This window comes from Littorina saxatilis, linkage group LG6 (genome assembly GCF_037325665.1).
Source record: "Littorina saxatilis isolate snail1 linkage group LG6, US_GU_Lsax_2.0, whole genome shotgun sequence".
Lineage (NCBI taxonomy): Eukaryota > Metazoa > Mollusca > Gastropoda > Littorinimorpha > Littorinidae > Littorina > Littorina saxatilis.
The window spans coordinates 28,423,512-28,492,515 of NC_090250.1; the positions used below are offsets into that span (position 1 = coordinate 28,423,512).

Sequence of the window (69,004 nt, forward strand, 5' to 3'; positions counted from 1 at the left end):
GTTGTGCGATGCCTGTTCATTTTGTTTGCCTGCTCGTCAGTGTGTGTGGTGTCACGGTGTGTGTGTGCGTGCGTGCGTACATGTGTATGTGTTTGTGTGTTTGCGTACGTGCGTGCGTGCTTGCGAGCGTGTGTGTGTGTGTGATAGAGAGAGAGAGAGAGAGAGAGAGAGAGAGAGAGAGAGAGAGAGAGAGAAAGGAAGAGAAAGGGAGAGAAAGGGAGAGAGAGAGAGAAAGAGAGAGAGAGAGAGAGAGAGAAAGAGAGAAAGAGAGAGAGAGAGAGAACTCAGAACTCAGAATTTTTATTGTAAACCACACTGTTGTGTTTGTACAAGGGGGGAGTAGAGTTTCCATTTCAATGTATACTCTCTCAGAGACAAGTAAGAACAAGTGCATATACAGTGCTAAGGGTTGAAACATATCGATCGGAAATCATTTACACACATTCATTTTAGCCTAGCAGTTGCTGTCGATGCCTGAATGCATAAAATGTATACCGGGAGAGTGCCCACAACCTACTTTTGTTTTGTGTTAGTAGTATCTGCATTGACGAGTTTTCGAGTTGACCAATTTCAAAGACATTTTCCAAGTAAGTTTCTCTTATATCCGAGTATACTGGGCACTTAAAAAGAAAGTGGTGCTCGTTTTCGTGAGGGTATCTGCAAAGTGGGCAAACATGGGAACCGTTTGCAGAGTATCTCTGTTTGTTGCACATCAAGGGTGAAACCCCAAGTCTGAATTTTGTGAACACTTTTTGAATATATGGATTGTCTATTTGGTCAAGGTACCTTTCTCTTCCAAAATCAGGTTTAAACAATTTGTATGTGTCATACCTCTCACTGTCTTCCAGCTTACTATGCCAGTTCTGGATAAAGCAGTCTTTTAGGCGTTGTTGAAAAGCCTTGATAAAGTGTTTTTCGTTGCCGACATAGCCGTACGTCCACACATGTCCAAACCCATTTTCACATAGGAGGTTCCTGACCCTAGCGGACCAATTGTCTGTCCCTCTGTCTGCCATGTTCCTCATCATCACATGGGCCATTTTTACATATCTTGTGTTGGGGAGGCGATTTAGCCGCAACCAGTATTTAACGCATCTGGTAGCGGAGAGAGAGAGAGAGAGAGAGAGAGAGAGAGAGAGAGAGAGAGAGAGAGAGAGAGAATGCACGTCGCTCCCGTACAGCGATTGCTGAAAGTCTAGGTGCCAGTGCTCATGCCATTACCATGGGAATTACTTAGGCATGTAATAACAGTATTCAATTCTTTCTTTCAACTTTCACACTGGAATCTCCAACCTTCATTTGTCACTGCTACAAATTACATCCTCACACACTACGCAGATATACCAGCTTTATACTCGTAACAGTGCATGGCCTTTTGGGTGTGTGGGTGTTGTTTTTTCGTTTGTACACCCTCGCCTCGTATATCACAGGGTGTATAGATTTCACTCTGTCTGTCACCCACATTTAGATTAGATCTCTGGTTCATATGGGTCGATTGAGCTGAAATTTGGTGTGTAGCTTGGAATTGGGGTACATACAGTTCTTTTCATATTTAATTCTGCAGTCATTCACAACACAAACAAACTGTTCAAAATAGACAAAATCATGGAGATACCTAAACTAAAAAGAATTATATATTTTCTTCAAGCAGACAACCAAGTTACAATCGTCTCATGGGTATTTGTAAAGAGATAAGGGTTTGGAATCACACATACCTACAAATCTATTCAGCTTCAAAACTCTAAATTTTAGTTAATGTTAGGCATGTGTCAGTATAAGGCACATATTATCACTTCTCAGAAGCAGATAAAAGTTGAAAATGGCACATTTTTTTAAAAGTTGAATACATATATATCCAAAATAAAAAAAGTCAAACATTATTAATCATCTTAAATCACAGATGACCATAAGTCATATATCATTGTCACAATTGCCCAATGATTGAATACAGTACAGGTATAACAATTAAATTCCTTGATAACGCTTGTATGTCAAGCAATAAAATAAAACACCCGTAAAAACTTATCTTGGATCTAGGTGTTTATTTATTTATTTATTTATTTGGTGTTTAACGTCGTTTTCAACCACGAAGGTTATATCGCGACGAGGGAAAGGGGGGAGATGGGATAGGGGAAAGGGGGGAGATGGGATAGAGCCACTTGTTAAGTGTTTCTTGTTCACAAAAGCACTAATCAAAAAATTGCTCCAGGGGCTTGCAACGTAGTACAATATATGACCTTACTGGGAGAATGCAAGTTTCCAGTACAAAGGACGTAACATTTCTTACATACTGCTTGACTAAAATCTTTACAAACATTGACTATATTCTATACAAGAACCACTCAACAAGGGTAAAAGGAGAAACAGAATCCGTTAGTCGCCTCTTACGACATGCGGGGGGCAGAGAAATAAGGATGTGGAAAAGAAGACTGTTGGTAAGTGAAATAAAGGTGATGGATCCAGTCAGGTAGAAATAAGACAACAAGAAAAGAATTGGAAAACTGCAGGGAATAGTAGGGAGAGTTTTCTTTGAAGGAAATATAGGTGAAAGGACTGGTAAGGCAGAAATAAGACAAAAGAAGAGAAGTAAAGGGGTGGGGTAGCTCTGTGGAAACACTCCTGCCGCGTGAAGGCGACCCCATGGGAGCGGATCTAGGTGTGATGATATACATGAATTAATGATTGTGTCACACACACACACACACTGTGATACACACATACACATACATACACACACCCACCCACACACCTACATACACACACATACACACACACCTACACACACAGCCACACACACACACAGCCACACACACACACATATATGGAGCTAGCTGCTTAATTGCAGTTACTAAACCTTCAACAAGATTATAATGCTGACAATGGAGAGTAAAATCTCAAATATTTTCACATTATCACCAGTAATGTACCATAAGGTTCTGGTAACATGAACACTGAATATTTATACATCGCCTAGGAAGAAATAACTATGTCACATCTACTTAAAAACATGTTTCTGTTAGCTTTCAATTTAGCAAATACTATGTAAATGTATTCAATCATCTACAATTCTGACTTTGTCGTTGAAGAGTTGTGTCCCTTTAAGCAGAAGCAAGCAACTAGAGTTGCAATGAGGGGAAAGCTCCATGTATAAACGTCAGTGTCCATTCATTTCTTTGAAAAACATGCATGCACATAAGAGCTCATCATTTTTTATCTAGAACTTACATTTTCACTGTGATGCTATGCTTGATGGCTTTCCACTGAGCAATGAGTGCCTCATCTTCAAGCGTCTCTCAACTCTTGTGCAGCCAGTAAAAACCCTGACTTATTTTTGAAAATAAATGGTCTATTGCAGCCGCCAAGTTGGATTTGAACCAAGACAAATGCCTTTACAAAAAAAAACGCCAATAAGAGATAAACATGTCCTACCTCAGCTGATGGAAAAGAACGGAACAATTTCATCAAGCCTCACACAATCTGAACCACTGTCAGCAACTAACAGATCCCGCCAGAACTGCTGGTGTGCTGACACAGAAGATGTGACACCCATGCTAACACAGTGCCAAACCCCATCAGCAAAATCACAAACGCTGGTTATAGTCTGAACCACTATCAGCGATAAACTGATCCTGCCAAGGCGTTACTTTTTGTCCGCAGAAACAGAAGTCGTGACACCCACGCTGACACAATGCCGACCGCCATCGACAAAGACACAGTCGCCTGTGGTGAAGCGCGACATGTCAGACGCCAGGAATGCAATGGTGTTGGCAATATCCTCGGGCTGAGCAATTCCTCCCAGCGGATGCTTCTTGCCCTGGGCCTCCACAAACTGAAACAATCACAATAACAATATGATTTGATTGTGTGTTTTTTATTAAAATGTGCAAGCAGCCCAAATTTTGAAATATCTAAACATTGTAAGCATGACCAAACAAGCCTAGATTATTGATAGCATACAAAGCACACAGCTTCAAGTATAGGGGAGTGTTGTTATTGTTGCTGTTGTTATTGTTAATTCTGTGGGTTAGGATGGGGGCTTTTTCTAAGCAGGTACATAATCTTAGTCATGCAATTCAGTTATGTAAACACTTCCTTATTAAATATTTTACACATTTTGCTATCTAACTTTCGCTCTTTTTCTGTCTCTGTCTCCCTTTTCCTATCCCTGTCTGTCTTTCTGTCTCTCACCCCCCCCCCCCCCCCCCCCATTTGGAGGGGCCGGGAATGTTTTACACATCATCATTTGACTTTATTAAGATGCAGCTGTGTTACTCGACATGGGAAAATGGTTGGACAAAACAATCAATGCTCATTTGCTAGTTCAAGGTTGGGAAAGAGGCCCCCCGGGGGATCAGGGGGCAAGGGGATGGAAGGAGTATTGACCACCAAATCTACGCACCGCCTCTCACCTTGGCATACTGTTCATCATCCTTGTAGCCAGTGGGACCTCTGCGAGCTATCATGCTGACCACTGTGCCCGGGCTGAAAAAAATCACAAATAAAACAATAACACAAGAAGGTACCATGCATTCAATCTATAAAAAAAAAATACTGACATCACACTGCAGTCTTACTTTCACACACACACACACACACACACACACACACACACACACACATATCTACATATATAGTCTCTCTCTCTATCTCTTTCTCACACACACATACACATGCACACACACAAACACAGGAACACATAAACTGACACACATAAACTGACACACACTCATGTGCCCGCATGCAAAAATTAAAGCCATTTTCACTTACTTGACAGAGTTTACGCGCACACCGCTAGGAGCAAGCTCTGCAGACAAATCAATGTATCAATCCAGTTATCAGCCAGACATACATCAGCTTTACCAATTATACAATGCACTGCAACCAGTTAAAATCACAAAGTCTAGAATAATGCCCGTGTGCATTGTTAATACAAAAAATCTTCAGCCCCCGGACCCCCACAGGAATTTCATAGTCATAAGGTTGGCAGCCATGACTATCTTTTTCATAAGTGCTTGTCTGTCTGTCTGTCTGTCTGTCTGTCTGTCTGTCTGTCTGTCTACTTCAAAGACCAGTGGGTCTGAAGTACCGTAATGTAACGTTTTGTTTTGTCAGAAACTTTTTAATAACCTACCATTCTTGTTTTTTGATTCTGAATTTTAGAACGTTAGCAGTCCAAGTGTTTTTAGATTTCAAATAGACTCTGATCAGTTCAGTTGTTAAAATGTGTGTATGATATCTATGAACCGCTTATAGCAGGTTATTAACATGACAAATCAAGGGGGGTGGCAGAAGAAACAGACACAGAAGAAAAGGAGACGGAAGAATGATTGCCTCCCTTTGCCCATCCGATCACAATGAACGCCGTACTACAGTAGTCCCTTCCATTTCCGGCCCTTTCGAGGGCGTGAACCTGCCCGGAGCGGCCAGCTTTCCCATGACTAATGAGTTTTCCTTCTATAATTGACTCTTAATGGCCGTTAACCTGTCTGACGCGGTCAACGGTCATTGATTTTTGCCCTAAGGTGCCCCTCTTACTCGACAGGAGCGGCCACTTAACGGCCACTTGTCACTTTCGCGGGCGAGCGCCTGTGCAGAAAGTGAAGTTTGTTGCACAGACCAAGCAGTCCACGCTGGACAGCTTCTTCAACAAACGCCAGCGTTTGGAATGACTGTCGTTTGTGGCGACAACGAGGCATCCGTGAAGAATGACATTTACACTGAGTTTTCGCTTTTTCCATTTTTGTTTGTTTGAATAGATGTATTTGGTTGCTTCCTTCAGTATCAAACTTAAAAGTGCTTGAATCATTAATATCCAGCTTGTGTGAGTGTGTGTGTGTGTGTGTGTGTGTGTGTGTGTGTGTGTGACGGTGTGTGTGTGTGTGTGTTGTGTGCACAGACGGCACAGCACGAGCAGACGACATGAATACTTACGCATGCGCAAACTGTAAATACAGACATGCGCATACATGTACATTTACGGCAGTCACTTCCGGATCGATCACAGCTGATGTGAGTTTGAAACACTTGTTTATCTGACACTCAAATACATATATAATAATCCAAACAACACACATAGAAACATACGAAACAATAGCTTAGCCAGGACGATCGAGTTAAACACGCAAATAATTAAGATGTATAAACGAAAGCAAAACTAACAGAGACAATGAATCGGCGGCTCGTGGATGATCGCTTTCTTTTCTTCATGAAAACTTGATCGTGTTTTTTGGGTTTTTTTGGAGGAGGAGGGGGCCTGTCATGAACGGCCACCTGATATTTGCGGTCACCTTTGCAATGACTAATGGGTGACCGGATATGGCAGGTACTACTGTATTCAATTACTGTTATTAATTCTGTCATTATTTCTTGACATCATGCATCAACAGTGCCTGTTCATGGTGGAAAAAATTCACCACTCTAATTCATTATTGTAATTTCAGTTTGCATTCCACAAGTTGTGTTTATGCTTTAAGAATGAAGACAAACAAACTTACCTAAGGCCAAACACTGTGTGAACATGTCGAGCGCTGCTTTACTCATACAGTACACCCCAACCTCCGCCATCTGCAATTAAGAAAAGATACAATACAATAAGATAAGGTAAATCCCTATTTAACTCAATGCTAATACCAGATTGCCCAATACCCCTCACTAGATAAACATGCAGATCCCATAATGGGGCATCAATAATCTGCAAAATCGCTTTCCCCCTTTAATGCTGAGATATGGCATGGCTTGAGCAGAAGAGAAGGCCTTGTTTCATTAGATCGTTCAATTATTATCTCATGGGAAGTGCACAGTAGACACTATGACTTTGTGTGGGAGGAACTGGGTTAAGCTGGCTGTGGTATGAGATAACAAGTGTCCTTTTTTTCAAGTAGTCCTTGCCCAGAGAGGGTTTACCCTTCTTCTTCGTTCATGGACTAAAACTCCCACATTCACTCACGTTTTTTGCACGAGTGGGGCTTTATGTAAATGATCATTCAGGCAGCCATACGCCACTTTCGGGGGAAGCATGCTGGGTATTTTCATGTTCCTACAACCCACCGAACTCTGACATGGATTACAAGATTTGTTCGTGCGCGCGCACGTGGTCTTGTGCTTGCGTGTACACACGAAGGGGAATAAGACACAAGCAGGTCTGCTCATAATGAAGTTGACCTGGGTGATCGGAAAAATCTCCACCTTTAACCCACCTGGCTGCCGCGACCGGGATTTAAACCCATGACCTTCCGATTAGCAGGCCGATGTCTTATCCACTAGGCCTCTGAACCTGCCGGTTTACCTTGATCGAGTACAGTTGCACAATTAACCCTCTTCATTTCATAGCATTTTAACATGTGCTTTAATTCAACCAACAGTGATTACGAAACAATCCACAGTTACTAATTATACTCACTGGCCTTGGCCCACAAATGCTGGATACATTCACAATATTTCCTGAAACATAAACATCAGCAGTGAATACAACACTTAAAATATCTTCAGCACTCTTTCATGAATTCATGTATACTTTTACTGAGAAAAATTACAAACCTGACAAGTTAAAACATGTGAAAAGTACCATTATCACAACAGAAGACAAAACAGCCCTAAAAAAATCAGTACCAAACATATTAGTATTAAGTACAGAAATACAAAAATAAAGGACTATATATTAAACTGTTTCAACGACATACTTTTGAGAAAAAAATGACATTATTCTTTATCACACAAAACTGTACAGTGGTACCCCTCACTTAAGACCTCTAAAAATCAAGTCTTAGAAAGGAGGCAGTCTTAAATTGGAGTGTCTTTCAAAGGGGTTCCACAGTACATGTATTTACCTTTAGTTTTAATCAGTTCCGGAGCAATCAACTTAGACAGGAAGAAAACAGCTTTCATATTCACGTCCATCATGTCATCATACTGCTCCTCTGTCGTACCAGTTGGTTTTGCATAGTGGATCAGGCCAGCATTATTCACCTGAAATGAGTCACAACCCCCGCAAAAACTGTTGATGTGATACTTTTTTTTTCTCTAAAATTAAAGTCTGTGTGCCCTATGATTTGTAGCACATTGTTGTCCCAAAACTCTACTTGCTCTAATTGTCACAAAATATGCGACAATGGACAATGTTTGGAAATAACTTTCATTCGATGTGAAAGAGATGCACCACTTCAAACCAAGGCTAGTACTGAGCAGCAAAGGCAAACAACCATGGCGTTGCAGTCAATAATGAGCTCCAATGTCCTTGTTTTTCGTTAAAAAAACAAAAACACATATTGAGTTTATGCAGTGGTCGACCATGTCTTTTTTCTTTAAAAAAAATGTGCACATCAAAGCCCAATACTCACCAAGACACCATGTTTGCTTATCACAGATTCAATTCGCGCTACTATTCAGCGCTGAAAGTCCACTAAATGGGGCACTAGCCTTTGGCTAGTACTTCTCATAATTTACTAGCCAGAGAGCAAATTTTAGTCTTTTTACTCGCCAAACCAACCATTTGTTTCAGCAACTTTACTCGCATTTGCAATTGGCGAGTGGATTAACATTTCTACTCGCCATTTACATGTTTCTACTCGCCATGGTTAGTAAAATACTCGCCACTTTCAGGCCTGCTATTCCACAGCCAATAATAACACAGGCTGACAGAGTAATGTACAGAAATGTATGGTAATCCTCTACTGCAACAATTAAGCGCCCATGCACTTCTGATGCTAGGGAAACTGAATAATTTTAAAGAGGAACATAATAATAAGACAGATTCTGACCAATATGTCCACTCGACCAAATGTCTTGAGAGTTTTGTCCAGGACTTGTTGTTGCACGGCTTTGTCACGAAGGTCCCCGATGACAGTGGCAATCTAAAAAACAGAAAATGTCATTGATTTTGAAGCATCTGATTGATCTGCTTGCTCATCACAACGAACATAATTATATAGGTACTCTCCTCAACGATATTCAGTATCTTATACCCTATAAAGCCACAGTTGAAACTTACAAATCTCTGCAGTGCATTGTAACAAAAAAATATGAAGCAGCCAGGTAAGCTGGGAATAAAAGAAAAGACCATGCAAGAAACACAAACCTTGATTAAATTGAATCAGGTGCTCCAGACGAAGTACATGTATTTACACACACACACACACACACACACACACACACACACACACACACACACACACACACACACACACACACACACACACACACACACACACACACATCTTCCACATCTTTAATTTTCTCCCTCCTGCAAGACATGGATCAACCTAGGAACCAGTAAATCTGATGATAAAAGTTTAACAAAATCCCATGCGCACCTTATCAGCTGGACACTTGAAAAGAGTATGTTACTCCAGACAAAGTATTAACACTCCATCCCCTCCCCCCTCCAAATCTTCAGTTTTCTCCCTGGTGAGAGACATGTATCAATCTATGTACCAGTAGATCTGATGATCTATCTATCTATCTTCTATCTATACATATAATAAAAGAGAGTGTCTGTCTGTGTGTCTGTGTGTCTGTGTGTCTGTCTGTGGTCGCCATACCTCTGAGATGGCAAGAGGCAGGAACAAGATAGTGTGCACGTACACTCCCTAGGTGCCGCAGATGTGCACCTGGGTTTTAGTTTCTTGATTCACTGTTTCCTTTCTCAGATTATGGACCTCCCATTTATTGAATATCTATCTATCTATCTATACATATAATAAAAGAGAGTGTCTGTCTGTGTGTCTGTGTGTCTGTGTGTCTGTCTGTGGTCGCCATACCTCTGAGATGGCAAGAGGCAGGAACAAGATAGTGTGCACGTACACTCCCTAGGTGCCGCAGATGTGCACCTGGGTTTTAGTTTCTTGATTCACTGTTTCCTTTCTCAGATTATGGACCTCCCATTTATTGAATACAGCCTATATGGTGCAAGACCAGTTCAGTGCCTACTGTTCACCTGTAGCAAGCACATCATGCCAGTGATATTAGAGACTCGCTGTTGCTCCTATGAGGGGAAGAAATGAAGAATGAAAAATTAACTGGACAGTTCCGGAAATTTCTAGAAGGTAAGGGAGATAACTGTTCACCTGTAGCAAGCACATCATGCCAGTGATATTAGAGACTTGCTATTGCTCCTATGAGGGGAAGAAATGAAGAATGAAAAATTAACTGGACAGTTCCGGAAATTTCTAGAAGGTAAGGGAGATAACTCTTTTTTGTCTGTGGTCGCCATACCTCTGAGATGGCAAGAGGCAGGGACAAGATAGTGTGCACGTACACTCCCTAGGTGCCGCAGATGTGCACCTTGGTTTTAGTTTCTTGATTCATTGTTTCCTTTCTCAGATTATGGACCTCCCATTTATTGAATACAGCCTATATGGTGCAAGACCAGTTCAGTGCCTACTGTTCACCTGTAGCAAGCACATCATGCCAGTGATATTAGAGACTCGCTATTGCTCCTATGAAAGGAAGAAATGAAGAATGAAAAATTAACTGGACAGTTCCGGAAATTTCTAGAAGGTAAGGGAGATAACTCTTTTTTGTCTGTGGTCGCCATACCTCTGAGATGGCAAGAGGCAGGAACAAGATAGTGTGCACGTACACTCCCTAGGTGCCGCAGATGTGCACCTGGGTTTTAGTTTCTTGATTCATTGTTTCCTTTCTCAGATTATGGACCTCCCATTTATTGAATACAGCCTATATGGTGCAAGACCAGTTCAGTACCTACTGTTCACCTGTAGCAAGCACATCATGCCAGTGATATTAGAGACTCGCTATTGCTCCTATGAGGGGAAGAAATGAAGAAAGAAAAATTAACTGGACAGTTCCGGAAATGTCTAGAAGGTAAGGGAGATAACTCTTTTTTTGTATCCAAACAAAGGAGGTAAAGCTAATGATAATGGGATAGCGAGCGTCTTAAATTGCTACAGGACTCGAATGAAAAATTAACTGGACAGTTCCGGAAATTTCTAGAAGGTAAGGGAGATAACTCTTTTTTGTCTGTGGTCGCCATACCTCTGAGATGGCAAGAGGCAGGAACAAGATAGTGTGCAAGTACACTCCCTAGGTGCCGCTGATGTGCACCTGGGTTTTAGTTTCTTGATTCATTGTTTCCTTTCTCAGATTATGGACCTCCCATTTATTGAATACAGCCTATATGGTGCAAGACCAGTTCAGTGCCTACTGTTCACCTGTAGCAAGCACATCATGCCAGTGATATTAGAGACTTGCTATTGCTCCTATGAGGGGAAGAAATGAAGAATGAAAAATTAACTGGACAGATCCGGAAATTTCTAGAAGGTAAGGGAGATAACTCTTTTTTGTGCGTAGCAAGCACATCATGCCAGTGATATTAGAGACTTGCTATTGCTCCTATGAGGGGAAGAAATGAAGAATGAAAAATTAACTGGACAGTTCCGGAAATTTCTAGAAGGTAAGGGAGATAACTCTTTTTTGTCTGTGGTCGCCATACCTCTGAGATGGCAAGAGGCAGGAACAAGATAGTGTGCACGTACACTCCCTAGGTGCCGCAGATGTGCACCTGGGTTTTAGTTTCTTGATTCATTGTTTCCTTTCTCAGATTATGGACCTCCCATTTATTGAATACAGCCTATATGGTGCAAGACCAGTTCAGTGCCTACTGTTCATCTGTAGCAAGCACATCATGCCAGTGATATTAGAGACTTGCTATTGCTCCTATGAGGGAAAGAAATGAAGAATGAAAAATTAACTGGACAGTTCCGGAAATTTCTAGAAGGTAAGGGAGATAACTCTTTTTTGTCTGTGGTCGCCATACCTCTGAGATGGCAAGAGGCAGGAACAAGATAGTGTGCACGTACACTCCCTAGGTGCCGCAGATGTGCACCTGGGTTTTAGTTTCTTGATTCATTGTTTCCTTTCTCAGATTATGGACCTCCCATTTATTGAATACAGCCTATATGGTGCAAGACCAGTTCAGTGCCTACTGTTCACCTGTAGCAAGCACATCATGCCAGTGATATTAGAGACTCGCTATAATTGCTCCTATGAGGGGAAGAAATGAAGAATGAAAAATTAACTGGACAGTTCCGGAAATTTCTAGAAGGTAAGGGAGATAACTCTTTTTTGTCTGTGGTCGCCATACCTCTGAGATGGCAAGAGGCAGGAACAAGATAGTACATCATGCCAGTGATATTAGAGACTCGCTATTGCACCTATGAGGGGAAGAAATGAAGAAAGAAAAATTAACTGGACAGTTCCAGAAATTTCTAGAAGGTAAGGGGGATAACTCTTTTTTTTGTATCCAAACAAAGGAGGTAAAGCTAATGATAATGGGATAGCGAGCTTCTTTAATTGCTGCAGGGCTCCGCTTACTCCCGGGCGAAGCCGGGCTTAATTACATATAATAAAAGAGAGTGTCTGTCTGTGTGTGTGTGTGTGTGTCTGTGGTCGCCATACCTCTGAGATGGCAAGAGGCAGGAACAAGATAGTGTGCACGTACACTCCCTAGGTGCCGCAGATGTGCACCTGGGTTTTAGTTTCTTGATTCATTGTTTCCTTTCTCAGATTATGGACCTCCCATTTATTGAATACAGCCTATATGGTGCAAGACCAGTTCAGTGCCTACTGTTCACCTGTTGCAAGCACATCATGCCAGTGATATTAGAGACTCGCTATTGCTCCTATGAGGGGAAGAAATGAAGAATGAAAAATTAACTGGACAGTTCCGGAAATTTCTAGAAGGTAAGGGAGATAACTCTTTTTTGTCTGTGGTCGCCATACCTCTGAGATGGCAAAAGGCAGGAACAAGATAGTGTGCACGTACACTCCCTAGGTACCGCTGATGTGCACCTGGGTTTTAGTTTCTTGATTCATTGTTTCCTTTCTCAGATTATGGACCTCCCATTTATTGAATACAGCCTATATGGTGCAAGACCAGTTCAGTGCCTACTGTTCATCTGTAGCAAGCACATCATGCCAGTGATATTAGAGACTTGCTATTGCTCCCATGAGGGGAAGAAATGAAGAATGAAAAATTAACTGGACAGTTCCGGAAATTTCTAGAAGGTAAGGGAGATAACTCTTTTTTGTCTGTAGCAAGCACATCATGCCAGTGATATTAGAGACTTGCTATTGCTCCTATGAGGGGAAGAAATGAAGAATGAAATATTAACTGGACAGTTCCGGAAATTTCTAGAAGGTAAGGGAGATAACTCTTTTTTGTCTGTGGTCGCCATACCTCTGAGATGGCAAGAGGCAGGAACAAGATAGTGTGCACGTACACTCCCTAGGTGCCGCAGATGTGCACCTGGGTTTTAGTTTCTTGATTCATTGTTTCCTTTCTCAGATTATGGACCTCCCATTTATTGAATACAGCCTATATGGTGCAAGACCAGTTCAGTGCCTACTGTTCATCTGTAGCAAGCACATCATGCCAGTGATATTAGAGACTTGCTATTGCTCCCATGAGGGGAAGAAATGAAGAATGAAAAATTAACTGGACAGTTCCGGAAATTTCTAGAAGGTAAGGGAGATAACTCTTTCTTGTCTGTAGCAAGCACATCATGCCAGTGATATTAGAGACTTGCTATTGCTCCTATGAGGGGAAGAAATGAAGAATGAAATATTAACTGGACAGTTCCGGAAATTTCTAGAAGGTAAGGGAGATAACTCTTTTTTGTCTGTGGTCGCCATACCTCTGAGATGGCAAGAGGCAGGAACAAGATAGTGTGCACGTACACTCCCTAGGTGCCGCAGATGTGCACCTGGGTTTTAGTTTCTTGATTCATTGTTTCCTTTCTCAGATTATGGACCTCCCATTTATTGAATACAGCCTATATGGTGCAAGACCAGTTCAGTGCCTACTGTTCACCTGTAGCAAGCACATCATGCCAGCGATATTAGAGACTCGCTATAATTGCTCCTATGAGGGGAAGAAATGAAGAATGAAAAATTAACTGGACAGTTCCGGAAATTTCTAGAAGGTAAGGGAGATAACTCTTTTTTGTCTGTAGCAAGCACATCATGCCAGTGATATTAGAGACTTGCTATTGCTCCTATGAGGGGAAGAAATGAAGAATGAAAAATTAACTGGACAGTTCCGGAAATTTCTAGAAGGTAAGGGAGATAACTCTTTTTTTGTCTGTGGTCGCCATACCTCTGAGATGGCAAGAGGCAGGAACAAGATAGTACATCATGCCAGTGATATTAGAGACTCGCTATTGCTCCTATGAGGGGAAGAAATGAAGAAAGAAAAATTAACTGGACAGTTCCGGAAATTTCTAGAAGGTAAGTATCCAAACAAAGGAGGTAAAGCTAATGATAATGGGATAGCGAGCGTCTTAAATTGCTACAGGGCTCCGCTTACTCCCGGGCGAAGCCGGGCTTAACTGCTAGTACATATAATAAAAGAGAGTGTCTGTCTGTGTGTCTGTGTGTCTGTGTGTCTGTGGTCGCCATACCTCAGAGATGGCAAGAGGCAGGAACAAGATATTTTGCATGCACACTCCCTAGGTGCCGCAGATGTGCACCTGGGTTTTAGTTTCTCCAGACATTGTTTCCTTCCTCGGATAATGACCCTCCCCATCTATCAATACAGTCTACATAGTACAAGGGAGGTAAGTCATGCTTTGTCACCCACGGAAGGGAGGTAACTCTCATCAAACCAGTATACCATGTAATTCTCAAGGGTTACCCCCCGCCCGCTATCGTCCCGCCCCCACCCCCCCCCCCCCCCCCACACACACACTAACCCTGCCCCCTGCTGTGCAAGGCCAGTTCAGTGCCTGGTGATCACATGTAGCAAGCACATAATGCCAGTGATATTACAGACTCTCTATCGCTCCTATGAGGAGAAGAAATGAAGAAGAAAAGTTAACCGGACAGTTCAGGAAATTTCTAGAAGCAAAGGGAGGTAACTCTTACTTTGTATACATTGAAGGGAGGTATCTTCTCTTCTAATGCAGGCACGCCTGATCAGTCTTTACAGAATATATAGAGTCGATGTTAGACCTGGTTTTCAAGTATCTAGAATTTTCCTAAGAAAAGGAGATAACTCAAGTCAAAAAGTTATTTTTCAGCAAAAAGAGTGTGTTGATGGTGATGCTTTCACACTGTCAGTCCCAGCCTTTTAATCCAAATGTATGAGCTCACACTTTCATCTATCGCTTATTCTCATTGGAATAAGATTCTAGAAGTTTCTGAGAGAGAGGGAAGATCAGAAACACCCGGGCGAAGCCGGGCCTGGACAGTTCCGGAAATTTCTAGAAGGTAAGGGAGATAACTGTTCACCTGTAGCAAGCACATCATGCCAGTGATATTAGAGACTTGCTATTGCTCCTATGAGGGGAAGAAATGAAGAATGAAAAATTAACTGGACAGTTCCGGAAATTTCTAGAAGGTAAGGGAGATAACTCTTTTTTGTCTGTGGTCGCCATACCTCTGAGATGGCAAGAGGCAGGAACAAGATAGTGTGCACGTACACTCCCTAGGTGCCGCAGATGTGCACCTGGGTTTTAGTTTCTTGATTCATTGTTTCCTTTCTCAGATTATGGACCTCCCAATTATTGAATACAGCCTATATGGTGCAAGACCAGTTCAGTGCCTACTGTTCACCTGTAGCAAGCACATCATGCCAGTGATATTAGAGACTCGCTATTGCTCCTATGAGGGGAAGAAATGAAGAAAGAAAAATTAACTGGACAGTTCCGGAAATTTCTAGAAGGTAAGGGAGATAACTCTTTTTTTGTATCCAAACAAAGGAGGTAAAGCTAATGATAAGGGATAGCGAGCGTCTTAAATTGCTACAGGGCTCCGCTTACTCCCGGGCGAAGCCGGGCTTAACTGCTAGTACATATAATAAAAGAGAGTGTCTGTCTGTGTGTCTGTGTGTCTGTGGTCGCCATACCTCTGAGATGGCAAGAGGCAGGAACAAGATAGTGTGCACGTACACTCCCTAGGTGCCGCAGATGTGCACCTGGGTTTTAGTTTCTTGATTCACTGTTTCCTTTCTCAGATTATGGACCTCCCATTTATTGAATACAGCCTATATGGTGCAAGACCAGTTCAGTGCCTACTGTTCACCTGTAGCAAGCACATCATGTCAGTGATATTAGAGACTCGCTGTTGCTCCTATGAGGGGAAGAAATGAAGAATGAAAAATTAACTGGACAGTTCCGGAAATTTCTAGAAGGTAAGGGAGATAACTGTTCACCTGTAGCAAGCACATCATGCCAGTGATATTAGAGACTTGCTATTGCTCCTATGAGGGGAAGAAATGAAGAATGAAAAATTAACTGGACAGTTCCGGAAATTTCTAGAAGGTAAGGGAGATAACTCTTTTTTGTCTGTGGTCGCCATACCTCTGAGATGGCAAGAGGCAGGAACAAGATAGTGTGCACGTACACTCCCTAGGTGCCGCAGATGTGCACCTGGGTTTTAGTTTCTTGATTCATTGTTTCCTTTCTCAGATTATGGACCTCCCATTTATTGAATACAGCCTATATGGTGCAAGACCAGTTCAGTGCCTACTGTTCACCTGTAGCAAGCACATCATGCCAGTGATATTAGAGACTCGCTGTTGCTCCTATGAGGGGAAGAAATGAAGAAAGAAAAATTAACTGGACAGTTCCGGAAATTTCTAGAAGGTAAGGGAGATAACTCTTTTTTGTCTGTGGTCGCCATACCTCTGAGATGGCAAGAGGCAGGAACAAGATAGTGTGCACGTACACTCCCTAGGTGCCGCAGATGTGCACCTGGGTTTTAGTTTCTTGATTCATTGTTTCCTTTCTCAGATTATGGACCTCCCATTTATTGAATACAGCCTATATGGTGCAAGACCAGTTCAGTGCCTGCTGTTCACCTGTAGCAAGCACATCATGCCAGTGATATTAGAGACTCGCTATTGCTCCTATGAGGGGAAGAAATGAAGAAAGAAAAATTAACTGGACAGTTCCGAAAATTTCTAGAAGGTAAGGGAGATAACTCTTTTTTTGTATCCAAACAAAGGAGGTAAAGCTAATGATAATGGGATAGCGAGCGTCTTAAATTCAGTGCTACAGGACTCCGCTTACTCCCGGGCGAAGCCGGGCTTAACTGCTTCTTGATTCATTGTTTCCTTTCTCAGATTATGGACCTCCCATTTATTGAATACAGCCTATATGGTGCAAGACCAGTTCAGTGCCTACTGTTCACAGGGAGATAACTCTTTTTTGTCTGTGGTCGCCATACCTCTGAGATGGCAAGAGGCAGGAACAAGATAGTGTGCACGTAAACTCCCTAGGTGCCGCAGATGTGCACCTGGGTTTTAGTTTCTTGATTCATTGTTTCCTTTCTCAGATTATGGACCTCCCATTTATTGAATACAGCCTATATGGTGCAAGACCAGTTCAGTGCCTACTGTTCACCTGTAGCAAGCACATCATGCCAGTGATATTAGAGACTCGCTGTTGCTCCTATGAGGGGAAGAAATGAAGAAAGAAAAATTAACTGGACAGTTCCGGAAATTTCTAGAAGGTAAGGGAGATAACTCTTTTTTGTCTGTGGTCGCCATACCTCTGAGATGGCAAGAGGCAGGAACAAGATAGTGTGCACGTACACTCCCTAGGTGCCGCAGATGTGCACCTGGGTTTTAGTTTCTTGATTCATTGTTTCCTTTCTCAGATTATGGACCTCCCATTTATTGAATACAGCCTATATGGTGCAAGACCAGTTCAGTGCCTGCTGTTCACCTGTAGCAAGCACATCATGCCAGTGATATTAGAGACTCGCTATTGCTCCTATGAGGGGAAGAAATGAAGAAAGAAAAATTAACTGGACAGTTCCGAAAATTTCTAGAAGGTAAGGGAGATAACTCTTTTTTTGTATCCAAACAAAGGAGGTAAAGCTAATGATAATGGGATAGCGAGCGTCTTAAATTCAGTGCTACAGGACTCCGCTTACTCCCGGGCGAAGCCGGGCTTAACTGCTTCTTGATTCATTGTTTCCTTTCTCAGATTATGGACCTCCCATTTATTGAATACAGCCTATATGGTGCAAGACCAGTTCAGTGCCTACTGTTCACCTGTAGCAAGCACATCATGCCAGTGATATTAGAGACTCGCTATTGCTCCTATGAGGGGAAGAAATGAAGAATGAAAAATTAACTGGACAGTTCCGGAAATTTCTAGAAGGTAAGGGAGATAACTCTTTTTTTGTATCCAAACAAAGGAGGTAAAGCTAATGATAATGGGATAGAGAGCGTCTCAAGTTAAATTGCTACAGGGCTCCGCTTACTCCCAGGCGAAGCCGGGCTTAACTGCTTCTTGATTCATTGTTTCCTTTCTCAGATTATGGACCTCCCATTTATTGAATACAGCCTATATGGTACAAGACCAGTTCAGTACCTACTGTTCACCTGTAGCAAGCACATCATGCCAGTGATATTAGAGACTCGCTATTGCTCCTATGAGGGGAAGAAATGAAGAAAGAAAAATTAACTGGACAGTTCCGGAAATTTCTAGAAGGTAAGGGAGATAACTCTTTTTTTGTATCCAAACAAAGGAGGTAAAGCTAATGATAATGGGATAGCGAGCGTCTTAAATTGCTACAGGACTCCGCTTACTCCCGGGCGAAGCCGGGCTTAACTGCTAGTAATTGTTATAAAATCCCACACACACCTTATCGGCGGGACATCCAGCACTAGCACAGCACTGCACAGCAGCCTTCAGCCTGTCCTCGTCACGTCCTGTCAGTGTCAGGTGGCATCCATATTTCGCAAACAGTATTGCCGTGCCTTCACCAATGCCAGCACTCGCTCCTGGCAACAGAAAATAAGTTTGTTTTGGTGAATGTGAGAAATGTGAAGTTTTTAACACGTATGTTTAAAAACTATTGTGAATCTTATACAAGTTATAGTTGATATTACAGAGTGAGAGCTCTGAACAAAAATGTGGTTCAAGCTTTGAATTAATTACTATTATTGTTGTTGTTTGTATTATTACTATTATTAATCGTATTATGAAATAAGAAAAGTACAAGCTACCCTGATGGGTCGATCTTCCTGGTGGCTAATTACTCGATCCCCATCGAGCTTTATTGTCACCACTCCACAAAATTAACTATCAATTAAAGCTATGAGGCCACAAAAAAAATAGGTGTGGTTACGGTAACATAGCCAAAAAAAATAGGGTAGGTAGGTAGGCAATCACTTTTTTTTTTTTTAACTTTTTTTTCTAATGTGTACAAATTAAACCTACTTGACAGGGAAATAAGTGTGCGACACGGGCGCTTTCGCTTTCATTGCGTTTTTTGCACTGGTTTTTGTTTTTTTGTTTTTTTGACAAATGTAATAAAACGTTATAGGATCGGCCCCTAAAAATAGGGTAGGTCGGGTTACCGTAACCACACCTATTTTTTTTTTTAGGCCTCATCAAACACTGCGATCTGATTCTGCAATATGCGGCTTATAAGGCGGCTGCTGATTTACAACAACAAACAAATCAACAAACAAGACAACAACCACAAGAAAAACCTCAACCGAACAAACATTAACCTTTCAAGGCCAACTGCACTTTTGCGTTGTCTTGTGTGGCCGTTTCCCTCTACGACACTGCAGGCCTGAAAGTGGCGAGTATTTTACTCGCCATGGCGAGTAGAAACATGTAAATGGTGAGTAGAAATGTAAATCTACTCGCCAAATGCGAGTAAAGTTGCTGAATCAAATGGTTGATTTGGCGAGTAAAAATACAAAAATTTGCTCTCTGGCTAGTAAATTATGAGAAGTACTAGCCAAAGGCCAGTGCCACATTTCGTGGACTTTCAGCGCTGCACTGGGGCCCCAGTCAAGACTAAAACGAACAAAAACCTACTGGTTCCTTGCAACATAATGCCCTATGTGCACACTCTTTCACAAAATGTACATGCTCTACCGTAAAGCAATCAAACACTGCGACAAGAACTGACCCCTTGCAGACGAATTCGAGGAAAGTGCTTGAATTACCTGTGATAATGGCAACTTTGTTCTTCAAGCTCTCCATCTTTTATCGTGAATCTGACTTGCGTTTGAGAAAGCCTGCTTTCCTTCTCCCTGCCAAAGTTGGCCTGGGCTAATAATAACTGTTAATTTAGCATGCACAAGTTGAGAAAACTGTGGCTGTCCCGCGACTTCGCTTCTGCATGTGTGTGAACCTTGACACGCGTCTAGAGTGACTTCCCTTCTTGAGGGCGTGTCCACTGCATGGCATGGATCAGAGCATAGATAGAGTCCTTGACAATACACATCTATGATCAGAGCCAGGCTGATCGCCAATCTATGTGGGCGTGTCTGGTTGTGCCGAAAAGCGGCAACATTTCAGTTTACTCCACCATTTCATTGATTTCGTGGGTTTTTTCTTTGAGAGTAGTGGGGTAAGGGCCGGTATACTCGTGCTATATTACATGCTGTACGAGGAATAACTGGGAAGTACCGAGCCTGACTCAAGGGCGGATCTGGGGGGGGGGGGGGGTTACACGGGTTACGCAACCCCCCCCCCACCCCCCCAAAAAAGAGGTAATTTATTGGCTCAGGATGCACCAAATAGCTCTATTTTGCTTCTTTGGATAAAAAAAATTTCCGGGGGGCATGCCCCCGGACCCCCCTAGAGGCTTAGGCGCCTTCGGCGCCGTCAACTTGTATCTTCGCAGTCATTTTTTAACCCCCCCCCCCCCTCCAAAGTGAATTGATCCGCCCTTGCTGACTATATAGGAAGGAAATGACTTAGGTGACATTCAAAACATACTTGGCATGAATTAAACAAGGTTCTTATGAAGATTTCATGCAAAATATTACGTATTTTCACCGGTTAGTTTGTGTGACTTGGTTTCTCAAAGTACCATATACCCCACTGACCGTTTACCCCACGTACAGTGGAAAAAACTAATAAAGAGCAGTGATCCATTACTGATTTGCGAAGACATTTTTTAGACCACTGGAAATTCATAATGACTTGACGTAAACATTTGGCAGGGACCCCCCTTCATACACCACAGTACATAAGGTAGTCAGCTTAAAGGCACAGTGCGCCTCCCGTCAGTAAACCATCACAGATACTCTACTCAGGCCTTTACACACAGTACAAACACCCTTCCATTTGAACGCTCACCAAACGGGAACATCCTAGGTGCCCTACGTAAAGAGCGAGCAATTTTCAAAGAATTAATTTTGCGGATTGTCTCCAAGACAATCGGACAGTGGTGCGTTTTGGCGCTAGACCTAACTTTTACAATCTAAGATAATACATTGACAGCTTGTTACACAAACATTCTTAAATCATAAAAGAATTCTTTTTTCATCAAGACACGATCAGTACAATTCGAAGTTTTGAAAGTTTGAAAAAAGAAACGCCTGGAAGCAGGGTCACGCAAGGACGTGGTTCTCGTAGCAGACGACGGTTTGTTGATATATTGGCTTTCTCTTTTCAACGAATGTCTTCATATTGCTTGGAGGGGCCTATACACATAATTTGAAATGAAACTGACCTGGGGTAAACTAAGCTGTTACTAACGACAGACACAGTTTTAAATTGTGGTTTGGTCTTTGTTTCTAGGCCAGTACTCTTGATGTTGGTACCGTTATCTTCTTAAGACTCTGCGCTTTTCTTTTGGTGTACTAAGACTCACTTTGTATATACTGGATCAAACACGCGATATTTGCTAATAAATGAAGTAATTATGTATTTTTTCGGTTTAAGGTACATACTGTGACCAAAGAGTGTATCCCTACGTAGGGATACACTCTTTGCTGTGACTATCGAGGACACTGTGTGTCGAGACTACAAGGTGTGTACTACGTGTTTGAGGACACGGTGTGGCGAGACTACAAGGTGTGTACTACGTGTTCGAGGACACTGTGTGTCGAGACTACAAGGTGTGACGTACTACGTGTTCGAGGACACTGTGTGTCGAGACTACAAGGTGTGTACTACGTGTTCGAGGACACTGTGTGTCGAGACTACAAGGTGTGACGTACTACGTGTTCGAGGACACTGTGTGTCGAGACTACAAGGTGTGTACTACGTGTTCGAGGACACCGTGTGTCGAGACTACAAGGTGTGTTTTACGTGTTCACGGTGTGGCGAGACTACAAGGTGTGTACTACGTGTTCGAAGACACTGTGTGTCGAGACTACAAGGTGTGTACTACGTGTTCGAGGACACTGTGTGTCGAGACTACAAGGTGTGTACTACGTGTTCGAGGACACTGTGCGTCGAGACTACAAGATGTGTACTACGTGTTCGAGGACACTGTGCGTTGGGTCCTCGGTCTTCTTTGTGAAGCTATAATTATATACTCATTGATTGTTCATTGCTTGAATGTTGTGACATGGAAATATTGTGTATAAATGTGTGTATGTCCTTTTTTGTTGTGTTACGCCGAACGCAATTTATTGTACAGAGAGAGAGAGACAAAGAGAGAGAGAGAGAGAGAGAGAGAGAGAGAGAGAGAGAGAGAGAGAGAGAGAGGTTATAAAGAGAGAGAGAGAGAGAGAGAGAGGTTATAAAGAGAGAGAGAGAGAGAGAAAGAGAGAGAGAGAGAGAGTGAGAGAGAGAGTGAGAGAGAGAGAGAGAGTGAGAGAGAGAGAGAGAGAGAGAGAGAGAGAGAGAGAGAGAGAGAGAGAGAGAGAGAGAGAGAGAGAGAGAGAGAGAGAGAGAGAGAGAGAGAGTGTGTTTTTTTTAGTCTCTTGTTTCTTTGTGAAGTTTTCAGCACAAGCAAACGATATGTCAGAAGACTTCAAAGAAGTGTTAGGCAGTTTTATTCACAACTTGAACACAAGCGAAACCAAACTAAGCGTGTATAGCATGTGCTATGACTAGCCAGCACATTAGTGTAGTGACGACCATGGCTATAACCAAGTCTCACATTTAACAGCAAAGTGTACTGAATCAGTAGAGTGAACATTATCACTTTTGACTGCGATATATGACTCCTGATTCAACACACTGCCACGGTTCTCTCCGTCTGCAATAGCAATATCAACTGAAGAGACGATAACAAAGACTAACTTGACCAACTAACTAACTCTCCGTCTCCGTCTGCAAAGTGCAACAGCTTCTTTGAATTTTGGATAATATTTGGACGAAGTATCATGTGCCCCCAATACTTATGCTGTGTCGGCTTTCGTCATTTCTAAAAGCACACTAAATTTGTACTAATTTTACTGTATTTCTTTGCAGATTAAAATTTAAAAAAATTAAAACCTTGACACAAACGTAACAACGTCGGCGCAAATGCCAACCATCGTCATCTATAACGGCACCACTATTTTTCAACAGTGGAGTCCGACACAGACGTTGTCACGCCAACACTGATGCAGTGGCGACCGCCGTCCACATAGACACAGGTACCAGTGGTGAACCGAGACATGTCTGAAGCCAGGAACGCTATCGTCTTGGCCACGTCTTCCGGTTGAGCAACGCCTCCTAGCGGGTGCCTCGTTCCCATCAGTTTCAGAAACTGAAACATGCACATTTTGTTTATCATTAAAACATGTCCACAAGACGACATAAGCACGTGGTTGCAAAGGCAATTGCTGGCATCCTTAGGAACATACTACTGGGAGTTTAGTAAACAAACAACCCTACCTTGAGCCCTTCAGTCTCACCAGAGCCGGCTAATCATGTCGCGATTTACTGTGTTTCTGTTCACACCAACAATGAGTATACAAGTCCAAAGGGAAGGTTCATGCGAGGACAACAAAGCTGAAAATGTTATTTCCATGTGAACAACTGAATAATGCACTTTCAGTATTTAAAAAAAAATCCAGATCCACAGGAAGCTGCTAAACGATCTGCATTCAGGTGGGTGCCGGGGTGTTACTGTTATCACTTGCAGAAGTCAGCAAGGATCTTTTGGTTTTCACAGGAAGAAGAGTGTATTCACCGCATTTACCGCATTAATTTGGAATAATCACAACAATTAACACTGTGCATGTACCACTATCAGTGTTGTCCCCAGACCTCGGTCTTCGGTCATTCATGCAAAGATTTTTGATCTGACGCATTGTTCTGACCCAAGGCCGGTCAAATGTCAAATGTCGCGATAAGTCAATGTAAGGGTTAAATGGCATCTTCACGAACTGTACATGTTATTCCTAATAAATCCCAATTACTGACCTCTGTATACTGTTCGTCAGTTGTGTTCAGACCACCGGTAGAACTTCGGCGAGTGATCAGGCTTGCTGTCGACCCTGGGCTGTGAGCATTTCAAAGATTAACAGTACACAAATTGACAGTAGCCTACATTCGCGCTTGCAAACACGCACCGACACACGCGCACACACACACACACACACACACACACACACAAACGCACGTGCGCGGACACACACACGCGAACACACACACAAACACACACACACAGGCACGTACGCACACACGGCATACGCACACACCGTCACGCACGTATGCACACACATACACACACACGCACGCACACACACTCATAAACACACACAATAACACACGAACACACACACACACACACACACTGACACACACACACACACACACACTGGGACACACACTGGGACACACACACATAATACACAGTGACTAAGATGAACATAAAACTGAGAGGGAGAAAGATCTCAAAACAAAACAAGCAAACAACAAGTCGCGTAAGGCGAAAATACAACATTTAGTCAAGTAGCTGTCGAACTCACAGAATGAAACTGAACGCAATGCAACGCAGCAAGACCGTATACTCGTAGCATCGTCAGTCCACCGCTCACGGCATAGGCAGTGAAATTGACAAGAAGAGCGGGGTAGTAGTTGCGCTGGGAAGGATAGCACGCTTTTCTGTACCTCTCTTCGTTTTAACTTTCTGAGCGTGTTTTTAATCCAAACATATCATATCTATATGTTTTTGGAATCAGGAACCGACAAGGAATAAGATGAAAGTGTTTTTAAATTGATTTGGACAATTTAATTTTGATAATAATTTTTATATTTTTAATTTTCAGAGCTTGTTTTTAATCAAAATATAACATATTTATATATTTTTGGAATCAGAAAATGATAAAGAATAAGATGTACGTAAATTTGGATCGTTTTATAAAACAAATATTTTTTTTACAATTTTCAGATTTTTAATGACCAAACTCACTCATTAGTTTTTAAGCCACCAAGCTGAAATGCAATACCAAACCCCGGCCTTCGTCGAAGATTACTTGACCAAAATTTTAACCAATTTGGTTGAAAAATGAGAGCGTGACAGTGCCGCCTCAACTTTCACGAAAAGCCGGATATGACGTCATCAAAGACATTTATCAAAAAAATGAAAAAAACGTATATGGATTTCATACCCAGGAACTTTCATGTCAAATTTCATAAAGATCGGTCCAGTAGTTTAGTCTGAATCGCTCTACACACACACAGACAGACAGACACACACACACACACACACACATACACCATGCACGACCCTCGTCTCGATTCCCCCCTCTACGTTAAAATATTTAGTCAAAACTTGACTAAATATAAAAACACACAGCAGAAGACAACGAGGGGACAACTGTGCATTTTTGACAATCTCACTTACTTCACCGAGTTCACACGGACGCCTTTCGGTGCGAGTTCTGGACAGAAAGGAAAACGGCTGTTATAGCAATCAAAGGCCCTTCCGCTTTGCTTGCACCAACGCATAACAGAAAATCCCAGACACCACGCCAAAACAAACTTCAACTTATGTTCAACAAATGTCGACGGCAATATAGTGTGCGAAGCTTACCCAAGGCAAGACACTGTGTAAACATGTCCATGGCTGCTTTGGTCATACAGTAAGCTGCCCCCTCTGCCATCTGCAATAGAAACGCATTTTGTCATCATAACAAAAACACACCGGCACGCACGCATCAAGCACACAAGCGCGCGCACGCACGCACGCACACACACACACACACACACACACACACACACACACACACACACACACACACACACACACGAAACACATTTTGTGATCATAACAAAAACACACGCACGCACGCATCAAGCACACATGAACACTAGCGCGCGCGCACACACACACACACACACACACACACACACACACACACACACACACACACGAGAAAGAAATGTACGTTTAAACATTGGATGTCGAACTGACCCACGATCAGTCATACTTACTGGTCTGGATCCAGTGATACTGGACACATTCACGATGCTGCCTGAAACACAAAACACAGTCGCCGTCACTAACGCTGTTGGGGTCTATGTCGACCAAAAGAATGGGATTCACTGTAGGTCGAGTTCCTGTAGGTGGATTCTCTGTATACCTAAGACTTTAAAATTGGCAATCTAGTATACAGGGAATACCACAGGGTGTAGTTCCTGTAGCGTTTTGCTAATATCAATGAAAGTCACGTGATGCCTAGCGACATCGTTAGAATTTGATGTTTTTCGATCTTTTTTTGATATTTCTTAGAAATTCGAGTATGGTTTGCAAGTTTTATTGAAATACTGCACCCTGTGGGATTCCCTGTATACTAGATTGCCAATTTTAAAGTCTTAGGTATACAGGGAATCCACCTACAGGAACTCGACCTACAGGGAATCCCACTCTTTTGGTCGACATAGACCCCATCAGCGTCACTAACTGTACTGATCGCTCCAAACGTGGAAAATGTAAGCGTTTAATTAATACTTTCTTCTCTTTTCTTTCGTCTACTTTTTTTTTAGGGGTGGGGGGTGGGGCAGTTAGAGACTATCCTCGGGCACGAGTGATGGTTGTGTTGTGTTGTGTTGTGTGGTGTGTTGTATTGTGGGTGTGTTGTATTGTAATGTGATTGGTGGTGTTGTATTGTACTGTGATTGGTGGTGTTGTATTGGATTGCCATCTTTTTTGTGTATAGGTGCATTTTTCTTCTTAATCATTTCATGTCTTGATTACATAAGACAGAGGAATCCCCCCCCACCCCCCACCCCCCACCCCCACACACACACATATACGCCCAGGAACCTGACAGTATCAGGCATAAAAAGAGTGCGTTTTTTTAAATAGAGGTATATTTACAGACGTTGGGAACAAAAACATTTGAGAAATGATAGTCTTCAATACGGGAGACATGTACATTTGTAAGGGTGGGGTAGTGCAGAGGGGGTGGGGGGGGGGGGGCATGTGGTGGAGGTCACTAAACAGGCGGAGCTCTACGTATGATGATTTGATATGGTCATTACCGTCCTGAAGAAGTCAGCGACAGGCTCACGAACATTTGATGAAGGATTTACCAAAACTGGATTCTGTCGTGTTTTCTTATTGTTTTGATCTTCTTACATGTACAGTTTTGATTTAAATGGGAGACAGTATTCGTGTTTAAAATTATCACCATCTTTACATGTAACATGCCTTTGGTTTTAATCAGTTCAGGCGAAATAACATTGGACAGGAAGAAGACATCCTTCGTGTTTACATTCATCTGCATGCATCTCTTGACATGCAACAAGTTTATTTGTGCATGTATTTTCAAGCCAGTGAGGCGCTTAGAGCTATTTTATAATGTGCGCCAAATAAGTATTCTCATTATTAGTAGAAGTAGTAATAGTAGAAGTAGTAGAAGTAGTTTTAGTAGTAGTAGAAGGAGTTGTAGTAGTAGCAGTATTAGGAGTAGTATCAACCTACCTTTGGTTTTTATCAGTTCAGGCGCAATTAGCTTGGACAGGAAGAATACAGCCTTCATGTTGACATTCATCAGGTCATCATACTGATCTTCCGTGGTCTGGGTCGGCAGAGCGTAGCGGACTGTTCCGGCATTATTCACCTGAAAGTCGGTCATAGATCATGCGTGAACGACACAATAGTTCAGTGTGCATACACTCACGCACGGACACACACACACACACACACACACAGACACACACACACACAGCCTTACTGCCTGAAAAAACACACACACTCACACACACATACACACACACACACACACACACACTGGCACACACACACAGGCATGCACGTACGCACACACACACAGGCATGCACGTACGCACGCACCCACGCAAACATACTCAGCCACGCACAGACACACAACAACACACACACACACACACACACACACACACACACACACACACACACACACACACACACACACACACTTACCAAAATATCTATGCGACCAAACGCGCTACATGTTTTGTCCACAACCTGCTGTTGCACAGCTTTGTCCCGGAGGTCTCCGACCACCGTCACAATCTGAAATAACAAAAATAAAATAAAATAAATTACAATAAAACAAAATTAAGTAAAATAAAATGTCCTTTTTATATTTAGTCAAGTTTTGACTAAATATTTTAACATCGAGGGGGAATCGAAACGAGGGTCGTGGTGTATGTGCGTGTGTGTGTCTGTGTGTCTGTGTGTCTGTGTGTGTGTGTGTGTAGAGCGATTCAGACTAAACTACTGGACCGATCTTTATGAAATTTGACATGAGAGTTCCTGGGTATGAAATCCCCGAACGTTTTTTTCATTTTTTTGATAAATGTCTTTGATGACGTCATATCCGGCTTTTCGTGAAAGTTGAGGCGGCACTGTCACGCCCTCATTTTTCAACCAAATTGGTTCAAATTTTGGTCAAGTAATCTTCGACGAAGCCCGGGATTCGGTATTGCATTTCAGCTTGGTGGCTTAAAAATTAATTAATGACTTTGGTCATTAAAAATCTGAAAATTGTAAAAAAAAATAAAAATTTATAAAACGATCCAAATTTACGTTTATCTTATTCTCCATCATTTGCTGATTCCAAAAACATATAAATATGTTATATTCGGATTAAAAACAAGCTCTGAAAATTAAATATATAAAAATTATTATCAAAATTTTTTTTCGAAATCAATTTAAAAACACTTTCATCTTATTCCTTGTCGGTTCCTGATTCCAAAAATATATAGATATGATATGTTTGGATTAAAAACACGCTCAGAAAGTTAAAACGAAGAGAGGTACAGAAAAGCGTGCTATGCAGCATAGCGTAACCACTACCCCGCTCGCGCGCTCTTCTTGTCAATTTCACTGCCTATGCCGTGAGCGGTGGACCACGAGTATACGGTCTTGCTGCGTTGCATTGCGTTCAGTTTCATTCTGTGAGTTCGACAGCTACTTGACTAAATATTGTATTTTCGCCTTACGCGACTTGTTTTCTTCTTTTATGATTTTTTTATTTTTTTACAGTTTTTGAGACGTCCCCTTATATATAATCAAACCCAAGTCATGCCGACAAGAAAGAACATGTTTGGCTTTTTTTGTGGGAGGTTGCCTATGCCGTATAGTACGTACCTTCAAAACAGGCGAATTTCAGAACACGTGTGCATTTTTTGGCCCGGCCCCAGCTTACACTTGCGCATGCACGATATGAATCAATGGGTCTGGCTGTCTGAATTGCGGGTTAAAAACGGTCATACACGTAAAAACCCACTCGTGCAAAGTCATGAGTGAACGTGGGAGTTTCAGCCCATGAACAAAGAAGAAAGAAAAAGAAGAGAAGAATCTATGGTTCAAAAGATAAGAATCAGTTAAAGAGATCAACCGTTATTAAAGGCACAGTAAGCCTCCCGTAAACCATCACAGAGCTCCCCGAGCGTCTACATATGGGAATGTCGCTAAACCTGGAACAGTTGAGGAGAAACAGCCGTACCAGACAAAAAAATTATTATTGCAAAGCGTTTTTTATATTGTCACATACTAGACTCTATCAGTAAACAAACGAACAACATAAGATAAAATAAAAGTCACACAACTCATCAAACTGACCATTATAAAAATTTCTGCATTTGTTCCAGGTTGGACGCATGGGTGTGTAAAGTGGAACACTGTGTTGTCAAACTCGGAACACATGCAAAAACACACTGACTCTCTTTCTAGCTCTGTCTGTGTCTCACACACACCTATATACACCCACACACTCTCAATCACACGCACACAATTACACATTGCCACACACACAAGATAAATTCATACGTCATAACATTTTGATTTAGCCATCTTATTTAAATGTCTGTTTTTCCACATAACATTGGATTTTTACCAAAGAAATAGTAAATTTGATAACAATCAATGCCTCAAATGTGAAAAAAATATAAATAAGGGCTAGGTCTAAACAAATCGGATAAAAAAAAACTGTTTTTGTAAACCATGAAAAAAGAAGCTAAGAAACGATTTTTCACTCAATGTCCTTTTGTTTTCTACTTTCAGTGCAGTCCTCGTGTGATCAATGCCGTGTGTATACTGCTGGCACTGTATAATGTTCAAAGGGGTGTTGGTGCCACACAAGAAGCAGTACCAAGATATTTCGCAGCATAAAAGTCGTGACAGGAACACCAAATGTTCTTGATGCGCAACGCAAACCCATTTCCCCGTTTCTGACAGCCGACAACGCGCAGCCCATTTCTTCGGGTAGCCACCGTCCGGGTCCCAAAATACTGTAAAACAAATCAATCAACCATTCAATAAAAGGTATAGAAGGAAAAAATACAATAAAACTGAAAAGAGAATTGAGTACGTGACTAAAACGGTTCTATGCTAAATGCCCCCCGGACAACTGCCCGCCTGCCTAGGACAATTGCCCCCCGTGACAATGAATTGCCCCCCATTCTTGTCTGTATGTTTAGCGAGTTATCAAGTGTTGTATTGTTGTCTAGAGGGTATTCATAGGTAATGGAAGTCTATAATTTGTTTTCTCAACGATATCTATATAATGCTTCCTGGTTTGAATACACACACACACACACACATACACACACGCGCGCGCGCGCGCAAACACACACACACACACACACACACACACATATACACACACACTCACACACATATAGACACATACACATAAATACTGTAAACACCCAGACAAAGACAAACTGACAGACATACACACAGACAAACCGACACAGACACTTGCACGCCCACACTTACGCCCGCATTTACACCAGCAAACACACTCACACACACACACACACACACACACACACACACACACACACACACACACACACACACACACACACACACACACACACACACACACACACACACACACACACACACACACTCTTATTGAAGTGAACGGCTTTTGCAAAAACTTGCACGAAGAGTGGTGAGAAAAAAATTGGGGGGCAGGTGTCCGGGGGGCAGTTGTCCTCCCTCGGTGGGGGGGCAGGTGTCCGGGGGGCAATTGTCCTAGTAGGGCAATTGTCCGGAGGGGGGGGGGCAGTTGTCGGGGAACAATTATCCAGGGGGCAATTAGCCTGCCACGGACTAAAAACACCAGTGTTCACTTTATCGTTTGATGAGGGTAAGATGGAACAGAATGCGTCAAAGCTGGAACACTGTTCCATGTTTGCCTCTATATGTGTTCCAGCATAGCCGCATGGCACCTGCATGGATTTCGACTTTAGCTGTAGGATACATGTGACGTTTCCAATCTTTTTTCCCCGTTCATAGTGTAACACATTGATGTAGGTTTGTAATAGCAATCAACATTTTATGTGAACGTATATAGATAAAGAGTAATAAAACGAATTCTAGACAATAGAAATAAGAAGAAGAAGGGAGAAAAGTTAAAAAAACGTACCTCTTCTTTGGTTTTGCTGCAGTTGCCATTTTTCTTTTTGCAATAACATCGGGAGGGGTCACTAGACATTTCTGCTAAAAAAAATTTCATGAATTGTTTCCCGTTGACCGCATATTGAGGTGTTCCAAGTTAGCCGACTGTTCCGGGATTGGCGACTTTCCCTTACAGTACAAGCATACTTCCATTTGAACGCTCACCGAACGGGAACATCCTGGCTGCTTTCTGTCGAGCGTGAGAAATTTTCAAAGAATTTATTTTCGTGGACTTGGTCCTCTACAGCAATGGCGCCTCGTTTTGGTGCTGGACGGCTTTTATGAATATTCAATACCGGAAATCACGCCCGGACAGTAAGCCTCCCGTAAACCATCACAGATACTGTCAGGCTTTTACACACAGTACAAACACCCTTCCATTTGAACGCTCACCAAACGGGAACATCCTAGGTGCCCTACGTAAAGAGCGAGCAATTTTTAAAGAATTAATTTTGCAGATTGTCTCGAACACTTTTTGGACCCATCCTGAACTCAGGTCAAAAATTAGTTACTTCCCTTCGGGTCTCATTCTATCGATGTAAACTGGCGATTGCCGTGGATCGATGATTATCAGAATGTTTTTGGACCGTGGTGCGTTTTTGCGCTAGACTTAACTTTTAAAATCTAAATAATAAATTGACAGCTTGTTACACAAACATTCTTTAATCATAAAAGAATTCTTTTTTCATCAAGACAAGATCAGTACAATTCGAAGTTGTGAAAGTTTGAAAAAAGAAAAACCCGGAAGCAGGGTCACGCAAGGGTCGTAGCAGACGACGGTTTATGCATATCGCCGTTCCTCTCAACAGTCAAAACTCAGACAAAAGCCATCGCTAGAGTTCTTGTGAACCACAGCCGTTTGTTTCGTGCATAAAAACGTGCTATTGTAGATAAGCTCACATCGAGTCGCATTCAAATGACTAACTGACGACTACATTGTGAAAAAGGGAAACTGGATCACATGGGTTCACGATGGCTCAGGGGTAAGATAAACCACGCAAAAATAAATTCTTTGAAAATTGTTCGCTCTTTACGGAGGGCACCTAGGATGTTCTCAATCGGTGAGTGTTTAAATGAAAGGGTGTTTGTACTGTGTGTAAAAGCCTGACCGTATCTGTGATGGTTTACGGGAGGCTTACTGTGCCTTTAAAGTATTTCGAGCATTCATGTTTATTATATAAACTTGTTACACACGTTTACATGCGATAAGACGATCCCTCCTTTTGGACACATACCCAAAAAATCAACATCGCCCCTGGCTGCTTCCTGCGTAGATTTGGAATTTTATAATGAATTCATTTGAGCAGATTGACGTAATTCATCAAAACAAAATCAATTGATAAAAACAACCCAGTCTGCACAGATTGCATTGTCCTGACCTGTTCATTTTAGCAATAAGTCCAAGTGAAAGCCAGCACCGATCCGAGGCGGTGAAGCAAAGCGCCTACATGGAAAGGAGTGTTAACCTTTGTTCTTTATTTACTAGGATTGCATTATATGCTTGAGTTAGTAATCCTAAAAGCCATGTATTGTTTTTGTCATGATACAAATTGAATAATGTTTTGTATAAACCAAAGGAGTGGGACTTTTTATCAATGTTTCGGTCTGTAACAAAACGGCATTTGACACATAAGCACCTTGTCACGAGGACAGCCAGCATCCACACAGCGCTGCACAGCGGCCGCCAGCCTGTCCTCATCACGTCCTGTCAGTGTCAGGTGACATCCATACTTTGCCAACAGTATTGCTGTGCCTTCGCCGATACCAGCACTGGCTCCTGCAAGTGATAAATAGGATAAGATAAAAATAAGAATACTTTAATCTGAATTTTCATTGTACATAAATAAACGTGGAAATGGGTCTTTTGGCACTACATCGCATTCCTCGTAACACAAAGACAACAATCTAAAGCATAATCGAACATAAATACACGTATAAGATTAACTTTTATTACAGCATTTAAATAATGAGCAACATGTATATATCACAGTAACTGATGCCCCTTAATACTTAATATTTAATACAGCGCAACCAAACATAGACCACGCACACACACGCACGCACGCACGGGAACTTTGTGGGAGCATGCCAACAGACGTTTTCCGAAAATAACACTGTCAGGATTACCATGCGTTGTTGTTGAAGAATTGCGCACCGCTCTAGGGTGACAAACCGGAAACACGTGGTCGACCAGTTATAACCACGATCGCAGCGAATAACTGACTCCAATGTGTATGTTTGCAATGTCCGCTCGATTTGTTGCGGCAATGATCGCTTGCCTTGAGTGACAGACAACAACGTGTTTTTTTGCCTGAAGTGACGTGAGTTTTGCTTGTGGTCGAGGTCACAGGAGTTTGGGAAACTGACACGCGTGCTTAGCGAGCACTGCAGGCCATCGCCAGTGAATCGTGGCTCCGATGTGCATATTTTCTAAAGAAATGTTTAAGGCATCACATCGTCATTTGTATTTAGTGTCGTGCCTTCACCAATGCCAGCACTATTTCCTGTAAGTATTCTGTGGTAACATGTCAGGTATCAATGTGTGTGTGTGTGTGTGTGTGTGGGTGTGTGTGTGCGTTTGCGTGCGTGCGTGCGTAGGTGCGTGTGTGTGCGTGCATGTGTGTGTGTGCGTGCATGTGTGTGTGTGTGTGAAAGCTATTGAAATAATGTGTATGAAACCTTGTATGTAAAATTGTGCAGATGATATCCCCGTATTTGTGTTTTATAAATACATTTAAGCATGTCAAATCTGACTTTCAAATATAAAAAAGAGGTTATTCGGCACTGTGGTGACCGCTTTTTTTTAAACACAACTTGTTGAAATTTGGTCACGCATTCTTTGGCCCGGTCTCGGAATAGGATAGAATTTTCGGTTCCAAGCTGAAAAACTAATTAATTAATTAGCATCATTAAAATTCTGCAGGCACAAACGTGATTTTATTGTACCCAATATTGACGGACTGTGTGATGATATCATCTGATATGGTCTGTTGAGACAGTGATATCAAAATCGAGACCGGAGGTCGAGATATTGATATCACTGTCAAAACAGACCAATAGCAGAAGATGTCATCACACAGTCCGTCAATGTTAAATATATTGCTATTTCTCTGGAAATTTTGTATTCACTGTAAAGAAATTACAAAAGAATTTGTCTCAGTTTTGGCTGTTCCATATCCCTCCCCTCTGGTTATTATTTCTTTTTGTTTACTCTTTTCTTGTACTTTTCAGTATTTCTAAAAGTCTTTTCTTTCAAAAAGTAATTAGTCACTTGCTCAACTAAATTCTGGGATAATTACATTTTCATATATATTTGTTTGTTTTAAGATTTAGGTGTTTTTGTTTTGGAAGTGGGGAAGCAATAAGGAGGTCGTCGATATCAAAACTGATATCGACGGAAATGTCGTCGATATCACTTTTGCAATGAGCTCAGTTTTGCCCAATTGACCAATGGAAATCTACGTAACATATGAAATAGCAATGTTATTCTTTATTACTTTCTGAGGGACACACATATCAATGTGTCAGCCATTTGAGATTAGGCAGTGCAGGAGCACAATTGTGAACAAGTTGTAGCTCAGCTGGTCGTAGTGTGTAAAATATGGCATTACTCCACAGCACGTATGGCCTTGAGGGCAGATAATAGGTGCACTGAACTACTCTCTTGATAATTGACTTGACCTAGACTCTGCTTGGCTTGCATGACCTGACCTAATTTATCTAGTTTACCTTAACACACCTGAGTGAGAGAGTGTGAGGAAGAGAGAGATAAACACACACACACACACACACACACACACACACACACACACACACACACACACACACACACACACACACATTATTAACGAGGGTCAAGGTATCAGATCCTGAACTGAAACAGAAAAGCAGAGCAGAAAGTAGAATAGTTGAGAGAGAGAGAGAGAGAGAGAGAGAGAGAGAGAGAGAGAGAGAGAGAGAGAGAGAGAGAGAGAGAGAGAGAGAGAGAGAGAGAGAGAGAGAGAGAGAGAGAGAGAGAGAGAGAGAGAGAGAGATTGAGGTGGGGAGTGTGAAAGACAGACAGACAAAACAGCGGACAGAGGTGTGCAAAGGGAAACAAAACAAAACTGCAACCTTACCTGTGACAATAGCGACTTTGTTCTTCAAGCTTTCCATGTTGTAGAGGCACCGGAATTGTCCACAGCGACGCTTCAAATGTGTGACCCCACCTGTCGGCTCAAAGGCGACAGGTTTGTGTCTCGTCAGATAGCCAATAAGACATGATAAGAGTGTGCTCCCTTCTCTGTATCTTCTTCACTGCTATGTAAAAGGTTTCCCACAAGCAGATTATCATGTGTAGATAATATAGACCTGTAGGTCTCCGGAATGAATCGGGTTTTATATCAAAACTGTCTCTTTGTTTTCTCTTACACAAAAGCAAATATACCCACACTATGCGTGAATGTGTGTGTGTGTGTGTGTGTGTGTGTGTGTGTGTGTGCAAATAATATCTATATATATGTACGACTTGTGTCTGTCTGTCTGTCTGTGTGTGTGTGTGTGTGTGTGTGCGTGTGTGTGTATGTGTGTGTGCGCGATGCACGGCCAAAGTTCTCGATGGATCTGCTTCAAATTTGGTGGGCATATTCAGGTACACCCGGGACAGGACACAACCTCGTCGATATTTCAACACGTGCGGCAGTGAATTGTGGCTCCCATGTTCATATTTACCACACACACACACACACACACACACACAAATAACTTTTTGTTTAAAGGATCATAATATCGAGCGGACACAGCATAATATTGACATCGGAGTGATTTATTCGCTGAGATCGCTGGTCTCGACTGGACAGGTGTGCAGCATATTGTAGTTTGCCTCACAGTCAAGGGCGCAACTCTTCCACAGTCAATACAAACAACGAGTTATTTCCAAACATCGTCTTTGGGAAATTGCCCTTTCTGTAAACTACCATGGTAACTCTGAAACAGTGTCCTCTTGAGTTTTCTGGGTGGCTAACACTGGTCTCTGTGATACCAGCCGTACAGGTCCGGGTAGGTCTTGGCGAATCGTTCTGCGTGGTGAGCCTATAGCACAGCTGACAGTACCCGTCTACACTCCAGTTGACGTTCCATACAGAATGTTCTAGTGTTTTACGATGTACGTTGTAATCAACTGAAGTTAAATAATTTACGCTTTCACCATCTGTCGATTTTCGTATTCTAAAGTTTATAACTGCTCCGCCTCCCCCTCCCCCCTGGCCGTCCATGCTTGCAGTTGTATTCTCCTCCTTGCACTCGTAAGTCATCCTCCTTACTCTCGTGTATCACCGTTCTTGCACTTGTTCATATTTCACTCCTCAAATTTCTTTCACCTTTTTTTTTTTTACCTCATTTTATTTATTTTTCTTATTTTTTTTAATTTTCGTTGCAGAGGGGAGGGGTGTCTAAACTACCTCTACCTCAACTTTAGCCAATGTTATCAGAATTTTCTGGGTGGCTTGCACTGGTCTCTGTTATACCAGCCGTACAGGTTCGGGTAGGTCTTGGCAAATCGTTCTGCGTGGTGAGCCTTATAGCACAGCTGACAGTAGGCGTCTACATTCCCGTGCTCGTGATACACAAAGTGTGCTTTCCTCCACAGCATGTCCACATAGCGCGCCTCGTCTTGAGACAAGTCTAGCAGGTACCGCCCCAGCTCTTCGGGAGACGCGAAGGACTCCGCATCGATGAATGTCCCTTCAGGGAAGAAACGGGAGTAGGTGGCCCCTCCTCGAACTACGGCTAGCACGTGTATATCCTGGAAGAAGGTCTTGTAGAATTTTTCCGTCACGTAGTCCGGACACATGGCGTTCTCGAAAGACAGATAGTAGAAGTAGTCGTTGAGAATGGCGCTGCAGTTCGGGGTCTTGCCGTCACACTTAAGCTTCCCACAGCGGCCATAGTGATCCACAGGGATGGTCTGCTGAAGTCTTTTCACATACCTGCACAGACACAGAAGGCTATTTACACTCTGATATGGACAGACTGCTAACGACAAAGGCCATAGTGATCCACAGGGATGGTCTGCTGAAGTCTTTTCACATACCTGCACAGACAATGAAGGCTATTTACATTCGGATATGGACAGACTGCTATGACTCAGGCCATAGTGATCCACAGGGATGGTCTGCTGAAGCTTATTCATGTACCTGCACAGATAAGATCAGAGACAATCATCAACATATATAAAGGCCGTATCTATACGTAGAAAAAAGAAATCATGGTCAAGATAACTTTGTAAAAAAACAACTTTGATACAAAAAAAGCCCAGTTGATGTAGCCTACCCATGAAGACATGAAGAGGGGCAATTTGAATTTGATCAAAACCCAACGGATTTAACATGCATCTGAATGCGTAAATTATCACAGAAGACAAAACATGAAGCAAAATTATTCTTACTGATGGTTATCTACATACATATCTGACAACCCGCGGAAAAACAGACACTCTTGGAGTATTATCTGAAAAACTGAGTATGCAGTAAAGTATCATGAAGGTCGGTCGAGTAGATTTTTCGAAATCGCTCTACACACACACACACACACACACACACACACACACACACACACACACACACACTCACACACACACAAAACCCTCACCATCACCCTCGGTTTTTTTCCCGGTCTATGTTAAAATATTTAGTCAAAACTTGACTAAATGTAAAAACCGTGCTGACTGACAGAATCTGATCAAACTGAAGAAGAAGAAGAAGAACAACAACAACAATCAGAAGAAGAACAACAAGAAGAACAACAAGAAGAACAACATTAAGAACAACCAGAAGAACAACAAGAACAAGAAGAACAAGAAGAACAAGACCAACAAGAACAAGAACAACAAGAACAACAAGAACAAGAACAACAACAAGAACAAGACCAACAAAAAGAACAACAAGAAGAACAACAAGAACAAGAACAAGAAGAACAAGAAGAAGAACAAGAAGAAGAACAACAAGAACAAGAAGAAGAACAAGAAGAAGAACAAGAAGAACAAGAACAAGAACAAGAACAAGAAAAACAAGAAGAACAAGAACAAGAAGAACAAGAACACGAAGAACAAGAACAACAAGAACAAGAAGAACACGAACACGAAGAAGAACAAGAAGAAGAACTAGAAGAAAAACAAGAACAAGAAGAAGAACAAGAACAAGAACAAGAAGAAGAACAACAAGAACAACAAGAAGAACAACAAAAACAAGAACAAGAAGAACAAGAAAAAGAACAAGAAGAACACGAAGAACACGAAGAAGAAGAAGAAGAAGAAGAAGAAGAAGAAGAAAAAGAAGAAGAAGAAGAAGAAAATGACGACGATGACGATGACGACGACGACGACGATGATGATGAAGATGAAGATGATGATGTGGTTGAAAACAAAATCAGCACTTACTGATCCCGTTGGCTCTGCACATTACAGTTTGAGGAGATCCACGAAACGCGTTTTGTTTTCTGCCGCATCACATCCCTGAGTTGATCCATTGACGGCACTGTTGAAGGCCTCTTGAGGTAATCTACTGGATAGAAAATGTCAGAGTCCACGCGATAGTTCCACGTCCAGTTGAACGCCTGTAAAAAGACACAGTATCAATCGGCCACTTGAAATTTAAATAAGTTTCGCCGTTCCCTAATTCCTCCCTTTTTTACTCACAATACCTAATATTGTTCACATGAGTTAATACTCTTGCGTTTCTATAGTCAAACTTTCCCACTTGACATTATACAGTCCGGTCACTAACGAGGGGTGTGTCTGCAGCAGGTATCCAAGGAGGACGTGTCGAAAGCTTTGCCTTAATAAAAGTAAGAGTATTCCCTCTTCCACAACCCATACAGACCCGACCAAGTTATTTCCGGAGTTCGTCTCTTGATACCAGGATTTACAGTGATGCAAAGACGAGGTACAGTGGAACCCCCCTTTTTGGAACTCGCAATTCAAGACTCCCTCCTATTTAAGATTGTTTTCTCAGACTTTCTGTTCATACCCTCTGTTAACGTTCCCCCATTTTAAGACTCCCTCCTATTTAAGACCTTGTTTTCTCAGACTTTCTGTTCATAACCTCTGTTAACGTTCCCCCATTTTAAGACTCCCTCCTATTTAAGACCTTGTTAACTTTTCTCAGACTTTCTGTTCATAACCTCTGTTAACGTACCCCCATTTTAAGACTCCCTCCTATTTAAGACCTTGATTTCTCCGACTTTCTGTTCATAACCTCTGTTAACGTTCCCCCATTTTAAGACTCCCTCCTATTTAAGACCTTGATTTCTCCGACTTTCTGTTCATAACCTCTGTTAACGTTCCCCCATTTTAAGACTCCCTCCTATTTAAGACCTTGTTTTCTCAGACTTTCTGTTCATAACCTCTGTTAACGTTCCCCCATTTTAAGACTCCCTTCTATTTAAGACCTTGTTTTCTCAGATTTTCTGTTCATAACCTCTGTTAACGTTCCCCCATTTTAAGACTCCCTCCTATTTAAGACCTTGTTTTCTCAGACTTTCTGTTCATAACCTCTGTTAACGTTCCCCCATTTTAAGACTCCCTCCTATTTAAGACCTTGTTTTCTCAGACTTTCTGTTCATAACCTCTGTTAACGTTCCCCCATTTTAAGACTCCCTCCTATTTAAGACCTTGTTTTCTCAGACTTTCTGTTCATAACCTCTGTTAACGTTCCCCCATTTCAAGACTCCTTCCTATTTAAGACCTTGTTTTTTCAGACTTTCTGTTCATAACCTCTGTTAACGTTCCCCCATTTTAAGATTCCCTCCTATTTAAGACCTTGTTTTCTCAGACTTTCTGTTCATAACCTCTGTTAACGTACCCCCATTTTAAGACTCCCTCCTATTTAAGACCTTGTTTTCTCAGACTTTCTGTTCATAAGTGATAACCTCTGTTAACGTTCCCCCATTTTAAGACTCCCTTCTATTTAAGACCTTGTTTTCTCAGATTTTCTGTTCATAACCTCTGTTAACGTTCCCCCATTTCAAGACTCCTTCCTATTTAAGACCTTGTTTTTTCAGACTTTCTGTTCATAACCTCTGTTAACGTTCCCCCATTTTAAGATTCCCTCCTATTTAAGACCTTGTTTTCTCAGACTTTCTGTTCATAACCTCTGTTAACGTACCCCCATTTTAAGACTCCCTCCTATTTAAGACCTTGTTTTCTCAGACTTTCTGTTCATAAGTGATAACCTCTGTTAACGTTCCCCCATTTTAAGACTCCCTTCTATTTAAGACCTTGTTTTCTCAGATTTTCTGTTCATAACCTCTGTTAACGTTCCCCCATTTTAAGACTCCCTTCTATTTAAGACCTTGTTTTCTCAGATTTTCTGTTCATAACCTCTGTTAACGTTCCCCCATTTTAAGACTCCCTCCTATTTAAGACCTTGTTTTCTCAGACTTTCTGTTCATAACCTCTGTTAACGTTCCCCCATTTTAAGACTCCCTCCTATTTAAGACCTTGTTTTCTCAGACTTTCTGTTCATAAGTGATAACCTCTGTTAACGTTCCCCCATTTTAAGACTCCCTTCTATTTAAGACCTTGTTTTCTCAGATTTTCTGTTCATAACCTCTGTTAACGTTCCCCCATTTTAAGACTCCCTTCTATTTAAGACCTTGTTTTCTCAGATTTTCTGTTCATAACCTCTGTTAACGTTCCCCCATTTTAAGACTCCCTCCTATTTAAGACCTTGTTTTCTCAGACTTTCTGTTCATAACCTCTGTTAACGTTCCCCCATTTTAAAACTCCCTCCTATTTAAGACCTTGTTTTCTCAGATGTTTTGAGGTCTTAAGAGGGGGGTTCCACTGTTTTCTATTGACATGGTGTGCAAACTGCACTCTGGTGTAATGCACACTTCCAATCCTTACCTTGGCTGTCAGTGTTATGACGTATTAGGATCATTACCTGGCTGCAGCCAACTACTCACCTGACATTATGAATATTAACTGCTGCAATGTTCCCCAACAATGACCTCACATGGCACTGCAAATCCCAAAGTGTCCCACCAACCCTAAAAAGACGTCCGCACGTGTTCAAACACTAGCAAGGATGTAAGAATTATCCCCATGTTTAAAAGTTGATGACAGGAAGACATGATCATTGACATAACCTAGCAGTATCAAAAAACATGTACAACAGACACAAAAACACCACGTAACTCCAGATCAACCCTGCTCCGTCTGACGTTTTGTGCTTTAACAATCATCGAGGAAGAAAGTCGCTTGTTCATTTCAATGCTTGTTATTCACTCAGATGCCAGGAGATTGGTTCCGCAAAATTCTCACTTACTCTATTGCATCTATATATATATATACGACTAGTGTCTGTCTGTCTGTCTGTCTGTCTGTCTGTCTGTCTGTGCGCGATGCGCGGCCAAGGTTCTCGATGGATATGTTTCAAATTTGGTGATCATATTCAGGTACACCCTGGACACAACCTGGTCGATGAGATATTTCAACACGTGCTCTCAGCGCGCAGCGCTGTGCGCGCTGAACCGATTTTTTTTGTGTGTGTCTGGATCCACTACCAGTAACTCTTCCTTATCTTCTCCAGTGTTTTCACCCGCGATTATCTCCCTTCCTCCGTGTGGCGTCAATCCATATTCCCGTTACTACGTTACTATTTTCTCTCCCGAAAGCGGCGTATGGCTGTCTGAATGTCGGGGTAAAAACGGTCATACACGTAAAAACCCACTTGTGCAAAAACATGAGTGAACGTGGGAGTTTCAGCCCATGAACGAAGAAGAAGAAGAAGAAGAAGAAGAAGTGTGCATTTAGAGCGCTTACTTCCCTTTGTGTCTAAGATCCTACAATAGCGCTCTGCCTCGATCATTTGTTTGAGATTCGCGCTGACAATCAGATTACAAAACCCTATAATTATGAGCCAGCAAACCCACCGAATTCCAGGGAGAGTCTCTGTAGTGGCCGTTGGTCAGTACGGGAGATTCCATGACGTGGAACAGGTAGATTTGACCCGGGTGGGCCCTGGGGATGACCGTCTTTCCAGGCGCTCCACGGAACAGCACAACGTCCGCCTGGGCGTGGTCCTTACGGCTCCAGCTTAGTGAGCAGTCTTTCACTGGGCAGTGGCCGAACAACTCCAGAGAAGACACCCGCTTAATGTAACCTGGGGCGTTGTACCACGTGATCTTCTTTATCTTGTTTTTGGGGGGAACTCCGTCCTTGGTCTCTGCCTTCACTTGTTCCTTCTCTGTCTCTGGCCAGCTGTACTCCTCAGGCCTTTCCCTGATCATGGGGGAACGAAAGTTGAGCAGATACGCCCGGACAGAAGCGATGTACTCTTCCACTGTGGTGGCGTTGCCCACCTTCTCTTTCACAAAAGTTCGGAAGACCTCCGACTTCTCGAAGCTGCCTGCAGGCCCTGGGCTCTGGAGCTTCTTTGCCACAGAGGACACGAAAGTCCCGACTAGCTTGAATTGCTCCGACACCTGTTGAACGGCTGGCAGGTGTCGCCAGGTGCTCATGTCGGTGTGCATCACGTTGGAGGTGAAGAAGACGCCCGCGGTGAAAGAGGCCAGCACGGTAAGGGTCAGTAGGGTGTTCTTCACTCTGCCGGATGACTTTGGGGCTGAGCTGGTGGACACGTGGGAGGGGGACTCTGACGTCTTCGTGGTTAACCTGGGACAGAAAATGATGGAAAGACTGTAATGAGATTTCAGAAAATGATGGACAGAATGTAATGAGATTTCAGAAAATGTTGGACAGAATGTAATAAGATCACATAAAATGATGGACAGAATGTAATAAGATCACATAAAAGTATGGACAGAATGTAATAAGATCACATAAAATGATGGACAGAATGTAATGAGATTTCAGAAACTGATGGACAGAATGTAATAAGATCACAGAAACTGATGGACAGAATGCAATAAGATCACAGAAACTGATGGACAGAAAGTAATGATATCACAGAACATGATGGACCGAATGTAATGAGATTACAGAAAATGATGGACAGAATGTGATAAGATCACAGAAAATGATGGACAGAATGTGATAAGATCACAGAAAATGATGAACAGAATGTGATAAGATCACAGAAAATGATGGACAGAATGTGATAAGATCACAGAAAATGATGGACAGAATGTAATGAGATTACAGATATTAATATGGACTGAATGTATTGAGATTATACAAAGTTGGTAGGTAGGTTGTTGGGTTTTTCGTGTCCCCTTCAACCTATCCGGCTTTTCGGGACCGATTCAATTGTGTTATCTTTCTCAGTTTGCGTGGTGGTCTCAGTGTTTGAAACTATTTATACTACTTCAAATCTTGTTCAAAATCTTGTGCCAAATATCCTTTAAAAACGTTAAACATCTTGTCGGGGGGGGGGGGGGGGTGTCCCGGAATGAGATTACAGAACATGGACAGATTGTCATGAGATTACAAACAAGAGGCGAAGCCATCAAGGCTCACGTAAGAAATCGACAAACAGTAACACAAACTCAATCACTCCGTCACACACACACACACACACACACACACACACACACACACACACACACACACACACACACAAAAACACACACACACACACACACACACACACACACACACACACACACACACACACACACACACACACACACACACACACACACACACAGAAAGAGCATAGGTGAAACTGCAAGAAAGCGAGACACTAGATCTAGATCTGTCTGTCTGCATGTAGCCTACTTACAAGGACACGACTGCCAACTAGTCTCGGCGCGCTCAAAATAATAATGACCGAGACTTTCAGTACTTCCTTCGCGTGACCCTCTTACGTCATAATGTGACGTCAATGTAATGTGACGTCTTCAAATGTTAGAGTTTCTACCACAGACATACACACGCACAGACGCACGCACGCACGCACGCACGCACGCACAGACAGACAAAGTTACGATCGCATAGGCTACACTTACGTGAGCCAAAAAGGATGGACAGAGTTGTAGAGGTTACATGCCGAGTCTCAGTGATCATTAAAAAATAATGGTCGAAGTTAGCGGATCATGAAAAATGCGAGCTAATCACTGAGACGAGGTATGTAACCTCTTTTTATACAACTCCTGTAATGCAACCGAGGGGTGGATTAAATCTAGTTGATTATTTTTAGACAAGTGAGAAATTAGAACGAACTACTTTGATTACACCAAAAATCACACGTGGATTATTCGAAGTAAGAATAAAGAGGGCTAAAAAATAATCAACACTAGAATTTATTTTTAGAACATTTGCAACCCAGACGATTGGACCCTGTTGCGGAACAATACGTACAACGTTGACTCAAAACTGTAACAACAATGGCTGACGTGTATGAAGTACACGCATACCTCGCCAGGTTTGTTTCTGTGACTAGTCGACAGACGATGCCATTTGCTTTGTGTGTGTTTTTGTTGTTGCTTACTGTACGTGTAAAATCCAGTTTCTTTAACAGGCAACAAACCTTGCAAATTTCCAGAAGCTGCAATCTGAAGCGACCTATCTCTGATTCTAGCAGACGATCTCTCCAATGTTTAACACAAAATCAGCAAACTCTCCTGTCACATAGAACGTCCATTATATAGTGCAATGTTGAAATGAAGTTACCGGTCTGAAACATTTAGTCGTTTCTTCTGAGACAATCCTTGTTCTTTTATCATCTACAGCTACAGATTTACCGCAGTCTTCACCACGCGAATTCACAACAGAAGTCAGACTTTCGAACATATACAATCTACGTAGGCAAGCACGATACGTCATGACGTCATATGATTCCTAGCATATTGACGTAATGCTAAACATCCGGTTATCCCGAGTTTTCTCCGTAATACATGTCCGTGGGTTTTTCAATGTTCGGTTATTTCCGTGTCTTCATGCGGAAAGGGAACCGTCGTCTGCTATCAACGACATGGACCATTCTGGTCCTTGTTGCTGACAAAAACATGATTTTAACACAGAATGTAATGTCAGAATAGCTATATAAACGCTATTGTGTTTTAATCGTAGAAATGGGGTCCGATATTTAGACCAGACAAGTATAATGCCGACGAGTCGGAGACTAAGAATAAAGTAAAAGAATAGGGACTATTTGAATGACGCGCATTTGACACTCTGAGTGATTAGGCTGAAATGAAATTGCGTACAAAATGTCGTCTGCATGACTGCATGTTCGACCCGTGTTGTTCGTTGTATAAATAGCTTAAACAATGACGACAACTCGTTGATTACTGGAAAATAAACCACTCGTGGGTATTTGCAGCCGCTTGGTAATTCACTCGTGTGCTCCGCACACTCGTGAATTACCAAGCGGCTGCAAATACCCACTCGTGGTTTATTTTCCAGTAATCAACTCGTGGTCATTGTTTAAGCTCTATTTATACAACTCCTGCAATGCAACCGAGGGGTGGATTAAATCTAGTTGATTATTTTTAGACAAGTGAGAAATTAGAACGAACTACTTTGATTACACCAAAAATCACACGTGGATTATTCGAAGTAAGAATAAAGAGGGCTAAAAAATAATCAACACTAGAATTTATTTTTAGAACATTTGAAACCCAGACGATTGGACCCTGTTGCGGAAGAATACGTACAACGTTGACTCAAAACTGTAACAACAATGGCTGACGTTTATGAAGTACACGCATACCTCTGGATCTGGATCTGGATAACCCGCCTGGGTTGATGGTTGGCGGGTTTGTTTCTGTGACTTGTCGACAGACGATGCCATTTGCTTTGTGTGTGTTTCTGTTGTTGCTTACTCAGTTACTGTACGTGTAAAATCCAGTTCTTTAACAGGCAACAAACCTTGCAAATTTCCAGAAGCTGCAATCTGAAGCGACCTATCTCTGATTCTAGCAGACGATCTCTCCAATGTTTAACACAAAATCAGCAAACTCTCCTGTCACATAGAACGTCCATTATATAGTGCAATGTTGAAATGAAGTTACCGGTCTGAAACATTTAGTCGACGTCGTTTCTTCTGAGACAATCCTTGTTCTCTTATCATCTACAGATTTACCGCAGTCTTCACCACGCGAATTCACAACAGAAGTCAGACTTTCGAACATACAACAATCTACGTAGGCAAGCATGATACGTCATGACGTCATATGATTCCTAGCATATTGACGTAATGCTAAACATCCGGTTATCCCGAGTTTTCTCCGTAATACGTGTCCGTGGGTTTTTCAATGTTCGGTTATTTCCGTGGCTTCATGCGGAAAGGGAACCGTCGTCTGCTATCAACGACATGGACCATTCTGGTCCTTGTTGCTGACAAAAACATGATTTTAACACAGAATGTAATGTCAGAATAAACGCTATTGTGTTTTAATCGTAGCAATGGGGTCCGATATTTAGACCAGACAAGTATAATGCCGACGAGTCGGAGACTAAGAATAAAGTAAAAGAATAGGGAATATTTGAATGACGCGCATTTGACACTCTGAGTGATTAGGCTGAAATGAAATTTCGTACAAAATGTCGTCTGCATGACTGCATGTCGTTCGACCCGTGTTGTTCGTTGTATAAATAGCTTAAACAATGACGACAACTCGTTGATTACTGGAAAATAAACCACTCGTGGGTATTTGCAGCCGCTTGGTAATTCACTCGTGTGCTCCGCACACTCGTGAATTACCAAGCGGCTGCAAATACCCACTCGTGGTTTATTTTCCAGTAATCAACTCGTGGTCATTGTTTAAGCTCTATATTCCTCCTTTCAAAGAAAAGAGGAGTTTTTGTGCAAAAGTTTGATCGAATCCTTTTAACTCAACCAGTCTTCCTGCGCAGACGATTGAATAATGCGCGGTTGTATAGTTCGGGGAAAATCATTTAATTCTGTTAACACTTCTTGTCAGTTTCCCTGTTTTGGACTAAAATCAAGTACACAGTTATGTTGTTATTCTGCTGTGGCGGTAAAGGCAGATAGTGTGTGTTCTGTTCTGTGTTCATGTTTTGGTATCGCTTAGGAAATGTTCTTTCTTCGAATGGGACAAGCAGACGAACTTTTGCACCCGTGTTCCAACGTTAAAAACTGTATGAAGTTCAGTTTTCTGGGGCAAAATAGTGTATGTTCTTTAAATTGATGAGATGTGTGCATTTGGTTGCGTGTGATCTGTTTATAAAATGAAATATTGTCGAAAACTAACCGTCGGATTGCAGTCTTTTGTCCAAGCATATCTATGGTCCAAGGAACTCAGTTCAGAAAATTTGGAAGGGGAACTACTCTTGTCGCTAGACAGAGTACGAGAGTTACTTGCCTTGAGAGTTTGCTTGCACTCATAAGAGATCTAAAGCGAGTTTCTCTGCACTGATCGTTAGATTTGGATTTAGAAAACAACCAAACTCATGGATTTTATATGGAGATTAATGTGTTCAAGCCTGTAGTTGCCAGTTTAAATGCAGTATGTTTGTATTGTTTGGTCTAGAGATGTATATTTTGTACATTGGAGCGTTCGGAACTTTTCGATCGCTAAAGTAGTTCCCTCAAAGTCTAACTCATCAACCTGTGAGCTATCAAGGATTCAGGCCCGTTGTTGTTTTAGTTACTGAAAAATAACTAGCCCTACACGTTTACAGAGAGAAAGAAGCAGAGGGAGGAATAAAGATTGTTATGGGATTACAGAAAATAATGGACTAAATATTATAAGATCACAAAATACAATGACATTATAAAACGTTGTTTGGTTGGTTGTTGTTTTTTTCTGTCCTTTCCAACTTATTATTGTACTCCAAATCAATTCTTACCCCCACCCTTTTCCACATTTCATAGTAGGTAGGATATGTGTGTGTAAGTTGGGGGAGTGGGGCGGGGGGGGGGGGGGGGCGAGGGTGAGCATAATTACCTGGTGCTGGCATCCATGTTCCGGAATCCTGATGACAGACTGCGTCAGCAATGGCAGGACATACGATTCGCGATTCCTGAAGTCGGCTCTTTCTCACAGCGAGGGCATCTCAGAATCTGAAATTAGAACATCTGAAATCTAACAAAAGGCCACACACTGGGTCATTCTTCACTGCAAAGCACCTTCCGTATCAAGTCGTGTGTGTGTGTGTGTGTGTGTGTGTGTGTGTGTTTTGGGGGTGTCAAGAAAACATTGTCAGTCGGGGTACCAGAAACCTTTTTTCACACCAAAAACACAGAGAGAGATCCAGAGAGAGAGAGAAACCGACGGACACACACACACACACACACACACACACGTACACACACACACACACATACAAACACACACACACACACAAAGTAGTATCTGGGTGACAGTTTGTGTACCGAAGCGTCCTCCAAGACACATTTCCAGGCGATTAATAAAACTGCATGTTGCAACGGAATTTTCCCATTAACGCGACAGTTTCATATTATTACAAAAGGTTTTTTGGACGTCCTTTACATTGAAAATGTAACATATGCCTGCGTTTTGAAGCAACTATTTATAATCCACTCCCATTTGTATTAGCAACTAAAGCTAATTCTGCAGTAAAACCCTTCTACCTATAAGTTTTTCATGACCCAAAATTAATCGTGTATCCAGTTAGGCGTGTTTCATTGTATCGAAAAAAAAAATAGCATGGTGAGGTTATAAGATAAGATACATCTTTATAAACAAGGGTAATGGTATAACAACGAAGTCGCCTTTATTTTAAACCAACGCTCACCAAGAAAGCTGAAGTTATCGGGAACACATCGAAGTTGGGAGAAAATACTCCTCCGAAAGCGGCGTATGGCTGCCTAAATGGCGGGGTAAAAACGGTCATACACGTAAAATTCCACTCGTGCAAACCACGAGTGCACGTGGGAGTTTCAGCCCACGAACGCAGAAGAAGAAGAAGATGAAGAAGAAGGGAGAAAATATTGGTTGAAAAACACAACTCTGCACGCTGAGTATAATATAATTATGGTAGAAAGATGACTTACCCACTCCCAGTGTTTTGGTAGCCAACCCGGCCTTTATTGCAAACTTTACTTGTGTGTGCACCATACCATACCTGCAAGTGCCAATATGTGGCAGGACATCTGCACTAAAGCAAGAGCAAGAATTAACTGCATGACTGTTAGTGCCTCTCCTGTGTTACGACTCAAATCAAGTGGGTTACAGTTGTAAAAAAAACGCTCTATTATAATGATTTCCTGTGTGCGTGTGTGTCAACGCCATTGCATGATTTATTGATAGATTGAAGTGCCAGTTCTTTTCGTGTTCTGAGTTTTTGTGTTTCGTATCAGGTGCTCGTTCTTCTTCTTCTTTTTTTTTTAAAGTTAAATCAATTTTACCCGTGCATAAAAAAAACCTGCTACAACCTAGGAAACGACCCTTTCAAGAACACGATCTTCAGCCTCGTAGGCACGCAGTCTTCAGTCTCGTACACAGTATAAGAAAAAAAAAATAGCCTTGAACTAAATAGCGTTTAGCCTACCCTTGACGGTGCTACTTTTGCTGGTAGAATTATATATCATGCCAAACAGTGTTCACGGTTGGTGACAAAAAAATGTGTTCAAAAGAGGAACACTTCAGTTTAAGCCTGTCCTTAACTGGGCCAAGTCGACTACGCGAAGTATGCTTTGCGAAGCTGGCCGCACGAAGCCTTAGCACTGAGTTTTCGGTAAAAAGACTTCGCGAAGTCGACTTCGGGCTCAATTAGGGACAGCCTTTAGAGTGTATTGTTCACCTTCCAATCTTCTTCTTCTGTGTTCGTGGGCTGAAACTCCCACGTACACTCGTGTTTTTTGCACGAGTGGAATTTTACGTGTATGACCGTTTTTTACCCCGCCATTTAGGCAGCCATACGCCGTTTTCGGAGGAAGCATGCTGGGTATTTTCGTGTTTCTATAACCCACCGAACTCTGACATGGATTTATACAGGATCTTTTTCGTGCGCACTTGGTCTTGTGCTTGCGTGTACACACGGGGGTGTTCGGACACCGAGGAGAGTCTGCACACAAAGTTGACTCTGAGAAATAAATCTCTCGCCGAACGTGGGGACGAACTCACGCTGACAGCGGCCAACTGGATACAAATCCAGCGCGCTACCGACTGAGCTACATCCCCGCCCTTTCACCTTCCAATGATAAGAAATGTTGCCCAAAACAACTCTGTTAATGATGTTGGAAGTTGTAGTTTTTCTCTTGTGCTCTTTTTCTGCTAACAGTTTTGATGAAGTTAAGTAAATGAGCGAAAATTAACTAAGTCAGGGTTGTACTCATACAGGTTAGATTATATATTGAACGACGCAATCAAACACTATAAAGGTATGACGACAAAGAAGGTTTTTAATATGCCAATTGAGTTGTTATTGTTTTTGTGATATAACATCAAAACAAACGACGGGTCATGCTGTAGAAATAAAGTGGTTTTTTTATCTGTTAGGGCACGATACTACATATTCAACTAACTGTTAAGTCCACCTTTTTTGACAAAATAACGACACTACATAATAAGACAGATGCATGTTCCCATTAACCATTTCTGTAAAACTGGTAACATCCCAAAATCGTTAGAACAAGTTTGATGTCAGGGCCGGACTACCGGGGGGGGGGGGGGGGATTATGGGGGTTGCGCAACCCCCCCCCCCCACCCCCCACCCCTAGCCTAAACATGTACCTCACTTATTTAAAACATTTTTTATTATTGTTTATTTTATGCCGTTTCATGCAAGGAGTGACCATTTTCCTATCTCAGAATATGACCTACCCATCAGCTTCAGCTTCAGCCCCTGACCCCCAAAAGGGGCTCTGTCCCTTGACCCCGCCAGAGGGAACATCCCCCTGGAACACCACTGGCAACCCCCCCCCCCCCCCTCTTCCTCTTAGCCTAGTCCGGCCCTGGCTGTAGACGGACGATCTGACAGACAGACAGACTGACAGACAGATGGAGACACACGCGAAATTGTAGATAATGTCGTCAGACATTTCACCCAAGTCTATCCAAAATCTCACAACCTTCGTGATGTAAATATGGTAACTCTGACAGATAGGCAGAGAGAAAGACAGACAGACAGACAGACAGACAGACAGACAGACAGACATACAGACAGAAATAACCCCTTCTGAAAATCTCTAACATCTAACTATCGTGTGAACAAGTTTGAAATAGTCGGACGATCGGACAGATCAGACAGACGGACAGGCAGACTGACAGACAGATGGGGAGACACTCGAAAATGTATACTCACACAAGTATACACATAACCACTCACACACAGGAACAAGGTGTTTTGTTATGCTGATGCGAGTAAGAAAACGGGACTGGCCTTCCTGAGCTAAACATTAAAATATCTACACACACACACACACACACACACACACACACACACACACACACACACACACACACACACACACACACACGAAAAAAAGAAAAAAACGTCCGGGGATATCATTCCCAGGAACTCTCATGTCCAATTTCATAAAGATCGGTCCAGTAGTTTGGTCTGAATCGCTCTACACACACACACAGACAGACAGACAGACACACACACACACACACACACACACACACACACATACACCACAACCCTCGTCTCGATTCCCCCCTCTACGTTAAAACATTTAGTCAAAACTTGACTAAATGTAAAAATGGGGAGTAAAAATTTCGTGGAGGGAGTAATTTTTTCGTGCCTTAGGGAGTTCTTTTCTCGTACGAAAAGTGTACTCGGAGTAAGAATTTCGTACGAAATGTTTACTCCGGAGTAAATTTTTCGTGGAGTAAAAATGTCGTGTTACACCGGCCGCCATTTTTCCTCTCTCGGTTCGAACATTTTCGGATTGATTGTCCTTCACTAATACACTACAGAGCAGATGTATGAGTGTGGTTGTGGAAACAAATATGAGGTTCAGCTGTCTGCCCAACAACTTGTCGAATAAGGAATTATATTGAAAGATATATGTGAAAGTGTGAGACCACAGCCGATCGAAAGTCCGTCTGCTACACTTAGCTTCGATTCGAAAGTTTTCGGGGTGGATTATTTTTTTTATAAGATACCCAAAACAACGTTAAGGAAAGCGCTATTGCAGAAAACTGTGACATGCATCTTCATGTCGGATAACTTGCTCAATAAGACTTTCTATTAAAAGATATTTCAGAAATAGTGTGAGAGCGATGTTTGTCAGACGTTGTAGCCTCTCAGTGCGGACACTTAGAGTCCGACTACTGTGACTGAAAACGAGGCCAAAATGAAAATTTTCACGTGAAAATGGTAACCTTAGGTTTTGGCACTGGCAAACCGTCATAACAAAGGCCGGACTTTGGTATTGCATTTCAGCTTGGAGGCTTAAAAATTAATTAATGAGTTTGGTTATTAAAAATCTGAAAATTGTAATTAAAATTATGTTACGATCAAAAAATAATTTCATCTTATTTTTCATTATTTGCTGATTCCAAAAACATATAAATATGTTATATTTGGATTAAAAACAAGCTCTGAAAATGAAAATATGAAAATTATGATTTAAATTTAATTAACGAAATCGATTTAAAAACTATTTCATCTGATTCCTTGTCGGTTCCTGATTCAAAAACATATAGATATGATATTTTTCGATTAAAAACAAGCTCAGAAAGTTAAACAGAACAGAGATACAGAAAAGAGTGCTATCCTGCTCAGCGCAACCACTCCCGCGCTAGTCTGGCTTGTCAATTTCACTACCTTTGCCACGAGCGGTGGACTGACGATGCTGCGAGTATACGATCTTGGTGAAGAAATGCAGTGCGTTCAGTTTCAGTTTCATTCTTTGAGTTCAACGTCGACAGCTTGACTAAATGTAGTAATTTCGCCTTGCGCGACTTGTTTAACGTTCCTTCAACCCATATGACTATTATGGACCTTCTTCTTCTTCTGCGTTCGTGGGCTGAAACTCCCACGTACACTCGTGTTTTTGCACGAGTGGATTTTTACGTGTATGACCGTTTTTACCCCTCCATTTCGGCAGCCATACGTCGCTTTCGGAGGAAGCATGCTGGGTATTTTCGTGTTTCTACAACCCACCGAACTCTGACATGGATTACAGGATCTTTTCCATGCGCACCTGGTCTTGTGCTTGCGTGTGCACACGAAGGGGGATAAGCCACTAGCAGGTCTGCACATAAGTTGACCTGGAAGATCGGAAACATCTCCACACTTAACCCACCAGGCGGCCGCGGCCGGGATTCGAACTCACGACCTTCCGATTAAGAGGCCGACGTCTTACCACCACGCCACAGCGCCCGTCGCTATTGTGGACCGATGCAAGTTTTTTTCTTATTTCACAAGGTAGTGTTGGACATTATTTACACTGAGGCCCATCACCGTCAAATGGAAGTGGTTCAAAATTAAACCTTGTGGGGGTGGGGGGGGGCGGGGGTGGAGGGGGGGGAGAGAGAGAAGGAGAGAGAGAGACGTCTCGGGAATGCGATTTGTGGAACTTTTTGTCCTAACACCAGATACTGCGTAACGGCATATAAACTCGTCTTTTGAGGCTTCTGAGAAGAATATGACCAACACCAGTTGGCATCATCATTGCTGGACATGGTAGGTGAACCAACACAGATTGTTCGTGATTGCAAGTTGATTGTTATTTTTACTAAAATGAAACATTTGTTCAGTTTTAGCTGTTCTGATTTTTTGGTCGATTTTAACGAGGGGAATCTTACTGTTGTAAGTTTGATTTTCGGGAGTTTCTGTGTTTTTCGTTCACCTGTATAGACACTACCTCATATAAAAATAAAACTGTTTGCTGGATATTGTAGGGTAAGGACTGACCTATAACTGGTTTTAGCAGAAACGGCCTTATAACAAAGATATATACTCAAACGCATATTTTGTATTACAGGTAGTATAAATCACAATGAACATTCGGAAATAACTCTGTCGGTTTTGTATGGGCGAATACTCTTGGACCTATTTCTTGTGTGTGTGTGTGTGTGTGTGTGTGTGTGTGTGTGTGTGTGTGTATATATATATATATGTGTGTGTGTGTGTGTGTGTGTGTTTGTATGTGTGTGTGTGTGTGTGTGTGTTATGTGTGTGATTGTGTGTGTGTGTGTTTATGTGTGATGGTGTGTGAGTGTGTGTGTGTGTGTGTGTGTGTGTGTGTGTGTGTGTGTGTGTGTGTGTGTTTTCCTAATTTCTCACAGGTTATGTTGGCTTGATGTACGGGTAACCTCTTGCAGTGAAAAAGAATATGACGATGACTTGATTTGGGACTCCGGACGCAGAGATGTATATTTATATCATGTACTGACCTTGCACGCGCATTTCCTGTAGCTATAACAACGGCTAATTCTCGATGTCAGCATTGCGACAACATGGGTATGCAGTCGCTCCAGACTGAATCGATTTGATCTTTTCTCAGCCTGCCTGAGCACGTGGACTCCGGTTTCCGCTGTACATAAGCTTTTTGAAGTTATGACAGAGTGTGCCAAATGAATATGACAAACAACCTCGTTCAAACCAACACCGACAGAACGACTTCACATGACAAGGTATTACTCTGATGCGTTCTGCATGCCAACTTAGGTCAGTAAGCCTGACCTCAACAAAGTTAATCTCAGTCAGGTGTACGCGTAATGCGCTTCTGACGCATTCTGCATTTAACCCTATTCTTAGCCCTAACCCTAACCCTAACCCCTAATCCTAACCCTAACCCTTGGCCTGGGCATAATACAGATTAACTTTAGGGTGCACGTAACGTGCATAACACAAGAAACCTCTGGCTGAAACAGAACGTCAATGCGATAATGAAAAAAACAATCTCACCTCGGCACCGCCTCTTAGCTTCTGCTGGCAACGGGCCGGGATCCAGACAGAATGTAAGATAATGAACACTGAGTTCTCTGCTTTACAGTTAATCAATAGGCAGTGCGGCTTTGCTTTTTGGCACAGAAAGTGACTAGCACAAACCTCGTTCGCAGCTGCTGCGAGAGTGATGAAGTAACTGCAAACAGCGACTGTAGCTATACCACAGCTGCAGATGGCACTTGCAATAACCTCCTCGGTGCAGAACTGATGAAGTCTTTATTGTTAATCGCAAGAGTGATCTACGTGAGTTGTCTGACATTCTGACGTGAACCAAGGAGGATGATTTTTGTTACGATTAAACCACACAAGATCGACGTCAGATAGCTGTTTGTATCTATAGCATCCCGTATCACAGTCAATATGATTGATGGAGCTGTCGACCAAAACGTTTTCTCAGTTTAACGTGCAATCCACAAAGTAACACTCTTCTTCTTCCCCAAAGTAACACTCTTCTGCTTCCAAAGAGTAACACTCTTATTCTTCCACAAAGTAACACTTTTCTTCTTCCAAAGAGTAACACTCTTCTTCTTCCACAGAGTAACACTCTTCTTCTTCCAAAGAGTAACACACTTCTTTTTCCACAAAGTAACACACTTCTTCTTCCACAGAGTAACACTCTTCTTCTTCCACAGAGTAACACTCTTTTTCTTCCACAGAGTAACACTCTTCTTCTTCCACAGAGTAACACTCTTTTTCTTCCACAGAGTAACACTCTTATTCTTCCACAAAGTAACACTCTTATTCTTCCACAAAGTAACACTCTTTTTCTTCCAAAGAGTAACACTCTTCTTCTTCCAAAGAGTAACACTCTTCTTCTTCCAAAGAGTAACACTCTTATCCTTCCACAGAGTAACACACTTCTTCCACAAAGTAACACTCTTCTTCTTCCACAGAGTAACACTCTTCTTCTTCCAAAGAGTAACACTCTTATCCTTCCACAGAGTAACACACTTCTTCCACAAAGTAACACTCTTCTTCTTCCACAGAGTAACACTCTTTTTCTTCCAAAGAGTAACACTCTTCTTCTTCCACAAAGTAACACTCTTCTTCCACAGCGTAACATTCTTTTTCTTACAAAGAGTAACACTCTTCTTCTTCCACAAAGTAACTCTTCTTCTTCCACAAAGTAACACTCTTCTTCTTCTTCCACAGAGTAACACTCTTCTTCTTCCACAAAGTAACACTCTTCGTGAGAGAGAGAGAGAGAGAGAGAGAGAGAGAGAGAGAGAGAGAGAGAGAGAGAGAGAGAGAGAGAGAGAGAGAGAGAGACGAGACGAGAGAGAGCGAGCGAGAGACAGAGAGAGAAAGAGGGAGGAAGGGAGAGAGATATATAAAGAGAGAGAGAGATAAAGAAAGAGAGAGAGAGAAAGAGGGAAGAAGAGAGAGAGATAAAGAGAGAGAGAGAAAGAGGGAGGAAGAGAGAGAGAGAAAGAGAGAGAGACACACACACAGAGAGAGAGACACAGAGAGAGAGAGAGAGAGAGATGGAGGGGGTGGAGAGAGAGTGAGTCAACCCGAAAAGAAAAGCCGGATAGCGATAGTAACAACTGTGTCGGTGTGGGTACCTTCAATCCTCCCTGGACCTGTACACCCAGCCCTCCGACCGTCCCCTTCGTTCTGCTGCTGACCCTCTCCGCCTCCACATCCCTCGCTCGAAACTCGCATCTGCTGGTCAGCGTGCATTTCCCTCCGCGGGCCCCTCCGTCTGGAACTCCCTGCCGCTTGAGCTTCGCCAGAGCCCCTCTATGACGGCTTACTTGTGCCAAAACCTAGGGTTATCGTTTTCACGTGAAAATTAGTAATTAACAGTGTTAATTACTAATTTTCATTTTTGCCTCGTTTTCGGTCACAGTAGTCGGATTTTAAGAGTCCGCACTGAGAGGCTTCAACGCCCGGCAAACATCACTCTCACACTATTTCTAAAATATCTTTTAATAGAAGGCCTTATCGAGCAAGTAATTCTACGGGAAGATGCATGTCACTGTTTTCTGCAATAGCGCTATCCTAAACGTTGTTTTGGGTATCTTAGAAAAGAATAATCGACCCTGAAAACTTTCGAAACGAAGCTGTTCGTAGCAGACGGACTTTTGATCGGCTGTGGTCTCACACTTTCACAGATATCTTTCAATATAATTCCTTATTCGACAAGTTGTCAGGCAGACAGCTGTACTTCATATTTGTTTCCACTACCACACTCATACATTTGCTTAAAAGTGTATTAGGGAAGGACAATCGATCCGAAAATGTTCGAACCGAGAGAGGAAAAATGGCGGCCGGTCGGACATGTGCAAAAGGTCCGACGACTAGCAGACGGATCTCTTCATCGAGACTCACTGACACACTTTCACAAATATCTTTCGATAGAATTCGTTATTCAACAAGTTTTTGGACAGATAGTTGTATGTCACGGTTATCTACACATGCGCTCAGCTCTTAGTGTTAATTTACATCTAATTAAAGAACTATGGACCAGAAAAGTTTCGAATCGAAGGATGTTTTGCTCTGGCAGGTGAAACAGTCGCGCATGCGCATTGAGCCCCCACAGTCACGAGGTACAAGAAAATTAGTAATTAACGCGTGAAAATTACTAATTTTTAGTTTTGGCACTAGTAAGCCGTCAGGAAGCGAGCCAAAACTGAAAATTAGACATTAACACTTGAAAATTAGTTATTAACACTAGAAAATTAGTAATTAACACGTGAAAATTATTAATTTTCCCGTCAAAATTGTAATTTTCTCATGAAAATTAGTAACTTTCACGGGTTAATTACTAATTTTTAGTTTTGGCGCTAGTAAGCCGTCATACCCCTCTCTTGACGCGTTCAAGAGAAGGTTGAAGACTCAGTTCTTCCCGTAGCTGGCTGCGACTTTCATGCTCGACGTGATGTGTTGTGCCCCAAAAGACATTCTTGTGCTGTGCTCTGTGAGAGGTGTTTTCTTTGTGCTTAATATTATTTTGTTTGGAGCTATTGATGTGTACATTGTTGTTAAACAGTTGTTTGTTTACCAGGGTTTGCTAGTGTGTGATAGGGTTCTTGTCCGTCTGAAGATGTTTTTTTATTTTTTTATTTATTTATTTTTTTTTTTTTTATTATTCTTTTTTCTTTTCCAGACAATATAACATAAGACAGATCACAAACAGTCTACATAGGGTAACGAAAATAGCAAATATCCAGTTGAGGCCATCTCAACCATATCACTTACACACACACATATAAACAGACAGTACAAAAAGGATAGAGAGAAAAGAGAGAGGAAGAAAGAAGAGTGACAGAAGAGAGTAAGGATCAGGGAAAGAAGAGGAAGAGGATAGCGAGCGGTGACCAGGCTAAAAAAATAAAAAAAATAAAAAAAAATAAAATCATTCAATCGCATGCCTGTACAGATTCCAGTTTCTGTTGAAAGAAGTTAACTCATTGTTAACCAATGCATTGTGCTTCTCTGCCAAAAATCTTTGTTTTAGAGTTAAAACAAGAACCTGAAAATGGGGGCCGGTCGCACGTATTTTAGATGTATAAATGTGATATTTTGCGATTAGAAGGAACAAATCAAAGGTTTTGTCCGTCACACAGTTTGTTTGGTAGCCACAGATAATAAGTTGCTTATACAGTCTAACATTAGTACAATGTACAAAATTGTCTCGCATCCACTGAAGGAAATCATTCCAAAAGGCCTGTGTTTTTGTACAGTCCCAAAAAAGATGTTCTAGCGTTTCCTCCTGCTGTCCGCAGAAAGTACAAATAGGAGATTCAACAATTTTTCTCCGTCTGAAGATGTTAGTTTCTTTGTTAGTCCTGTGTTGACAACTCTTCGACAAGCGCTTAGAACTGTACCCACGGAATACGCGCTATATAAGCTTCATATTGAGTGGGTGAAAGACCACACGCTACCAGCCAGTACAGGGGCGGTGCGTGTGTGTTTTCGCCGTGAGAGTACTGGCTTCGCTCATAACTTTTTTTTTATTTTATATTTTTTTTATAGCATCATTGCTTGAGCATCTCGCGACGGCTACAATGTCAGACCTGTGTTCGGGACGCTTTAAAACTGCTCGCAAAGGCAAAAGAAGTTTCGTTCAGGGAGAAGTCCTTACTTGTCCACTGCTATCCAGATAGTCCTGGCCCGTTTGCCAGGTAATACTGTAACAAACGTGTGCGGCACAGAATAGTCCAGACATCACGCCCCAAAACAAGCTTGATCTTTTAACATTTTCCAGGTAATCTTGATCACTGGAGGGTTTCTACACCCTGCGTGGTCGGTCGGTGGTATTGCTTGTTTCTGTGAGTATTATGTGTCGGTTTGTTTGTGTAAGCGGCATGCGTCGTGCGTCAAGACTGAGAGCCGCGGCGTGGACACAATGTGTGAAAGCGAGCCAGTGCCAGTGCAGTTTTGACCCTTCGACGTCGGCACTGACTGACGAGTATTCTCCAAAACCAAACGTCGACCTGCTAGGGCCGTTAAGCCCATTCTCATCTCATTGTGCGGGAGCAGAATCGATCGACACACCCTGTACATATGTCACGACACACACACACACACACACACACACACACACACACACACACACACACTAAAACAATGGTTGATCTGTGTCTTATTGCTCGTACCGAATGTTGGAGTGCATCTGAAGATATCAGATGCCAATCACATCCATAATTAATGGATTTAGACGAAAACCACAGCTGTATGCGATTTTTTTCTGATAAACATAACGGCGGGGGATTACCCTAGTGTTGCGGTGGGGTGTAGTAGGCAAATCGACCAATGAAAGTTTCCCAAAACGGCTACTTTTTTTAAGAAACTGTTGACAATATAATGAAAGCTTAGATTGTTGCCAAAACGCGCCGCTGAATTGTGTCCAGCACGTGGAGAACCACACATACACACACACACACACACATGCAAGAATGCAAGCCGCGCACGAACACACACACACACAACTGAGCCGCACATGCACGCAGGCACACACACACACACTCACACGCACACATACACACGCGCACACACACACACACACTGACACACACACACTATTATCTATGCGGACCTGAGTGCAATCTGTCAGTAACCGTAGTGTTTTGTAAGCCACTCAGTAGATTGTTCCTTTGGCTCGCGGCGTGCTTATCTCAGCATTCAACGAAGTAGTAGTCTGTGGCCAGTCTCATAGTGCGCCAGCAACTTAGGCAGGTACGACTGGATTCCCTCCCAAAATATGTCTTGGCATTATTTTGCAACTTGAGTAGAGACAGGCTGGACCTTTCATGACGTCAGTCCTCCGCAGACCCTTGCTACCAAGTTGTCTTCCTCTCGGACGCCCTTTCAGTCCTTCAGGCCCTAGAGAACGACAAACTCCCACAGCTGGCCAAAGCATTACAGCTGGTCAGACAAACCAAAAGAGTTGTCCTCCAGTGGATACCAGCACACTGTGGGATACCAGGAAATGAAAGGGCAGATGAGCTGGCGAAAGAAGGAGCCGTGGAAGACCAACCTGAAAACAGTGTCAGCTTTAGTGAGCAGAAGACAATCATCAAGGCATTGATGAGGCCAAGGACAAACAGAGATGACTACCACACAATGTCCAGAGAGCAGCAAGTCAACCTCATCAGGCTGCGTACTGTCCACAACAGGCTCAATGCTCACATGAACCGAAAGTTCAAGCTGGCGCCATCACCAACCTGTGCCTGCGGTCAAGAAGACCAAACAGCGGAACACATCTTACAGCGATGTCCCTTACTGGATGAGGAACGAAAAGAAGTGTGGCCGTCACCAACTCCCTTGCAGACCAAACTATACGGCAGTCGACAGGAGTTGGAGAAAATGACAACATTTATCACCAGTGCTGGACTGATCGTGTAACCTCTGCGAACGCCAAGAAGAAGAAGAAGAAGTTCCCCCGAAAAGGGAATGGCTTTGGCTGATGGTACCTGGAGTCAGAGGCTAGTTGGAACTGTTAAAGACAAACTTCACTCAGACGCCAGCATGTGGTCTGCTTCCATCTTTTATTCAGCTAAAGTTCTCCTCCCCTTTCATACCATTCAAGGATAGGCCATTTACTGATAACGGTCAAAGGGAGCTAATCTACAACTGCCACATCTCTCTTTTCATAATGGAATTGAAACAGTTAAACAAATAAAGAATAATTAAATTTAAACATAATACTTGTTAGAACCTGCACTTAACAATTTCAAATTAAAATGTTAACCCACTGCTTTCCTTCATTAAAATAAGAAAAAAATTAGCACTTTAAACATGAAAAGAAAAACTTGCTTTGCAGTTAAACATAAGTAAACACTTTTCTTTAGCTTGTAATACTAAAATAAAATAAAAATTAACGAAAAAACAAAGTTTCATTCATCCAGTTCAATTTTCACTTCCTGAAATTGTTTGGTGTGAATGAAAATGTTTGTATGTCTGTATGTGTAAGTAATGTCAATACTTGAAAATACAATGTTTTGTTTATGCAAGGAAAAAAAAAAATCCAATTTCCTTGAAAATTGTTTTAAACGCGAGCGTTTTTAGTTCACTTGTTGTTTCTTCATGCCAATTAATCCTCTTTATACCGTGCTGGTAGCCTGACTTCACGACCTGAACGAGTGACTGTCACAGATTGTTCTTGAGATTTGACAGGCTGATTTGACTGGTCCTCTTGGATAGGAACTTGGTCAGTATCTTTGACACTTTCATGCTGGGAATGCTCGGTATCAGGTTGCACACTTGTCTCAGGGGCGCGCCTCAGCATGACACTGTTTCTGCGAAATGTGGCACCCTCTGGAGTGCGAACCACATAAGAACGTGGTGTTGGCGCTGCTGCTACAACGGTGGCTGGTCTCCACGTGCTGTCAGGTCTGGTCTGCATACGGACGTTGTCCCCGGGGTGCAAGGTTGGGCGTGGCTGAGGTCTCGCTGACTTGTTGTAATCGCTTACTTGTCGTTCACGTGTTTTGGCTTTGGCACGCTGAACAACAGTCTGATCTGGTACGCAGGGAGTGAGGTGAGCGTCAGTTACTGGAAGTGTTGTTCTCAGTCTGCGGTTCATCAGGAGCTGTGCTGGTGAAAAACTGTCTGGAAATGGCGTGTTTCTGTACTGAAGCAGTGCTATGTAGGGGTCTTGTCCACTGGCCTGCGCTTTCTTGAGCATGTCCTTCATTGTCTGAACACTTCTCTCGGCCAACCCGTTTGCTTGCGGGTATCTTGGGCTAGACGTTGTATGCTGAAAACCCCATGTTTCTGCAAATTTGGCAATCTTTGAGTCGTCAGGTTTGAGTCCTTTTCCTGTGATGGTGTGACCAACAAAATTCACCTCATTCACTCTGAGTGTGCATTTTGACAGTTTCAGTTTCACACCAACTTGTCTGGCTCTTTCCAGCACCGTCTTCAACCGTGAGTCATGCTCCTCCGTCGTCTTGCCAGCAATCAGCATCTCATCCATGTATGTTTCAACACCAGGAATGTTCTCAAAAGCTTGATGAAAACGTTTGGCGAAAACCTCTGCTGATGAATTCAGCCCGAAAGGTAGTCTGAGAAACCTGAACCTGCCGAAAGGTGTGTTGAAAGTGGTGAGGTCAGCACTCTGTTTGTCAAGTTTGATTTGCCAAAATGCTGAGCTTGCGTCTACTACACTGAACGAACTGAGTGATCAGTTGAGATGGTGTACTCATCCTCCATGCAGCCAAGACCTTTGAAAACATCGGCATACATGGAGAGCAAGGTGTCATCTTCTATCATGTCCACTCTCTGCACGAGACCAAGAGATACACAGGCTGACAACCCCAGGACTGCTTTGGAGTGCGTGTCCACAACTTGAAATTCAAGGGAAAGTTTCTTGGTGTTTACCACACATGTGAGTCTGCATTTACCCTTGACAGGCAAACTTTCCCCGCTGTAAGTCGACAGTTTAGCAGAGGAGTACTGAAGAGGGCCATGCTGCAGTCTGCGGTACAAACTCATGGGAAGAACGTTGACCTGTGCCCCAGTGTCAAGTGTAAATGTGATGCGATGCTTTCCAATGGTGATGGTAGACTTCCACTCTTTCACCGCATTCTCATCGCAGGATTGTTCCACTGTGCCAACAATAGAAAAGTTCTGACTGTCGTCCTCTTCAACGGCTTGCACTGCGGCTGATTGGCAGACGCTTGCGAAATGGTTTTTCTTTTTACACTTATTGCACACTTGACCATAGGCTGGACATTTCCGTCGCTGATGAGTTTTGCCACAGTACCTACAGTTGACAGGTGTTGCTTCAGATCTGCTTGCTGCTGCTTCACTTGGTTTCTCTTTGTTTCTGTGTTTAACGGCATTCACAGAAGTGCTTTGCTCTTCGTTCATTAGCTTCAGTTGAGCTTCTGTTGCTTCTGCTGCTCGACATATGTCCTCTGCTTTCTTCAGTGTGAGATCAGCTTCTCTCAAAAGTCTCCCACGAACCTGATCACTCAAAATACCACCCACTAATCTGTCTTTGATCAATGAGTCTTTGAGTTGCCCAAATTCACATGACTTCGCCTTGAGCTTTAAATCAGTCAAGTATACATCAAATGTTTCACCAGCTTTTTGATTTCGAGTGAAAAACACATGCCTCTCAATTGTGACATTTTTTCTTGGCTCACAGTATTGCTCAAATTTTTGTAGCATGCATGCATATGTATGAAAATCATTCGCACTGTCGCAATGTTCTCCACATTCACCTTCAGCCCATTGGAAAGTGTGATACACTTCCACTGCTTCCGGTCCTACCACGTGTAAGAATGTCATGCTCTGTACCTTTCTCTGCTTCGTGTCGAGGCCACTCGCTGCTCGATAGATTTCAAACATTCGTTTGAAACGCTTCCAATGCTCTGCCACATTTCCTTGGAGCTGCAGTGGTTGTGGTGGGTCTAGACGATCCATTTTTCTGACACTATGTTAAAGACAAACTTCACTCAGACGCCAGCATGTGGTCTGCTTCCATCTTTTATTCAGCTAAAGTTCTCCTCCCCTTTCATACCATTCAAGGATAGGCCATTTACTGATAACGGTCAAAGGGAGCTAATCTACAACTGCCACAGGAACCATCGTCAGAAGTTCTCCATAGACGATCCATGCAGCAGGGAGGAAGAATTAGTCAGTAGATAGAGTAGGGTAACAGAGATCGCAGAGAACACTTAGCGACAAGTAGAGAAGGTAGGATACATTACAGAAAGTTTACAGCTGGTAAGTAATTGTTCATGTTAGTTTCCCTTGTTTTTCCTTCCTATATTAAATAAAGAAAAAGAAATTACCCACACTGTTCTCAGTCTTCATTTTAATGATTTATCTGTCCTCTCATTCCTAACAAACAAGCGAGTAAATTGAAATAAGACGTAATGTCACACAGAACAAATAGCCTGGACCGCCAACTCGTCACGTGACCCTTCGAGTTACGACTCTCGACTTTCAGGGGCGCGTCGCGTCCGGTTTGAAAGGCGAGCGATTCGAAGACAGTGAAAAGAAAGCACGCTCCAGTTATTTGTGACAATGGGAGGTGACAATGAACTGGATTTTCCAAAACTCCAAACTAAACTTAACAAAACTCATCGAAAAACATGTTCCATATGCACTTTTGCTGAGTTTATTTTAGCATTTTCAGAACTTACCTCGGCAACTTTGTCCATGTTTACAATCGACACCGGATATCACGTCCCCCTGATTTCTGAAAGGCTTGTAAGCGTAGGTTCCTAAATGCGAGAGGCCGCTACCTCGTAATAGAGAGAAAGAGCGGAGAGAGAGCTAGTTGGCGGTCCAGGATAAATGGTCTAGATGCACAGAATAACACTGCAAGAGCCACGTGACACATGTTTTAGAACTGACGAGCAGCTGAATTGACTGAGGGTTCTTTCTTGCTTATACGACTTTATTGTTATATATACCTTATTTCCTCAAGCAGAGCAGGGTATATAAGCAGGAATTATGTAAACAATTCTTTGTTAAACATGCTCCTGATGGTTTTACCGTGCGTGAGGTCATTAAAAAACATTTATGATCGTATGATCAGGACTGTCGCTCTACAGTACATCTTGACCGCTAGTATAGTACGGTACAAATGGCTTAATTATTTTGGTCAAAAATGCAAGTAACGTAGGCTATACTATTTATTTTTCTGTACTCTGAGAAGTGAATGACGGTGCCTTGGGTTTAAAAAAAAAAGGGCTGTGTACAATCCATTTGACTTTTAAAAGGGGGGTGTGTCTGCGTGTGTGTGTGTGCGTGTGTGTGTGCGCGCGCGGCGTGTGTGTGTGTTTTATTTTTTTTCATTTTAATGACTTTTTTGTTCCATCGATGGGTCAGTCGGGTCGCGTCCTCCCAGTGGAAAGCTAGCAGCAACAAAGTCGCGCAACCCAGATGTGTGTGTGTAGGTGTTATCAGCCACCTGCACTTATAGCAGAATAACCGAGGTCTTCCGCTTCCAGGCTTCACCTCGCGCGCGCGCGCGTGTGTGTGTGTGTGTGGTTGTGTGTGCGTGCGTGTGTGTTTGTGTAGTGCGCGAAATGAACATCAAATACTGCGAGACCGTGTGTACTGTCGTTCTTTAGAGAAACGCCAATGAGAAGAGAGACAGTGTGTACTCAGTGTCGTTGTTTAGAGAAACGCCGCAATGACAAAAAGGCAAGAAAACTCCGAGCGTTTCCATTGGGTTTGCTTTTGATTATCCATTTGTAATCTTCGTTTCGCAACCATGCATGGGAACCGACTTTTTTGTTACCTAGTAACCTGAACGAACATTATAAGATGTTTGATGGGTTGTTGACAGACCAGCTTTTTTGTCTGTCCGAGGGGGAGCATATCGTCTTTTGTTTCATATTTATTGACCAAGGCCGAAGGCCGCGGTCAATAAATATGAAACAAAAGTCGATATGCCCCCCGAGGACCGACAAAAAAGCTGGTCTGTCAACAAACCATCTAACATCGTTTTGTCATCATTTTGGTAGTAAGAAAACAAGTGCACAATCAACCCAGGGAGCCATGCTTTGAAATACGGGTCCCGTGCTGATAACCACACGGGTCCCGGTTTGATAACCACTGCCAATCAAAGATGGCGTGTGAAAGCAACTTTCTGTGTTTTTGAGTTCATTAAATGAGTTGGGATTCTTCTTCTTCTTCTTCTGCGTTCGATGTTGATGGCCGTGCTAAATCCTCAGACCAGTGGCTGCCAGGAAGTCCGCAGTGGAGTTGGGATGAATATGTCAGGTTTGAGGATGCACAGTTCTGTAGGTTCATCTCGGTATTCCACCCCCTCGGCTTTCTGTTGTAAATATTAAGCTGAGTGATCGAATGTGAAAGCTACGTTTGGTCAAAGGTCACAGAAGATTTTCGTAGTGCAGCGAAGGAAAGAATCGCGATCTTGTTTCCGACTCCGTACCTCTTTGTTTTTCATTGCTTTTATTATTGTTTCTTATTTGTGCTTCGTTTATCGATACAACGTCTTGTGCACGGGTCAAAATGTGTGTGCCAGGTGTCGTTTTACTTGAACTTGACGTTCGTGTTTCTCCGAACGTCTGTGTATCGAAACACAGATACACGCACTCCATGACTTTGTAAGAAGACATAACATATCGGTAGGTTTCATTTGTTTGTGACGAATTTATTGAAGTAGTTTTGTTTTTTTGTTTACTTTTGCCAGTTTGCCAGTTGGTTTTGGGAACTTTGCAAAGCAGAGTCTTGTCGTCTGTTTAGGTCTGGGGAAACGCCAATGAAAAGAGCCGAAGAATCCTCGAGCGTTTCTATTGGGTTTGCTTTTGATTATCCATGTAATAGGGCTTCCTGCAACTATGGTAACCGGGGATTTATTCCCCGGGGAACATGAGATTTATTTCACAGGTGCTTGTGAATGAAAACTCGTGAAAATGATGACAATGTTTTTTGTTATTGAGCACTTTACGAGTGAATAGTCGTGAAAATATTAACATATTTTGTTATTGGAATGTGTCAGTAAATGTGACTCACAACGTTTGTTTTGAATGTTTACTCGCTGTTTATGTGTGTGTGTGTCTGTCTGTATGTAGGGGAAGGGCCCCTAATATGGACCACTTTTTGTTTATTGCTGATAACTAGCTTGTTTTCTTGCGAAGAAGTTTCATTTTGTGGTTGGTAGTCCTTCTCTCTTAGTTTAACAGTTAGGCCTAATTAGAGTGAAATAGCTTTGATAGACATTCAGCAAAAATTAAATTAAAATACAGAAAAAATCACAAATGGTCCATATTAGGAGCCTGGGCGCCCAATATGGACCAGTGAAGCGGTCTTCACGAATCACCGTAAAAAGCCCCCTATACTTCAAAATAACATGATACAACGTAGTGTGCAAGTCAGACTTATTCAAATATGCTTTAGATTGAGCTGTTTTGGGTTGATGAGAGCATTATTTGAAGCACACCAGGAAACTGAAGAAGCTTATCAAAAACAGAGTGAAAATAAGGGAAATTATCAACTTCCACAAAGACTATTTGTTATATTTTTTTGAAATCTCGAGGGCTAGTTATAGGTTATTTTCAGCAAGCTTCTTAATGAATTAATTAAAATTGCCTTTAGTTTTTATTTTCTTCGATTTGTTGAAGGTGGTCCATATTAGGGGACTCACACATACTTTGAGGTTTTGCAATTATTTTTTGTTTGCAGTAGAAACTCGGGGTACACACTGTTAAAATGTAACAAATACTGTCTTAGCTGTCATATATAGCAACTTTTGTGTTATGAAAGCTTTGGCTGTGGACAGAAAGGAGTCCGTTTTAGGCGGCAAATTTAGAGTGAACGCTGCCAAAAGTGAAACAAGAAGGGCAAAGCCCATACGACTCACATGCTTGACCTTGACCTTTACATGACCTTGACCTTCAGGGTCAAGGTCAAATAACTAAACCTAGCAATGACATCATACACTAAGAACTGCTTTACACATTTTTCCTACCAAAATACATGTGACCTTGACCCAAGGTCAAGGTCATCCAAGGTCATGCAACACAAAGCTGTTAATTCAAGACATAGGAAGTACAATGGTGCTTATTGGCTCTTTCTACCATGAGATATGGTCACTTTTAGTGGTTCACTACCGGCTTATTTTGGTCACATTTCATAAGGGTCAAAGTGACCTTGACCTTGATCATATGTGACCAAATGTGTCTCATGATGAAAGCATAACATGTGCCCCACATAATTTTTAAGTTTGAAACAGTTATCTTCCATAGTTCAGGGTCAAGGTCACTTCAAAATATGTATACAATCCAACTTTGAAGAGCTCCTGTGACCTTGACCTTGAAGCAAGGTAAACCAAACTGGTATCAAAAGATGGGGCTTACTTTGCCCTATATATCATATATAGGTGAGGTATTGAATCTCAAAAACTTCAGAGAAAATGGGAACAATGTGAAAAATAGCTGTTTTTTAGACAACATTTATGGCCCCTGCGACCTTGACCTTGAAGCAAGGTCAAGATGCTATGTATGTTTTTTGGGGCCTTGTCATCATACACCATCTTGCCAAATTTGGTACTGATAGACTGAATAGTGTCCAAGAAATATCCAACGTTAAAGTTTTCCGGACGGCCGGCCGGACGGACGGCCGGACGGACGGGGGGGACGGACGGACGGACGACTCGGGTGAGTACATAGACTCACTTTTGCTTCGCATGTGAGTCAAAAAAACGAAAAAGACTAACGGTTTTGA

The 69,004-nt window shown here is 42.3% G+C and overlaps 2 protein-coding genes across 2 annotated transcripts; both read right to left on the bottom strand.

Annotated features, from left to right (window-relative positions):
- Positions 1-1,616: 1,616 nt before the first annotated feature.
- Positions 1,617-35,798, bottom strand: LOC138967974 (uncharacterized short-chain type dehydrogenase/reductase y4vI-like). The gene is made up of 19 exons (XM_070340535.1): positions 35,682-35,798; positions 33,201-33,340; positions 28,069-28,161; positions 27,589-27,727; positions 26,097-26,137; positions 25,696-25,765; positions 25,507-25,543; positions 24,081-24,159; positions 23,228-23,421; positions 21,589-21,598; positions 19,931-19,967; positions 18,609-18,748; positions 8,757-8,849; positions 7,827-7,965; positions 7,400-7,440; positions 6,495-6,564; positions 4,768-4,804; positions 4,410-4,482; positions 1,617-3,829 (listed from the first exon to the last, which is right to left on the bottom strand). The coding sequence occupies exons 1-19, from the start codon at positions 35,716-35,718 to the stop codon at positions 3,641-3,643; spliced, it is 1,659 nt and encodes a 552-aa protein (XP_070196636.1). The 5' UTR covers positions 35,719-35,798; the 3' UTR covers positions 1,617-3,640.
- A 481-nt stretch (positions 35,799-36,279) lies between these two features.
- Positions 36,280-55,517, bottom strand: LOC138968917 (alpha-(1,3)-fucosyltransferase C-like). The gene is made up of 5 exons (XM_070341590.1): positions 55,301-55,517; positions 48,418-48,533; positions 42,475-43,216; positions 38,978-39,153; positions 36,280-37,529 (listed from the first exon to the last, which is right to left on the bottom strand). The coding sequence occupies exons 2-5, from the start codon at positions 48,432-48,434 to the stop codon at positions 37,028-37,030; spliced, it is 1,437 nt and encodes a 478-aa protein (XP_070197691.1). The 5' UTR covers positions 48,435-48,533; positions 55,301-55,517; the 3' UTR covers positions 36,280-37,027.
- Between the last annotated feature and the right edge of the window lie 13,487 nt (positions 55,518-69,004).

Coding starts and splice junctions, on each gene's coding strand:
- LOC138967974 (XM_070340535.1), bottom strand. CDS start 35,718: ATGGAAAGCTTGAAGAACAAAGTCGCTATTGTCACAG. Junction 27,728..28,068: donor TTGGTCGCATAGATATTTTG/GTAAGTGTGTGT, acceptor ACCGACTTTCAG/GTGAATAATGCCGGAACAGT. Junction 4,483..4,767: donor GTGCGCGTAAACTCTGTCAA/GTAAGTGAAAAT, acceptor GATTTTTTTCAG/CCCGGGCACAGTGGTCAGCA.
- LOC138968917 (XM_070341590.1), bottom strand. Junction 39,154..42,474: donor GAGACTCTCCCTGGAATTCG/GTGGGTTTGCTG, acceptor GTCTTTTTACAG/GCGTTCAACTGGACGTGGAA. Junction 37,530..38,977: donor GTGCAGAGCCAACGGGATCA/GTAAGTGCTGAT, acceptor GTGTCTGTGCAG/GTATGTGAAAAGACTTCAGC.